The following is a 64,712-nucleotide window of genomic DNA, read 5'->3' on the forward strand; positions in this document are numbered from 1 at the left end:
TCGTTGCTTCTCCTTGGGATGTGGGTGGTTCTTCTTGTTTGCGCATTTACAGGTTTCAAAGGACTTTTATTGATCGGGAGGTCCTTTACACAGCTAGTACTTAATGACGCGTTATATATATATATGTGTGAAGTACTTTCTAGGAAAGACTTCCCAACTAACAGATTATTTACACTTTAACAAAAACAGAGGGTCCACTTATATCAACTGAAAATTAGTAAACAATCATTTAATCAATTCATTTTTTCTACTAATCTAGAGCAAGTATCAAGTTTGACCTCTCACGATATCGGGATATATACACTGGGATTACATGTGTTAAAGGAAATTATAAGGATGTGCAAATCAAGAGGCACACTGTGTAATCATATGATGAAACCGGTACCATATACCATCACAATGGTATACAGGAGAAACCATAACGTGTGCGAAAGTTGTCAAGTTTGACAATTATTGGTACGGGATATGTTGCTGAAAAACGCCACCATAATCTGCAGTTCTGCATGTGATATCTTATCTTGTACATATTTATTTGGAAACTAAGGTGCAATGAGGCAATTTAGATAATTTAAAATTTGGAAGATTTGGAGAATGTTCACTGCTATTGAAAACAAACCCTTAGAGTAAGCCTTCAAGCAATTACGACACATTCTATAAGACAGATTATATATACTACACTGTAAAAAATGTCTGTGATATAACAGCTTTACACCGTTCATCTACTAAAATTAATCATGTTGTTAAAAAAAATTGTTGTCCATTTACAAAATGTATTGTAACAACATTTTCTGTATATGGGAACAAAATCTTCATAACAATACATCAACTGCTGTGTCGGAACAAAAGCATCAGGCTCGATCCAAGTTTTCATTATGCGGTCGAAGTGATCGCGAAAACGTTACACCAAATCTTGCATCATAAAACGAGAACCGTATTTTACATGCTGTTGGAATGATAGAAAGTAGCATATACGTTTAGTCTTACGCAATCAACGAGTTTTTTCGAAGTAGTAAAGTTAACAACTGTGTCGCAAAGTTGTAGATGACCTTTGTACACTACTTACAGTTGAATGACGCTGAGCGCGCACACCGAAGGGCCGAAACCGCTGTAATTACGGTAAGTTATGATTTCAAAGCTTTCAGTCCTTTTTAATCTAACATGAGTGCAACTATAGTGAATTGAGTCATATGAAACTGTTACTTTTTACGTAAGCATTTATTAAACGTTCGTTCGTTTGTTGGTTTGTTTGTTTTGAAATAAGCGGCAAAGCAAGTAGGCTAGGCCGACAGCACAGCTCTCTGTCGGTCCATTGTGTTCATTCTAGCACAAGATGCTATGGCAGTTCTTTGTTAGGCGAGCATATACGATGGCTTACTTCTAGCATATCGTCGTAGCTGTTTTGACAGTCATACCAAACCTAAGCTTACATTCATTCTTTCGCGGTATCGTTTCTATTGGCTATGATATAACGCAGCCTAGACACAGGTCTCCAATCAGTGTCTATGCTTTACTATACATAGATTCTCTAAGGAAACTTCTTGATATCACTTTTACTGTTTAGTTTGAAGCCCCCCGATCGGCTTACACTAAATCTTGGGGGAGTCGTGCAGTCCCCTGTCCTGAATCTTGGGGGAGTCGTGCAGTCCCCTATGGCACGCCAAATGGTAAAATTCAGAAATGAACAATCTAGGCTAGGTTTATGGTTAACAAACTCTGGTCTATCACTAAAATAGATCCTCGATCAATAAAATAGGTTTTTTTGTCTGATAAATCACGTTTTTCCAGTGATAAATCAGAATTTTACTATTACAACTTGTTTTGTTTTTCTCGCTGAATTTTGAAAACTAATTATTGGTCGGTAAAACCACTTGTTATTCCTTGTTCAATTCTGAAGGATGCTACTGCATGCAATGGGGAAACCCTGTGTGTACTATGTGCCTGTCATTTGATGCCTTGGCGTATAAACACGATATCACAAGAACCAAAGATGTTTGAACTCGAAATTTAGTATTTATAGGTATGTTTGAGTGGGAGAGGGCTTATGTGGAAGTTAACTATACAAAAAATTCCTGAAGGAAATTTCTTTGTAAAGGGAAAATGTGAGTATTGCGAGCTAGAAAAAAATTACAGGCAAAGTCTACCTCCTAGCCCTCCTCCCCCCCCCCCACCCATCCAGAACTGCCTGAGCTGCTATTTGCCCCTAGCCTACTTTAAATATCATGAACAGTTGATGTATGCACTGTTGTATGCTATACTAACCTGATCTTAGCATGAATGTGTTGATTGTGGGTGTTATGAATTATGCTAAACTGTAACCTACTTACAGTATTAACTGATAAGATTTGTCATCTGTCAATATATATGTAACCAATAGTGTTTGTTTTCCTTTCATAGGATAGGCTTCGGCTAAACCTGAGATGGAATAGTCAGGGGCACCGGATTTGTAATGTATTGTTGGAGAGCCTGACCCATTTCTGAAAGGTTTTAATTTCCATATGTTTTACTCTCTTGCAGATGGTTACTTGTTCATGTGGTGTTCACTCTGATACTGCAGCTAGGAAGGTGTGTCACTACCCGCTTCATCAAAATCAACCAAATTTTCAATTTACGTGTCATGAAGAAAGTGCAACAGAATTTTTGTAAGTTATTCAGACTATAATAAGACTATGATTGGTCTCACATATCTATGCACTAGATCATCGGGTTTCACTTTTTTCGTGGTAAAGTGCGTCACGGTGACCACTGGATTCATCCAGAGTGCAAGAGTTTCACTTGCAGGCTACTCTTGCATAATTTCTGAAAGAAATTGCTTTTAAAATTATAATCCATGGATCTTTATACTTTAAGATATTCAAGGGCATAGGAACCGGGGGACTGGGGGGCGCCAGCCCCCCCAGTGAAAAATATGGAGGGGTGGAAGTATCATTCCGCCCCCGCTTCGCAAGTCAGAAAACCCCTTTTTCATTTCCAAATGAGAAAAAAATCTCATTTGGAGCACCAAATTGCATCTAAGGTCAGGTGAAAATGCAAAATTATATACAAAATCGAGTGGGTGGGTTGAAGTGTGCTATATTGCACCAAATTGCATCTGAGGCCACCTTGAAATGCAAAAAAATTCCAAAGGAATTAGACCCCTCCCCCAGGCCGGCCATCAGTCTTCAGCCCCCCACTCAAAAGTACCTTCCTACGCCACTGAAGATATTAATAAAAAATGCTTTTGTTTTTATGTAACAGGTTGCAATCCATTTCTTAGAAACAGAATGGCAATAACAGTTGATCGGGAACCTCTGCTGTATCCTACATCCATTATTGCTGCGTTGAAGATGTTGTTCATGAGCGATTATGTGTTCAACATATGCTATCCCACAGAGGTTCAAGCAACCATGGAATACATACAGAGGTACAGTTTAAACCTAGTTTCTTGACAGATTAACAAAGGAGGTGCATTCAAACTACAGTTCCTCCATTTTGTTGAGATCCTGCAAGAAGAGCTGCAAAGTCATGTTCAGTTTGTTCAGTGCTTTATGTCAGTGTCAATGCCAACAAATGTTGTGCATGGTTGCAACATTAAATGTTTTCATTAAACTACTAGTGCACCTGTCACGGCATGCAAATTACAACAGTTTATACATAATAAAACGGATAAAAACTTTTACTTATATACATATAAATATATATATATATATATATATATATATATATATATATATATATATATATATATATATATATATATATTAATATATAAATTTTATGTGAAGTTTTACTAATTTTGGGGATACTTTTACCAAAATTAAATAAATTTAGTTTTCAAGCACTAGGATGTTTTTGGTAAACAAGGATAGATTTGACTCATGAAACTTTTTTCAAATTATTCCCTACAGAATACTGTTCGAGATTGATCCAGGGAGAGGGTCTAGGGCAAAGAAATCTTACAGATGGTGTATAAATCCGAAAGTAACTTCTCTTTATGAGCGGATGAAGGAAAGTAGAGAGTGAGATATGCAGTGAATGTGGCCAAAAGTATTAAACTACTTGGTTTAACTGCATTTAATTTTGTTTTGTTTAATGCCGTATATTTTTTGTTTAATGATACCTCCATTTCAAAAGCACTGACTCTGTGAACTATTCTGCTATAAATCACTAAATTTTACAGATTCATGTTACAATGTAACTTAAAGTTGATTTTTAAAATACTTAATAAACAGTAAGGTAATCTGCTTGCTTCAGAAGTATTTTAACCAAACATTGTATTTTCTTAAATACAAAATATGATTCTGTACAGAACAACCACATAGCTTTTTCAGTACAAGTTGGATGTAACTATATAAAAATATCCAAATTTGAGCACTGTCAAGTAGATTTTCTGATTGTTCTATAAATTGGAAAGGGTTCATTTTACCAAAAAAATATCCCAGTGTGCCTGAGCATTTCAATAGAAGTTTCATCACTTTGACATTGACCAACAATCTAACTGTTTTCTTTTTTTCTTTCTATTGATTTGGGAGTTGGTCTGATAGCAGTAAAGCTTATATTATTTCCAAGAGTAGCAACTGTACTCATTCGAAACAAAGTATTTTTACTAGAAGAAATCCTTTTAAGTACTCTAAGCATATAAATAGTATTTGAGTTTCACACTGTTAATAGCTTTTTGTTTCAGGTTCAGTTTCAATGCAACTTAAGTGGTTTCCAGGTTCATGTTATTGTTTTGTTTCTTATTTCTTTAGTATGTCATAGAGTAGTATTTTTTAGTCGTTGCTCTTTCATTCTAGACACTATCTCTTTGTAAGAGTGCTAATTACAATGGACAGCAGTATCCTTGGTAGGTTCATAAGGTAAATTAACCCCTTGCTATTCAGCATTTATCAATCTTGCTTAAATAGTATTTTACCTTTGGAAGTCTAATATCATCAGGAAAGTCCAGATTAATGTGCTGAGATAGCTTAGTAGTAGTATGATAATATCACTGTTTTTCAACGCACTGGTAGACAAATTCACACTTTATCCCTGTTTTGGAATGATATCTAAACTGTCCATGTTAGTGTAATATATTGTTACATTGTTGTTTGCAGTGCTAATTCCACATTTGCTGTATATGATGTTATCCTAAAAGTCTAAAACACCTGTCAAGATTGCATGTTGGTAAATAAAGATATATGTGTTTGGTAAATTTGACTCTCTCAATGTGTTCCTCTTGGTATAACGTTTATTTTTCATCTAAATCTCTTTCATGTACAACAAATTCCTCTCCACATAGGATTCGCCCAGGATCACAAATTACTTTACCCATATATAGCAGCTTCATTTGAATACATAATTTTTACTTTCAACCACAACTTTTTAGCGTGTATACAAACTGTTATTTGGTAAATTAACGGAAACATTCTGTCTAGAAACGAAAAAAGTTCGACCAATATACAAAAAGTATTTTGAATGTTACATCACTTTTTCCATGTTGCCACATAAAATTCTACCTGAATAAATAGAAATGAATCTGTTCCTACACAAACCGTAGTTGTGCATTTACAGTTGCTGTTGTACACTGATGAAAAAACAGATGGAAACTAATTGACAGCTTTTCTTTTGTAAATATACAGAGAAATTTTTTACAGTGTAGACATAATGTGTATACACATGTTGGACGGCCGTAGGTAATATTATCTAAGTGATGTACCGCTAACAAACTGTTTAAAACACACTATTTCCTTCAGTATGACTATACTAACGCAGTATTAGTTTAGCCCATTTGCGGTCATAATAAACGTCAAATGGCTATTTTATCTTTGTCAGCTAAGCAAACAATGAATTCTTTTTTAAACTGTCAGTAATTTTGACCTAAAATTAACACTTCACGTACAATGAATCGAACCGTATCAACACCACCTTTCGGGTACTGGTCCCACACCATAGGGGTAAAGATGTAACACCCTGCACAAAAATCTTAGACTTGAAGGAAGGAAAAAAACAAAGCTAATTAAAAAGCGACTGCAAATGCTAGATTTTTTTATTATTATCTCACCCGCAATTGGTATGCTTTGATTTTGAGAATTGAGACGCAAGCGACGCACCGAACAAAAACAGTTTCTCTTCGGCTGATCGGCTATTAGAGGCGTTAGAGCGAAGGATGCAGGTTCGATCTGGTCGCACACACTTCCAGACACTCTCAAGCATTTGCTTCGGCTCCAAATGTCTGAGTACGTGAACGAGAAACTCATTGTTGAAACCGGGCTCGTTACAACAAATCAATACGCCCAGGCGTGCTAGTATAAGGCTAACAAGTCACTATATACGATATATTTATATATATTATGTGAACTGAAGAGCACATATTATCATATAAGGGACTGGTTTTGTACTCCCGTCGCTCATAACGGGATGTTGAGCAACCAAGGCTGGTGGTACATTGTTCAAGTTGTCGGCCGGGAGTGGTGAAGGGCTGGCTCACTGGTGAAGAAAATGACAGTATCAGATGAACTTATCCCCCTGTTAAGATAATCACTGTGTGCAGGATATTGAATTGATTTATGCGCTGATTTACTTCACACACCAAAGAAAAAAGTAACAATAACGGCTTTCAATGCCGAAAGTGCGAGTTTTATCACAAAGTACTCTTTAAGATAAATGTCATAGTGTTAAAATTAAATTAGTGGGTTGTCGCTGTCCGCTGTAGTGTAATAATTAGTCAATGGGGAGAGTATGGAGGAAGCATTTGTAATGAAAAAAATGAGATGAAAGCTCAGCTCAACTGATAAATAATTCAGATTCAAGTTTTTAAGTTATGAAGGAAGATTGAAAATAGGATTCGTTGGGAACAACATATTGAGAACAGAAACAGTTAATATAATTAACTTCTAGGCCCTTTCTCTGGCCACCTGGCTAGGCGAGGACTCCCTGCCGAGCTTGATCAGGGTATGTAACGCTGTCTTGCGTCTTCATATAAGGCGTGCGAGTGGTTTATATTTCAGGTACCTTCGCAGTTATTGAGAAACACACGTCAAGATATGCCCTCATTCATTAATTTTACGAGATTCTCTTCGAATAAGGATTTTGTTTAAAGATGTTTCTTGTGACGCTGGTTCATCATCGCCACCGTCATGGAACCCAGAACTGGAAAGTTAATAATTATAAAAAAAATAATAAGATTTCATCTATAGTCTTGTGTTATTGGAACTGCTCTGTTTGGCAACCCTCATACTGATCAACACTTCGATGATACGTGTAAAATATTAGTCGTAGTAACACAAGGGAGATCAGACACGTGTGGGATTACATGAAGGAATGGCGAGGGGGGGGGGTGGGTGCGATGGCTGCTCACCCATACCAGGTTTGTGATTTATATAGGCTACACTTTACTGATAGGCAAAGAAAAACAATCGTTTTTCTCATGAAGAGATGCCATTTTGCATTTCAATATTTAAATGCATCACTTTCACACAATATTTAGATTGATAGGGCACACGGTGACGTTATTTGAACACAAAGACATGGAGCTTACATTGAAGTATTTCAAGTTCACAAGTTTGGTGTTTTTCAACCCCAGAATAAGTGAAATTGCGTCATCATACAATTATAATGAATTTCATAAATAAAACGTTTAGTTGTAACATATTTTTACATATACGAAAATGACTATATACTGTTCTACGCTGCTGATATACAGACGTCATGGGTTAACTTTATGGCAAGCAATGAATGAAAAGTGACAACGTTAGCTATTTAGTACTAAGGAACTACATGAAACACACTAGAGTTGTTACAACGTTGCTCAGTTTCCATGACACAGAAACCTAAAATAGAATGACAATTTGAATTAGTCAAATATTTGAGACATATAAAAAGAGGGAAAAATGAAGGAAGAACGATACTTATGACATTTTTACTTTAAGGGTTTATACTTAGTAGAAATGCTGGTTTATATTTTCTTGTCACTATTTAGCAGATTTTCTTTTATAGGAAAAGTATAAACACACTGAGGGCCAGAAGAAAATAAAATAGCTAACCATGACTTACGTGGTTTAATGGCTGTTTAATGCAGATTAGCGCTCGTTGAACAGCGAAGCAGATTGACAGTTCATGAAGATCGATAAATCGAATTATGTGGTTTTCTTTTCTGAGATTTTAAGATCGATTTCTTTCGATGGGTTCAAAAGTGCCACCAGTATCCGTATAGTGTTCGTTTACTAACTACTGTGTATGAACGATTTGTCTTAAAGTATAATAAAAGGCTTTCTCGGTCATGGTTATAGTCAACAGCATTTTTGTGGTTGGAATGGAAATAACTGAACAGACTTCCTTTTCGGCTCAAGTCGAATCTGTTCTATGGACTACAGGGGTGTCCGCGGGTGCATGTTCATTTCTGTATGACATGGGCGGATTTAAAGGGTTTACATTTGAAGTCAAATCTAGGTCATATCTTTAGCTCATGTCATGTTGACCTCAAAAGTTTAGCGACTGTTGAAAACAATTCCACATGCCATGTTCCCTCAGATGTAATCCTGAATTGTGGGTGAAGGTTAAATTCAACCATTGTGAATGTATCAATTAACATGACAGTGCATATACATATTGTGTTAGTCGAGGCATGGTGTCAAAGTTTGACATGGGCCGATTACTTTGATCATGGAGGTTTTTTACCTCCATGCTTTGATATATACATAACGTTCTTTTTTATTTTTTGATGGGCGGGGGGGGGGGGGGCAGGGAGCAGGGGCGGGCAGTATTTTGGGACTAAATGATATAATGATCACAATAATTGTTAGCTTGGCTAAATGGTGACGACATTAAAATTAAATCCATTAAGGTACATGATTTGCATATCTTTTGGGAGGAGGCTTTAATTGTGCAAACATTTTTTAAAGGAAAAAAACCGTAGTTGTTGCGATGTCACTTTATAGTTTGTTAATAGTCAGAAGACGACTTGGTCGCTTTGTTCCATAACTCCGAAATAATGAAAAACAAATTCTCTATAGGTTTCTTATTTTTTATTTTTACGTATCTTTCTGAGCTTTCTGCAGTTTCTGAAGAATATACTTCTCTCTTTAATGGACTCTATTCGTCTTTGCTTTGATTTTGAGAGAGTAATCAGCACAGAGTACCTGAAGCGATCACGTGAGACATCTAGTTTGCATTACACCGCAACAGAGGCCGGTAAGCACTGAACGACAAGATTATATTTGTCCCAAAAGTTTCAAACAAACCAAAACCTGAGATGAAACAATGTGACTTACTTAAATCAAATTTTTGTAAATATCATGATAATTATGAAGCCGCTAATTTTAATACAAATTATATCAAAGAGATAGCCATTTGAAGTTCAAATTGTTGTTAAAAGCTGATGCTTAATTAAGCTACTTAGACCGAGGTGAGTTGAACAATCAGGACATGTATTAAATGAGTGTCTCGTTTTTTTAATCTGTTAGAACAAATAACTTTTTCTATAGAACGGGATTCGAGTCCCGTGCGCTACCAACGGCCGTCCCGTCCATCAGGCTAGCACGTCAGGTTGAACTTATCGACTTTAAATATTAAGTGTTTCATGCTCAGGCTAGCACGTCAGGTTGAACTTATCGACTTTAAATATTAAGTATTTCATGTTTTCCTTGTCATATTTGATGACGTCAAAATGAACTTGGCTGTGATTGGCTATTCAATATACACAATAGTACGAACCTACCTGCATAAAAAAAACTCGCGTCCCGTCCATATAGATGACAGGATCATTGTATATTACCAACTTAGTTTGCTGCAGTCTGTCAGTCAAAAGCCAGAGTACTTTGCATTGGTCCCTACTATAGGTAACTATGCAGGGATTGGCGCAGGGAGCTGCTTGATCATCTACCATGTGACAGTGCAGGGAGCTGCTTGAGCATCTACCATGTGACAGTGCAGGGAGCTGCGGCTTGATCATCAATCATGTGACAGTGCAGGGAGCTGCTTGATCATCTACCATGTGACAGTGCAGGGAGCTGCTTGAGCATCTACCATGTAACAGTGCAGGGAGCTGCTTGATCATCAACCGTGTGACAGTACAGGGAGCTGCTTGATCATCTACCATGTGACAGTGCAGGGAGCTGCTTGATCATCTACCATGTGACAGTGCAGGGAGCTGCTTGATCATCTACCATGTGACAGTGCAGGGAGCTGCTTGATCATCTACTGTGTGACAGTGCAGTAAGCTGCTTGATCATCTCACATGTGAAAGTGCAGGGAGCTGCTTGATCATCTACCATGTGACAGTGCAGGGAGCTGCTTGATCATCTACCATGTGACAGTACAGGGAGCTGCTTGATCATCTACCATGTGACAGTACAGGGAGCTGCTTGATCATCTACCGTGTGACAGTGCAGGGAGCTGCTTGATCATCTACCGTGTGACAGTGCATGGAGCTGCTTGATCATCTACTGTGTGACAGTCGGCAGAGAGCTGCTTGATCATCTACCATATGACAGTGCAGGGAGCTGCTTGATCATCTACCTGCATGTGACAGTGCAGGGAGCTGATTGGTCATCTACCTGCATGTGACAGTGCAGGGAGCTGCTTGATCATCTACCGTGTGACAGTGCAGGGAGCTGCTTAATCATCTACCATGTGACAGTGCATGGAGCTGCTTGATCATCTACTGTGTGACAGTGCAGGGAGCTGCTTGATCATCTACCATGTGACAGTGCATGGAGCTGCTTGATCATCTACTGTGTGACAGTCGGCAGGAAGCTTCTTGATCACATACCATGTGAAAGTCGACAGAGAGCTGCTTGATCATCTACCATGTGACAGTACAGGGAGCTGTTTGATGATCTATCATGTGACAGTGCAGAGAGCTGTTTGATGATCTACCATGTGACAGTGCAGGGAGCTGCTTGATCATCTACCATGTGACAGTGCAGGGAGCTGCTTGATCATCTACCGTGTGACAGTGCAGGGAGCTGCTTGATCATCTACCGTGTGACAGTGCAGGGAGCTGCTTGATCATATACCATGTGACAGTTTCATTTTGAATGAGAGTAAAAAGGACTTGTGATCCTTTCCCCGTTTTAGCCAATGGTTTCTTTACTCTTTCAAACTCCATTCATATTTTTATCATTTTTTGGGTCAGTTTATGTTCATGATTGACTTAGAAATATGGATGGTGTTAGATATAAACAGTCGAAACTGATCCCGTATTGCCAATCACGCAGATTAAATAATTTTTATAAGTAGTATATGTGTTTTACACACAACCGTATAACAAGGTCTATATAATAAATATAGCACAAGTTCATTACGACGCACTCGACCATATGTTGAAGATTATGTTTATTGCATTGGCCTTACATCTGTTAGGGGCTGTTTAACGTGTGGTGGTTATAATTGTTTTGTATACTATTGGGTATATTTTTTATTCATTTTCATTGAAACAGAAATAATTTTTACACTGTCTAACTCCCCTGGGGATATGTTAAGGACTAAAGTTTTGGGTGATTAGCATTTCAAGGGACAACAAATAAATTGAACGCTTTTATAGCTATTTTACAGCATGTCAAACAAATTCGAAAGCTGCAGAGGTATTAAATCCATTTAGTTGACAACGTGCCCTTGTATAATGCAGTTCCATACATAAACATCCAGTATAGCTCAGTTGCTTTAATTTGAAAGACACGGTTAGAAAAAATAGTATATTTACCACTTATATCTAAACTTTAAGATACTGCTGAAACGCGTGAATCCAGGGGTATGGAAGTGTACAACACCCCCTTTTACACTCCCCACACGACCATCACCACCGCCACCGCCACAAAAATTAAAGGGGTTATTAGCAAACCCTTCCGTGTAGCCATTTAGTTTAGACAAACTATATAGCCTAAATATATCTCAAACTGCCTGACACCGCCTCCTTTTATAAAATGCTAAATCCGTACCTGTCCCTGGCTGAAAATAGTTACACTGGACACTAATTCCAATCCCGTCCCAGACAGCGCCGATTCAATCTATTGAGTGGAAGTTTCCATCTCTCGTCTTGAGTCTATTTACAACGGACTCATAGTTAAAGGGTTGTTCCGGTGGCAAATAATGTGAAACTTGTTTGGAAGAGAAAGAAACATTCTTCACTATTATAGCTGAAAACTCAGCCTCCATTTCAATATCTTCTTCTTAACTTTAGATTCTATAACTGTAAGGGTAAACTCGGTTTACCAGATAAAGCTGTTCTTAATCCCAGGATCATGTAGACTGTAATGTGATTATTTTTGCAATAGCTTTTCTTTTCTTTCAAAATGTTGTTGATTTATCCTAGAGTTGTGACGTTTTATAATGTTAACATATCGTTGACACCATTCTCTTCATTAAGCTATTTAGAAGTCCCATGAAAATACTATATGTAAATTACATTAATTTCCTTGGTGGATGAGAGAAATTGAGTATTTTAGAGAAAAACAAAGACTTTTTAGCTGAATTACCCTGATGTAACTAATTCATAAAATTTAACCAAGTTTTTTCCAAATTTTTATCTCCACTTTTACATACAAAATGCTACCAGGATACGATTTCACAGCGGCACGCATTCGCAAGTTTTTAACTTGTAAACTACTCAACGTATTGCGTTAAGTCTATATCCCCCCCCCCCACCCCACTCAATACTTGCCAAGCTAAAAAGGGCCCAACAGATAATCAAATAATATTAAAGATACAATTAACTTTTTAATTTGATAATATTAAAATTGAATATTACTCAATGGCTTTCACACAGACTTTATTTAATATAAATATATTAACAGGTATACCTGTTTTAATAGTCTTCACGCATATCCCCAAGACTTCAAGGCGCTAACCCATCACACCCACGTGACACTTTACGTTTGAAGCATCCATTGCAACCTTCATAATCATATCTCGGCAGAGGCCGTCCACCCATCCCTTAAGCTACCACCCCTCCCCCCCCCCCAATTAAAAAAAAATATCCCACTGTAGGACCCTTTGTCTCCCTTCAAGGTGTCTGACTTGTTTTAAGCCAATAAAAGCAATTTCACCTGGTTTTGTCTATAGTCCTCCCCCCCCCCCCCTTCATATATATAGTAATAATAGTTCATATTTTAAATAACAACATAAACTGGGCACGGGATACTTTATGGCGGTTAACGTGAAAAAGTTAACAAGTTGAGGCTTTAATAAGTCGATATAAGCTGGAATTTAAGATAAACAAACTTTTGTAAAAAAATGCGTTTTAAAATTCATCGTGAGCTATTCTGTTTTTTTTTTCTCCTATTTTTTTTATATACCTTTAAACTCTTTTCTTTTTCTACGCTTTGTTTTCTTTGGAGAGGTTCATTTTTATCGTGACAATTCCAAAGGTGATAGATATAATAGTATTTAACTTGAGTACTAGTCAGTTATTTTGATTGCAGAATAAAGGAAAACGAATTATGTTAAACAAGTAAAGAGGGAGAATAGCACGAAAGCAATGGAGAAAATATAGAAAAAAATATATACACTTTTATTGAACAGAAATATTTAAACAAGGTTTTCAATGGGCTCGGTATTTCCGAAAGCTTGTACAGATTAAATATCTGTCTGGAAAAGGCATACACGCGAATAGCGGCGACAATAAAAGAACCGTTCTCTATAGCTAACACCTTCTTTTAATCTGCGCTTAAGCGTGAAATTTTTCCCAATCAATCTACTGGTGTGTTCTTGAACCCGTCCTGATCCTATTTTACTTGTTTAATCACCTTTGGCAGAGTTACGAATTTTGGGCAAATGCAGAACAAAGGATCACTTACGGGTGATTAGCGTTAGGCGCCGTAGGGGCGGGAGAACGCCATAGGTTTCCATTCACCAAAATTTAAACAAGTTTGTCAAATTCTATTTGTTTTCCAGTTTGGAATAGTGCGAAGACTCGGGACCCCACCAAGAAACTATCAGTAGGATTATGATATTACTACCACCAACTGTTCAAACATTTAGAGTGTGTATATTAATTGGGGGTAATAATGTAAATAGATTACCCTTCCCACTTTAACCAGACCCTTATAGCGAGCCTTAGGCGGGTGTCATGCAATAAGGTTAATCCTCTGACTTTCATGTCAACTGGGGGGGGGGTTCCTTTTCTCATAGATTGCAATATTTGCATAAAAGAGAGGATGTTTGACGCATGCGCAATGTGCCTGATTATGGCACTCAATTTAACAAAGTGCACACATACGAAATGTTCTCCAAAAGTTTAGCTCCAAAGAATGTACCCAAACGTGACACATTGATAAAAAAGTGAGTAATTGTGACACGTGGTACTACAGGGAATTAAAGCAAAAGGGTATATGCGATGTTAAAGAGGGGATGAATACAACCCTAAATAGCCGCTTATCACTCATTCCCCCAAATTCCATATTTTGTATTATAGTGTATTTATAGTGTATTTTGTATTATATAGTGTATGCAGATACTTTCGTTCTATAACTGTTGCATATTTCATATTCACATTCCGATATCATTAAACAGCTTGTCGAGTCAGTAAATGGTGTTGTATTTGCGGATTACATAGTAAATTATATGGAAATAATTTAATACTTTACATGTTATTCTCTATTTGTAGTGGCATGTATTACGGTAATACTGATATTAAGAGTTGTCTGGGCGACGCAACATATATAATCCAGCCAGTCAGTGGGACAATATTAGCTTGAATAATTTAGTTTGTAATATATCTATTTCGCTTAAAATTACAGTGAGAAATTCTCCACTAGTAGAGAAGAGCTATTATTATTATTTATTTTTATTACTATTATTATTATTATTTTGTATTAGTTTGTATTATTTTGTATTATCATATACAACCACGATAAAGAGGAAATGCACATTTTTTCTTATTACTTTTTCCATAAGATAATCTTTCAAATTTGATTTTGTCGAAAAGAAATACGCTGGAGTTGTTCTCCTTTCTATATCACAGGGGTGATTGATTCTATATTTGTCATAATATTTCATTTTTTTTTCTTTCCTAAGCACGTTTTGACACATAAAAGTGACAACTCCGCACCGCTGCAACAACTCAAACCCAAAACAGATCTTTTGTCGAAACACTGTTTCGGCTCAAAGAATCGATACATGTTTGCAACTTTCAAAGCCAATATCTTAAGTCTTAAAAGGCATGTATGAAAAATCGATAAAAAGTCCTCTTCCAATCTCTTTCATGGCTGACTTCTGTCTAAAAAGCTAAAAAGTTCATGTGCCCTTGGAAGATAATAATAGTCCCGTGCTCCTTGCTTGTACGTCACACACGTCCCAAAGTCGGTATTTGAAAGCCTGATTCCAGGACCCGGTTGTTCTCAATGTAATATATTTTACACCTCTCCTGCAGACGGTCAAATTCTTCTAAAGTACAGAAACCTTTGTTGGCAAAACAAGCTGACGAGTAGAAGTTGACGCATTATAGCACTCACAGCTGGTGTGCTAACTTCGACATGACTTCATCACCGTGACCAGAATAAACTATTAAGCATATGCTAGATTTAGCTACATTAAAAAATATATTTGATTCCTGCACGGTAACTGTGAAATCAACGCGTTGTTCACTCGTATTATCGTCTCAGACGAAGTAAAAAAAAAAATTGCAACTTGGAAACAAAATGAATGGCATATAAACGACTCCATTGACATTTAAATTTTTATTTTGAAAAGTTTTAAAAAGCCAATATGCCAAATGGGCGCAACCACGTAGACGGTAGCTTCTTTGATTTTTCGATTCCCCCCGAAATGTATAAAATTTCACACTTTGAGGCTTATACTTGGCTGTTAATAGTGACACTCTCTTATCGAATGGCGAAGGCTCTCTGTATATATGCGGTCTGTTGACGGTTCGATGTGTGTTTAGAAATGTGCCGATACGTAGGGTGAATTCAAAAGCACCACGCTTCGACCAGCTACCGATATCGATTAATACGCGGGGCTCAGTGTAAGTTCAGGATACAGCATTGACATTAATCAGAAAATCATGCAGTTAGGCTGATTATATTAAAATTCTGTTTGTTTTATGTTTGGATCAGAGAGAATAACAAGAACATTTTTTTTATCTACAGCTTTAAATGATCCTCAAATCCCAAACTTAATCATTAACGTGTGTAACAGAGATTGATATTAGCGCCAATAAACAGCGGGAAAAGAACTTGATAGTGATTGACTCTTGCAAGTGAAAAATATTAGTTTGATGTTTATTCTTGTCAGTACAATAACTCTTTCAAAATGGATCAAAAATGGCACAAAGTCAGTGAAGACTCTACATGGTTAAAGATATTCCTTTCTTAATTTATTTCCTGGGTTCATTTATTACTGGTCACATGGTATGCGCAAGTTGTTGTTGTTAATACAGTATGGAGTGTTATATTGTTGACATTTACATTATTTCATTAACGGCAATACAGTTCCATATAATGAAAAATGAAATGTTTGTAGCACTGTATAGCGTAACACGTAACAAAAAACATGCAGTCTCCTTACATGCAACTAATGGAGTTCTTTATACCATTTGTCGTGGGAAGGGGGCATTGAGAGGGCGAGGGGTGAGGGCAGGGGAATTGTTTCGTAAGAGATCATAAGCCAAGATATTGGGGTGATTATAGGTCTCCTCTCAGTTCCTGTACATCTGGTTTAGGTCGACAATATCTTCACATTCTTAGTTTTTTTACCAATTGTATCGATGAAGTATTCAATCAACCATCAAGTTCAATTAAATTCTTCATCGTATTTCGCTTCGTCTAATTTATACCGACTCATCACTTATGATTTAATATGACGTATGGTTTTATTGGTAGATAATATGTATAATGTTGGCGTGCTTATTTTTGTAAGATATTATCATTGCCTCATATATTACCATACATGCGATAAAATATATATATTTAATAATAATAATTTTTGGCAGAGATATATGAAAACAAACCATAGGCAATCATTTCGGGGAAAAAATCATTTCAGAAGACTTCGAACAAGTATGTTATTGGCTGTATGTTATTGCTATGAGAGCACCATAATGACATACACGGAATGCATTATTGGGACATTCTTGCATGATACCTTCATACATTGACCTTAGTATAGCACGGTATGGCAGGGTTGCTATACCCGAAGAGACTTTCCGATGTAATCAAGGCACCAACTTTACGGTATTTTGGGAAATATTTGGACCTTGTTGCATAAAGAAACAGTTGCCTATTAGTGGAACTATAGTTTACAATCCTTGTTCAACATATGCATATAATAATACGTTGTATAGGAAGGCCAGGCCAATGGTTTAAATTATGCAAAGATCTACGCCAATTATGTTGTATCCCACAGCATTAACCTACAGTAATAAAACAAAGTGAATAAAGCACGTGCGTTGAAGTGTTGTGGAGAAACACAATGTACAATAGACCCATATACAACATCATCAAAAGCACAAAGTAGGTTAATGTCCTATATAACACCGCCGACATTGTATTCATACTTTCATGCAATGCTTGCATATTTCCAGCTAAATCCTGTGTTTATTCGATAGTTTCAGTTCCCAACATGCACACTATATAACGCTAGAGTACTTCGCTATACATTGTCTCAGTACACTCTAAGTAATATATACTGTTTCATATTAACGGCAGGAAGTGTGAATTCCCTACCGTTTAACACCCTCTATCCTTTTAGTGTACCACCTTTCTATCACAATCGCCATTCTTGCCTACCGTTGTAAGTCAATGCATCTCATCAAACCTTGACAGGTTTCATAGCGGTTCTTTTCCTGCCCGCGGGGGGAAATTGAAATCGACCCATGCGGAGCGCGCCGGTAGGCCATCCAGGAGCGTCCCCTTTATGAAATGAGACCCCAGGCATGTTTATTATCATTACACACAAACCTTTAGCAACGTATGTTTACAGTGTATGCTGTCACATCTTGGGAAATTATACCCAGTGAGAGAACGCTTGAGTATTATTACCTGTTCTTCTATATGGATTGCTCAAGGCGATTAACGTTTAACTTATACGGGAACATGCATGGAAAAAATTGAGGGCAAAAAAGGAACATCCAGAATATAGAAAGTGGATGAAGAAGTATTATGGACTCACAGTTTATTTATGTCGATAAGTAGCAAGCAAGCCGGGCTCCGAAAGATTTAATACAGGCCATACGTTCTACGGTAAGCCTAATAAAGTTTTATCATTTTAGTGGGTCATGTCATGGAATGCGGTGTGATATTTAAGGCGATCATCGATTAACGTTTATATTTTTATGAGTTGAGTTGAGTCGACAACAGAGTGACAGAGAGATAGTGTGTGTATATATGTTGACAATTGAATTCAGAAATACCTTGGCCATCCAGTTTGTAATATACAAACTCGTTATAACATTGCATATTTATTTTATTTTTTCTTCTTCGCAGTACCAACCGCAGTATCAACATCTTGGGCAACAATATGGAAGCTGTTAGTGAACATTATCATGGTTATATACCAGTTTAGTCAAGTAAAAAAGGGTGTGCTATTTGTGCCTTCTTTAAACCAGTCACATCTATATGTAAAACTGTAAGGGAAGACCTCGTCATGTTATCTTCAAATAGATAACTTTTATAAGTGTTACAATTGGTGAATAATAAGGCATTAACCCACTTCTACCTACCCGGATGTTATCGGTGTCATTTCACCGAAAGTGAAACATTAAATGAACATCATGAGCAATGTATAGCAACTCCATAAAGGTTTAAATAAACCGCGTGTACATACACATGGATAAATGTATTAGAACATATATATAAACATAGCCTATCTATCACAACATCATCACAGCGGGGCACTATTGGCGTTCCATAAGTATGAACCATCGTTACACAAATACGCCGTGACTATACAACGTATTATTGATATTTAAGTAGGCCTACTTGTTGAATCAGTATGGAATTGCTAAATTGCTCATCCAGTTTACCAAACCGCCCGAACACGGTTCCTTTTTTTTTTATCGTCATCCGGGTAACCAACACCACACTACGTAAAAGAGTGACATTAATACGGATGTTTCTACTTCTATTCGAAGGAGCGGATTGGAAGGGCAACTGATGCCCCGGGTACTGGCTTCATCAACTTTGTGAAAACAATTCTTTGGTGCTTTTGGCTCAAAATTATCGCATCGTTCCTCACCCTCGATTTGTAGGAAAGCATAAAGAATTAGCTGATAGATTGCTGTAAGGCAAAGTATAACCTGGCAAGGTAAATGTAACTCAAGACTAGCAATCTAACTTCCAAGGACCTCATGTGTAATTGATTAAGAAATGTAACATTACAGCTGATGGTGTAAAGAACACAACCAAGCTGTCATTAAAACTGACATTTAGGTATTGTCCGAGAATACCGCTGAAAGGAGTGATATAGTTTCACTTCCTCGAAGATAACAACAGAAAGTCATATAGCCTGGATAAAATTAACGAATAGCAGTTTAGCGTCGTAGTTGGTGTCATCAAAGAAAGATAAGTCCCCTTGCCCTTCCCCATCTCCGTTTCCCCTTGCTACCTTTGGTGATAGATGGATTCACTTCTAATAAACAGAAAACAATACAAGATTGGGGGATCCCCAAATTAAATTAATTGCGATCACATTGTTAAATGCAAGCACCGGGTTTTGCATTAATATTTCAAAGTAAATTATATATATATATATATATATATATATATATATATATATATATATATATATATTCAGTTAATGGCGGGAAGATTTTTATTATGAATAATTTAACCGCAAATGCAAATCTGTTAAAATTTCTTAAATTGAGCCTTTAAACAGCATTCTTGAGATTTAACATAATTTAATGGTGAACATCCTGCAAACCTTAATAGCCATAGAAAAATGACTAGCGCACAATTTTCTCTCTCTTTTTTGTTGTTGTCTTGGATTATGACGTATCGGGATTACCGTTTTGCTTAAACGTATCCTTTGGGCTGCGATGCAGTTACTTAGTGAATGTGATAACAAGGTGCGAAACAGGTGTGAAGATGTGAACTCGTGGGACGTATAGTATAGTATATAGTTTAGTATGGAACAACACTTGAATTGTACAAACTAAAGTAAAAGACATCGGCGGAATGAAATACACCGGACTGTTTAGCTTCAACCTCAGCTGGTTTAGAAATAATTAATAATTTGTTTGACCTCAACTTAAAATTAAATTATCTTTTGGAAACAAACGTAAGATTTCAAGTCGACGTTATGACGAGTGTTATTTTTCTGTTAAGTCATCTAGTCTAAGGGCACCCTCCATAATGCTAGCAGACACTTTCGTGGTAACAGAGAAACAGGAGTTACAATTTGGCCATCGTGTGACCATTATTGGTATGTCTGGCATATTTTGAAGCAATGCAATGAACATTTACATTCCCCAAGAAAATATGAAAACAAAATACAAAAGGGTAACTGACAGATATCACAAATTAATAACCTCTGTCCGGCATGACTTCGGCACCAAAATTTCTCCTAAATCAACCCAAATATTTCTTAGCTGTTCAATTTCGGGAGGTGTGGACGGGTGAGTTGAAGTGGGGCGGGGAGGGGAGTGGAGGGGTAAGAGGGTGTGTTTTACAGGCACCTCTGCTGCCATGTATGACAGAGATGGTGTCTGGGTCTGCTTAGTGGCTGCACAAAACTTGACCTTTCAAACTTGGCTGCCATACTTGAACTCTGCTTGACCACATCATCAGCCCCGATTATCATTTAAAGATGTTATGTCGTCTCAGCGGAATCCAACAATAATGTATGCCGGATTTTGCGTGACGTCACAGCTTTCTCTTTTCTGAAAGTTTGATTGAGAGTCGATAGTAGTTAAAATATAGATAGGAAAAACCAAAACCAGAAATACAGTAACTATGGAAACAACGTATTGTGCAAAATATGGTGTCTGGCTTCATCATTTTTAGCAATATAAAATTGCTGATTCAGCAATATATAACTGCCGATTCCTCATATTCAAGGACCAACGTATACGTGCAAAAAAACAAACTTTCATGGTGATAGTGATACTTGAATGTTTTTTTCAGCTCGTCAAGGGGTCCTACATCCGTTCTTAACTTAGGCACGGTTAATTGGAGGGTTTATTTAAGTATAACTATGATTATAGTCAATGTGTTATCTATATGCGGATTCCCTATGATAAACAAGACATCTATAAGTTAGTACGGATTACTACTGTAATAGGCATACATGATAATCTATCACATAGTAACATACAAGCTCAGCTCGCACATGATCGTATGACGGTTGCAGTGTTAATATCTTAGGACATTCAGAAGCTGCTTACTACCGGATAAGATAGAACTACCTGGCAGGGTGCCGCATTGTAAATAACAAACCACTTCAAGTATCGTATATGTTTATTCCTGCCAATACGTGAAACGTTTGGGTTGGATTACAACGGTTGTGGTAATTATACACGGAAGGAGAACTTCCTAAGTCAATGTTCTTTGTTCTCTGCACTCTTGTAACAAAAGTAAGACTTTTCGACCCATAAAACTGTTATAGTTTGATATTACGACCTAAATTCACTGATATTTAACATGCCATGTATACTGTACTATTCATAGCCCGGCATATAAGGGCATCCGTATAAACAACCGCCGGCCGTGTGGAAGGGGGGTGGGGCGGGTGGAGGCTGGGGTATATATATATATATATATATATATACATGTGGACTAATATCGTTCAAAATTTACAACTGTCCTTCTGATGCATTGCGTGACCTTCTTTTAAATTGTCCGATATAGTAACCTCAATATGCCAATTACTTACTAGCTAGGCTATTACTAAGTAATGGCGTGTACTTTCACATATAGCATCTTGACCGTCGTAATTATGGTCCCTAATTGTGTTAGATATTAATTGGTGAACTATTTCCAAATCTTGTTTGTAGAGGACGGAGTGTGTTACCGGTAACGTCAGGTTTGTGCTCTCGTTATGTAACTGCGATCGGAATCAAGTACCTCTCGTGTCCAACTTAACAGCTCTGAGCGACTTAAAAGTAACAATGTAGAAACCCATCTCATTTAATCATTCAGTTATTCCGCTCATACTTTTATCGAGGAGGACCGATCATAAATTCATAAAACATAAAAAATGAGTCATAATATTGCATTTTTTGTGTGATGTTGAAAAGAGGAATGTACTGCCGGAGGGACTGAGTGATATAATTCTTCCCCAATTGGAATTAAAAGGGAATCCCCCGACTGACGATGGAGGTGGGGTGATCCCCTACCCACCCCACCCACCCGTCGCCCGCCAATAGGCTGGGAGGGGGTGGTGTCAACAAACAGCACAATCTGGGTATACCTTTAGCATTTCCTGGAGCCAACAAATATACCTTTCTCAAATGTCGTAGAATATACAGTACCTACTGAAACAAGGATATAAATAGTTCATAACTTTCATTGCTTTTCTAATGTGTCGTATATAATGAGGCTGAGGATAGTTCACACCTTTCATTGCATGCTTTTCTATTGTGTTGCATATAATGAGGCTGAGGATAGTTCATACCTTGCATGGCTTTTCTAATATGTTGCGTATAATGAGGCTGAGGATAGTTCACACCTTTCATTGCATGCTTTTCTAATGTGTTACATATAATGAGGCTGAGGATAGTTCATACCGTTCATTGCTTTTCTATTGTGTTGCCTCATATAATGAGGCTGAGGATAGTTCACACCTTACATTGCATGCTTTTCTATTGTGTTGCATATAATGAGGCTGAGGATAGTTCATACCTTTCATTGCTTTTCTATTGTGTTGCATTTATTGAGGCTGAGGATAGTTCATACCTTTCATTGCTTTTCTATTGTGTTGCCTCATATAATGAGGCTGAGGATAGTTCATACCTTGCATGGCTTTTCTAATATGTTGCATATAATGAGGCTGAGGATAGTTCATACCTTTCATTGCATGCTTTTCTATTGTGTTATATATAATGAGGCTGAGGATAGTTCATACCTTGCATGGCTTTTCTATTGTGTTGCATATAATGAGGCTGAGGATAGTTCACACCTTTCATTGCATGCTTTTCTATTGTGTTATATATAATGAGGTTGAGGATAGTTCATACCTTTCATTGCTTTTCTATTGTGTTGCATTTATTGAGGCTGAGGATAGTTCATACCTTTCATTGCTTTTCTATTGTGTTGCCTCATAAAATGAGGCTGAGGATAGTTCATACCTTGCATGGCTTTTCTAATATGTTGCATATAATGAGGCTGAGGATAGTTCATACCTTTCATTGCATGCTTTTCTATTGTGTTATATATAATGAGGTTGAGGATAGTTCATACCTTTCATTGCTTTTCTATTGTGTTGCATTTATTGAGGCTGAGGATAGTTCATACCTTTCACAAAGTACAATTGCAGTTCGTGACAGCACTCTTTACCTGTGTTATATAGTTCACGGGTCTTCTCTAGTTTTTTTCTTTTCCTTCTTTCTTTCTTTTCCGGAAGCTGCCAAGGTAAAGGTACATACTACACGAGGTTCGGAAATAATAAATTGTATGACCCGAATAATCCGATTAAATAACACTCCAAACGAAGTCAGAGCGTAGAACGTATACTAACTTATTTCATAAAGCATAGTCGATTTTGACCTCATTACGATTTACGTGTAACCTACAAATCTAGTTAAACAAGTTTGCTAGTAATAAGTTCCTAATTATGAACTATCAACTTAGACCGCTGTTGTCGATTGTTGACACAAAACGAATCACTACAACATCTTTTGCGTTACTTTCCGGGGAATTTTGAATGATATATTTGACACCAAAAATTTATTTAAAACAATTTAGTTCATTAGCTTTACTGGTCAAGTTGAAATCCAGAGGAATGAAGTGTAGATCATTTCATTTTTCCCGAGATTATTGCTAACATAAAAAATGTGTACAAGTTGAATGTCGTCGTGATGAATTACTCGTTATCGAACGAGTATTTGATGGATACATTAAAAATATGTCTTTCGTTTGATCATGAAATAATCTTATTGTCAGGAAGACTCGAGAGGTGGGTAGTGAAATCGTGGGAAATCGTTCACCAAACGCAAACAAAATCTATTATTAGATTCGTCCTAAATTTGAAGTCACTTTCTGAATGTTTTACTAATAGGCCTATATAGACGAATTGATGAAATCATGCGGGGAACAAACTGCACACTGCATGTTCGTTAAAGATAATATAATTCAGATGTGGTGGTAAATAGTTATATTATATATATATATATATATATATATATATATATATATATATATATATACATATACATATATATATATACTTTCAATTTGTACTTTTGCTAATATATATATATATATATATATATATATCTATATCTATATATATATATATATATATACTTTCAATTTGTACTTTTGCTAATATATATATATATATATATATACATATATATATCTATATCTATCTATCTATCTATCTATCTATCTATCTATCTATCTATCTATCTATCTATCTATCTATCTATCTATCTATCTATCTATCTATCTATCTATCTATCTATCTATCTATCTATCTATCTATCTATCTATCTATCTATCTATCTATCTATCTATCTATCTATCTATCTATCTATCTATCTATCTATCTATCTATCTATCTATCTATCTATCTATCTATCTATCTATCTATCTATCTATCTATCTATCTATCTATCTATCTATCTATCTATCTATCTATCTATATATATATATATATATATATACATATTTAAGCCAAAAATACAAATAGATTTATAGTACAAAGATCTTGTCTCTCCTGATGGTACATGACTCTGACAACCTCGAAATTTGATCCAAACAAATTATTTCGTTTGTAGTATCTTACAGGGACTCGTTTGAAGCCTAACCACTAATGTCAAAGGTCATCATTTAGTCATCCTTTGATTTCACTGTTGTTGAAGTACATACAATGTTGGATGGCCTCGCTGTTTGCTTCAATATCGATCTAGCCTCGACAAGCAGTGACAGGTGAACCATCGCTGCTGAACTTTTTTGCCTCTGCGCTTCTTATTCTTTTTACTTCTTTCGTGCAACTGATCTTTATACGATATGACACAAGATCGGTTGATAACAACCTCTAGTTTTGATTAAAATATGCCTACCTCTGACAGGTGAGGGAAGCCCACTTCTTCTCAAAGTCGCTATAGCCCTTTGTTCTGTTACAAGCTTTCTGATGTCATTCTTTTCCGAAACAATTGTTTAGTCATCCATACAACTAGGTCAGTGTAACTTTATCACAATGTCACTTGGATTCCATGTTGAAAGAAAAGGGCGTAAATAGTAACAACATTTGTACTCCCCGCCCGCACCCTCCACCCCCATACAGGAAAAACATCCATTATTTTCATCATATCAAAAAAATTATATAGAAAAATAACAAACAAACAGAATCGTGAAGGCGCCATGGGGTAAAACGATCAACCTTTAGTTGATGGATTTTAAACTTTTCTAGCTGCCTAGGATTATCAATCGAGCCGGTTTAATTATTTTAACTAAAACATGCGCTTTCCCGTAAATGTTATCATTAAGACTCCATTCCAATAATTTCTTGGACATGATATCTCAATGTGTAATCTAACTATACAGCTTGGCGACTTTAAAGTTCTCAAATTATGGATGATGTTGAAAACATAATTGCCTGTTTCCCGCTCACAGATCAGTCGACAAAGAAATGTAAATTACAAAAGTCTTCATTTTTCAATCTAAATTCGGTTTATTAACAACTCGCTGCCACGTGGTTTATTTTGGGACAAACGTCGTTTGTAGCAGGACCGCTGTATGTATACTCAATGACTATATAATTCATAAGACCCGTCGCCGAGTGGAGCCTTGAGTTAATTTCATCTTGCAAGCTGTTGACCTTAATATTATATGAACTACACTCTTTTTACAAGTCACTGTTTATGTGTTAAGTATTTATTAAGGGAAATTGGTGTGATTTTGATATCTGTGTAGAGCATTTAGTCACGTGATTTCCTGTTTGATTTGTTGACTTAATTGCAATTCGAACAGCCAAAGTCCCGGTTATGAAATACCAAAACAAAGCGATTCATTAACTCAACCCGATGACCAGTTTGAGAAAAAACGAATTTTTTGTCCGTATAAGTAACCACTATCATAAGTACAAGTTTATTAGACATTACTCGCCAACTAACATTCGCGCAGGTAGGAATATTCTAATTATATTCTGATTCAGACATTAACTCGTTAGGATTGGGGAAGTTTTCAGAAAGCGGTAACTATAAACCCCAAAAGTTAATATAGGTAACCTAAATTAGTTGAATCTACGATTAATCTATTTGATTCTGGATCATAAATAGATTATTATATCTCTGTCTTATGTTTATCATGGTTCGTTTATAATATTCAAAGGGTAAGACCTACTGTGGTATAGATAGAGATGACGCCTCCATATACTGATAGAGATGACGCCTCCATATACTGATAGATAGAGAAGACGCCTCCATATACTTAGAGAAGACGCCTCCATATACTAATAGAGACGACGCCTCCATATATACTGCTAGATAGAGAAGACGCCTCCATAAATTGAGAGCTAGAGAAGACGCATCCATATACTGATAGAGAAAACGCCTCCATATGCTTATAGAGACGACGCCTCCATATACTTGTAGAGACGAAGCCTCCATTTACTGATAGAGAGAGAAGACGCATCCATACACTTATAGCTAGAGAAGACGCCCCATGTACTTATAGAGAAGACGCCTCCATATACTAATAGAGAAAACGCCTCCATATACTTATAGAGACGACGCCTCCGTATACTTAAAGAGAAGACGCCTCCATGATAGCAAAAAGACAGTTTCTGCGTTATAGAGAGGGTTACTACCAACAAACGTTCAAACTTTGATGTCTTTGATAAACAAGAGCAAGTCAAAAAAATTGAACAAGAAGAAAATGACAGTTTGTACTTTTTATGATTATTTTTTTCTTCAGGCAGTCATCAATGTCACAAATTAGAATATAAACATAAACCAAGGAGATAACCGGGACGAAGCAAGACTCAAAATTTGCTGATGGCGTGAAATCAATCATTTTGAAAATCGTATCCACAAATTTATTTTCAAAATGTGAATCGTTGGGATAAAAATTCAGAATAATAATAAGAAAACAATGCGGTGAGAGGGTTAAAAAGAAAACTAATAAAAGTCATGATAATTGATAAAATAATAGGCTACATAATATAACAATTTCTCTATAAAGAAAAGAATTTACATTGGTTATATACAATTTCATATATATTTTTTTTTGGAGGGGGTGGAGGTTGACTTTTTCTTGTCCTCGACGTCAACGTATCTCTTAATTTAAGCATTGACGTTTTTTGTCCTGGCAAATATTTCCACTTTAGCCTAAAAATAATTCATATACATTTCTGACGTCACAACAGGAGAAATCTTGGAAATCTCAGATAAGATCAGTAGATGAAGCATGGAGAAAACAATCAGCGTATAATTATCGAATGTCTTCCATTGAATAGGGAATTAACAAAATAATCAGTAATTGCAAGACCAAAGAACATTTGATATTGGAAAGAAGATTTAATAAAATTATAGATTTAATCTTTTCGATTTAAATTTCTTGCTGTCTTAATGATCCACTCTTACTTTTGTAAATTTTTAGGTAACATCCCGAAAATTGGTACTTAAGTAACGTTAATTAATTAAAGCGACAATCTTTAAAACAGTTTAAATGAAAAAAACAATAAGGTTATACTCAAATCAAACTGGGAATGGGCCGGGATTGTAACTTGTAGTATTTTATCTCTCGATATGGCATTGTGTTCAATTTTTCTTCCAGAAAAAGATCAATGTTTTGGCTAATATTAAACAAACTTCTGTGGAACACGGGGAGAAAATCAAGAACTGTTTCATTCAAAATAATGTCCAATTACATTTAACAGGTGCAAGTACATTAAAACGATGTTTTTCTTTTACTTGGTAGAATTATTTCAAAGGAAGAACATATTTTATTAAAATATAATTATTTCCGTTCGTGTGGCTTGTTTAAATTTGCTAAATTCAAGAAATTTTAAAGTATAATAAAGTTTGGCACATTTTGCACATAATAATAATTAAAACGTTAATAGTAACAATTTCATTATAATATGATAAAATCAAACGATTAATCGTAGAAGGAACACTCGAAGAATTAATTACACAAAACAGTACAGATACAAATCGGCTTCACATTAAAATCAGTTTTAAGACGTTCCTCGACAATGATGGATAACTTACAAGCAAATCGCCGCTATTTCCTCTTCTTAATTAAGACTTGTACGGTACCCCCCCCCCACCCGGACGAACCAAGCCCCACCCCCACACTGGCCAAAATCGCATTTAATTAGACGCATGGCTTATCTGCATTTAGAATACATAAAAATAACATTAATTGGATGACATTATAGATGTATTTATCACGATCATACAACAAACAATGAAAGTAACCAATGTAATGCATTCCAATGTTATGCCGATAAACGGATACCCATTGAGTCCAACAGAGCGTAAACAGAGTGTAAATTATTGAAATCAATATTAAAATTGCATTGTAAAAACCCTTTTCGAACAATTTTGTGTACATTTTTAATATGTTAAGCAATATAGAAGCGTTAGCTCAACGTATTCTTAACATCTATGTGTTGCATAATGTTCTCTTGAACCATCATTTGTGCCTTAGAATGATCAATTCAAAGACTAAAAACAATAGTTGCATAAATGTCTTCGAATGGTTTGATTACGTACCGGTAATGACAGGTGTAGTAATCATGTGAAATATCGCATATCTCTATGTGTGTGTGTCAATTATACTTGGACGTAACAAATTAGGGTTAACGCTGCTAGTACTGCAAAGCTACCTATATTTCTAAGCATCTCCAATAGTTAAATTATGGCTAAACTTACCTTAATTTACCAATTGTTTGGTAAATTGTTCGTCTTAAATAAACAAATATTGGGAGATTTCAGTTGTTTTAGCAAGAGGCAATGTCCACTGTACACAAGTGGTGACTATCATACTCCGTACATTTTGATAAAATTTATAAAAAAATATTATGATGGGATAGAAGTCGGCCATTTAATGTATGTTGTTTTTAAAGAGTATCGATGGTGTATCTCTTTGACTTCAAAATCGGCAAATTTTAACATCATATTATTTAACAATTGTTTTCATACCGGCAGTAATTCAAACCAAGGTATTTGTCACAATTTGCAAATTTCTGTGAACACCTCGTCGTCAGTTTAAGATATAAAATCTTTCCTTTCAAAAATAGCCATCAAATTAAGGTTATACTCGCTGTTTAAATATTTCCATTTATGTTAGTGACACACCAAACTAGTCGGTACACAAACTGCTGGTTCACAGTACCCCAATGGGAATATTTAAAAAAACGTCTGTAATGCACCTCCTAAATATGGTATTATTATGTCTAAGAATAGCCTCAGCATAATCGGAAAAATCTTTAGTTATGATGGGCGCCTAGTTTTATAACCCCTGATCCAGACAGTGAAGAGACCCAAGATATCATCTTATGCGAAATAAGTGAAGGATGCGCAAACATATGTCATGTAACATCCACTTATATGATGTACTGTATACTGCTAAATTGGTCTGAATAAATTAAATCATGACAAAACTTTGAGTGGTCTAAGAAAACATCTCACGCGAACTTGCTTCTCATGTTAACCCACATAGCAACGTATTAGGAGAATGGTGTAGTATTTCCAAGGTGCTGTACTTTTAACGTGAGGTAAGAGCTTGAGCCTGCACAAAGGATTGATTGAAGTAAATATAGGCCTACCATAGAAGTCAACAAATAAGAAGAAATCCATTTACAACCAGTTAAAGGTAAACACTTAATACGGTTATGATAAGAAACTGGTTTACACATCTTAATTTTAACCAAGTAAGACTATAAATGACGCCTATAGCAGATCTAGATTATCCGTGATACAAGGATCAACCGTCAACCACACACTTTGGCATTTATACAAATACTAAGCAAGGAACACATGCGCATGATCATCTCTTACAACCTATCACGAGTTGACCTGTCACGTGATCTCATCTAGTAGAAAAATGCGGACTAGTTTCTATGAGTTTAATTTGACCGTTATACATTTTAACCGTTTGAAATATGTAGAACAATAATTGGTTGCTCTCATTGGTAGAATTAGGTTGTAATGACGGATTCCATAGCAACCGTGGGTAGACAAGCAACTGCATCAGTATATACATACCAGTTGCACTATGTTTATCATGTATGCTATATGTCCATGGTTACAATATACTTTCTTAGTCGATCCATAAACGAACTGAAGTGACTTTGATCGACTGAGGATCTTATTTTCAAGCTTCCTTTCATGGTGACGTATGATTTGTCGAGGTAAAATTGTTTTGTGACAACAGCACCTTTAGTAGCCACCAGCTGTATTTCCGGTCGGTATGCCTAGAGGTTGACCATGCTTGATCGCCGTGGCAACAGGTGAGGGCTCGTTGCTAGGGGGAGTTGGCATACCCCCTGCACTTTGACAAACGTACCATTCACTGAGGTTCGTACCAGCACTGTTCGCTAAACTAGCGGCGGCAAAACTTCCATTGGTTGTTCTAGAGACGTTGGTTGTTGCGGTTTGTGAGTTGGCTTCACTGGACGGAGGAGGAGGGGATGTTTCTCCAGAGCTGTCGCTCTCTTCATTAGAGTTCTCGGTGTGGATTCCTGGCGGGGGTGGGGATTTACTGTGAACTTTCATGTGTTTCCTAAGCGAGCTAGGGTGGGTGTAACTTTTGTCGCATCCTCGTATTTTACAGTTGTATGGTTTGTCGGAAGTATGAACATGTGAATGTTTCTTCCTATCGCTTGAGTTGGCAAATCGCCGGTCGCATCCTTCAAACTCACATTTAAAAGGCTTCTCACCTGCAAGAAAACAAAAAGACAATACGAAATAAGTTAAAAGCGTCTTGATCCAACACCCAACACATATACACTCTGAGGGAAATGATAGTAAGAGATTAGTATACTATTGCAATAAACAAACAAGATAATCATGATGTGGTTTCACTCTTGTCGTACGTATATAAAAGGTAATAGCCCGGAATCTACACAGAGAATATCCAACCGATATCTGATCAATTCTTTGGTAGCATCAAAATTGAGATAGATTCCAAATTAATTACTAACATTCACTAATATATTAAGAAGGGTGACAATTCTACAATGAAGTAAACACTACAATGTTTTGCTTGAACATAGTGATATCACATGTCAAGATCACCATGTTTGGCCTTTCTGAGATATTTGTATATTACTAAAGCACTCCGCAAGCAATATCAAGTATGATCTTTTATTAAATCTAGCGATAACTGAATGTAATAAACATAAATATTCCAACAATGCTTTATTTTGTAGCAGATATTTGCAATGAAGCCAATACACTTTAGAGTTTAGACTACCTCTATACGCGTACATGGTTGTATGAATATGGCTTCATCGCTTACACGATTGATGAGTTGATGTTTGCTATAAAGTGTGTACCTTTGGTGAGGTGGTATGGAATAAACATGATTTCATACTGTAAGGAATTTTATCTCGTAAACAAATAAATATGGGTATTTTTTTCTTCACACTGATGTTATGGCATTCTTATCTGCGTTAGAAAACGCCATGTGAACGTATATTCCACAAGGCGAGCTAACACTCGGGGCGAGGAACGCCGTTGAGGTAAAAATAACTCCGGTTTTCTTTTGATTTCGTAATGTTTTTTCTCAAGTGATTGGCATAGGACCTTGGGAAGTCATTATTGAAAATAAACAAAATTTGGCATTTTAGATACCGGTTGTGCAATGCTTGTAACCTTCACATAAGCCTGAGGTAATCGCATACCAGTATCATGATTGTCAGAGCAACAGGTCTCCATTGAAGGGATCGTGTATATTGAGATATTACCCAACAACTACTACACTAATGTATCTTTATGACCAATGATGGGGAAAATTTGTACATTAACATTTGTTTCAAAAAAATCTGGGATATGAATCAAATAGATTTAGGAAAATTGCCGTTTTACATCAATTTTGTGTTTGTTTAAAGAAACAAAGTGATTGGTTGTAAAAGTAAGACTGTTACAACATTTATTTTGTGTTAAATTCGGACTGATGTATGTAATTGCGTGTAAGCTTGGCTTCCAATGTAAGTTGAAGTGGAAACCTTTGCATACATGAGCCGTTCGAAAGTATATAGCTAAAACAAACAAGTAACTTTGATCTCTCTTCTTACAAGGTTACCTTACAGTTTTACGGACAAAATTACCTTCACTTGGACATATTTTAGCAAAGAAATGTTGGTGTAGGCAACGTGAAATAAACCACGACCAGTTCTAGACATATATACATAGGCTACCTATGTTGTATATATGTACAGACAACACATATTTGAATAAAGTTCCATGGTATACTATCCTGCTCAATTCCAAACATATACAATGATTTCTTCTTGTAAATTAAATTAAATGACTTAGCAATTTTCATTTGGGGGCACTATAAAGAAAGGGCAGATTTGTTATTCATTTGAGGGGGGGGGGGGGGCATTATAAAGAATGGCGCAGATTAGTTATTATTCTTTGACGCAATTAATTGTGATATATTTATGCAATTCTCAGCCTTGTTTATCTGTTAGTTTAATATCCTTTGTCAACAAAAGAAGGGGTATACGTTTTCGTTATTGCAATTGTACCCTGCTCAACTGAGAAATAATTACTATGGACTTGTTTATGCCGCTGCAGTATCATCGTCAGAAAAGACTTAATTTAATCATAGCAAAATCTCCTCGCACTAGGAAAATAAAAATAATCAACGGGGGTAAATTAATTGCGATAAAATAAAAATAAAAATAAAGTGTCGGCTAAGCAGATTTGCATAGTAAGAAAGAAAGCGAATGATCCATGAATAGCTGACGGTGTATAGATATACACGTCAAGTAAAAATAGTTCAGATTTTTTTTTCTCGAAAGTGCGACGACATCTTTGGCTAATTTGAGACCTATACCCCTTTTTGAAAGGACCAGCAATTTTCTTCGATTCTATGATAAGTGAATGAAGGGAACGAGTCAAAATACGAAACATTATCTGACTATGAATCAGTATATGCGCCATGGCTGGCTGAATGGAACTCTTTTCCCATTTATTTGAAGGGTATTTGAAAGAGATGCAATGCAGATATACACATGCATTGTCACAGTTCCGCTACGTAATTGAACTTGTGCTAGAAAGCTGTTAGAAGGGGAAGTTAATGGCGTATTAGACCCATGCTGAGTAGTGTCTGCGTAATAGCCTGGTGTCAGGATATTCATCAATGGACACGACAGACCCGATAATTGATATTAAAGAAGATAACGTGATTCATAACACTCAGAATTAATGTCATCTTCTTCTGTTTTGACACTAAGAAAAAAAAAATGGAAGCACATTTAAACGAATGATTCAACATTTGTGTACAATCACCCTTCAGAGATGAAGGTCTTTAGTAATTGGTGATTTTTTTTTAAAGAACTATATTTGAAATAGTTTATGGTTGTTCCTTGCAATGGCAGACATTTTGAAAAGAACTAGGCCACTCACTCATGATTTGAGATAAGTTTACTTGAAACATATTTGGAGTTGTATTAGTCGGATTTAGCGTTGTAATTGCTGCTTAACTTACTAATTGCTGCCAAAAGGGATAAATATATATATATATATATATATATATATATATATATATATATATATCAATAAAAATACTCTTCCAAAAAACCCTGAAAACAGCGGCTGTACCTTTTTTCGATTGATGTAACGGTTTTTGTATGTTGTGCATACTTTCTTGTACAGAAGTTGTATACACAAGTTTCGTTATACAATTGTCTATTGAGTATGCTTGCAAAAGCGACAATGTTACTTCGAAATGGAAAGCTTTTTATAAAGATATCCTGGTAACAAAGTACCGACGAGAGCATATCCATTTCTATTTTATGTCAAAACACAGTGAAGAGACGAATTCTAGAGTATAGAATTAAATCTCATTCATTGCTGTTAACGAAGGGACTACACACTGTCTGTTTCTTGTTAAATCGTAGTGTCTCCTTCACTTCATATTTCATCATTCTCGATAAATTGATCAACTTTACCAACAGAGAAAGACAACCACTTGCAAATCAGAGAAACAATTGAATCAGATTCAAGCAAAGACATATACATATAAGAAATACTTAATCAGGCTAGCTGCCGCAACAGAAATATAAACATGTCCTTGTCTAACTTAGCTCAACATTCTATGAAAGCAGTCGTAAGTTTGTATATATCTTTGAGATGTTAGCTGCTGAATACAGCCTACTTTACTTTAATACAAGTTAATCCTGCTATGACGCAATAACGAGGATCACTCCAATTCTAGTTTTTCTTATCTCGTTTTTTTTATGTTCTGTTTCACTGCTTGCTGTCCTGATGTCTGCACAGTTGGTCGCATATGATATGCCTTCTATTTTTATCAAATATATATATATATATATATATAATTTTTCTAACTTGAAAATTCCATATTCTTGCTAGCTAATATTTAATTCGGTTAAATAAGTATCTTCGTTATAACGTTATGGTATAAATCCCTATTTAACAGTCACGTGAAAGCATCTGGCAGTTAGATGCAATGTATCAGCCGATTATATAGCTGCAAATATCACACAATGACACACACTAAGCCAGCTAGGTATATCCAGGGTGGGGGATGACAAAACAAACAGATCTTTGTAATCTGTGGATAAAGGTCTGCTGAATTCACAAGTTGAAGTTGTTGCCCATTGGAAACTAACACTGCAGGTTTATAAGTATATATAATACAGATAATTTGGAACCAGCAAACTGAAGACAGCTTCCCTCAAAACGTACGCATATAGGTTCAAACTTATGGGAAGGCGACACTATGTACTGTCATGGGAATTTGTTTACCATTTATATATACATTCAAGCAGTTCGAAAATAGCTAATTATCTTGAACTATAGTGTTCAAAAATGTAGTCCTATGTATTTATTATGTTAATTAAAAACAACGCTCTCCAGCTTCCTTGCGGCTTTATTGAACTTTGTGAGAAACATTCGTTTCATTAATGTATGAGTGTATGTTCTGTACACGTTTGAATAGATGACCAATATGCAGTTGATTGGCGAAATATATAGGTCTCCATATCATATGTCTGAAGAGACTTTTTTTTATTAACGTTGCTATTATAACTCCATTTTGAGATTTGAATTTTTCGATTAAATACAACTATTAGATGTATAGCTGAAAATTGACCTATCAAACTATATTACTGGAATTATTATCATATTCGTTTGATGTTTATCCAAACTAAAACATCCTCGCATCAAAGTAAATCACTCGTAAAGTGTGCAGTAATAAGAAGCGTATAATAACCCGGCGCATTGTGGTACGAAATATGAATTCCATAATTAATAGCAATAAATAAAAATAAAAAAAGATCATTCACTTGATGAGTTGCGAAAATGAGAGGCTACATTACATCTGGGGAGCTCAGTGAAATAACTAAAATAGTGAAAATAATACCCAGGACTTAGTGAATATTGCTGGTATTAATTTCTCCGAGTGCAATGTAATTTATATTAACTAATCACGAAACGTACGAGAGATTCAATCACGTTTCCTTGCAGATATATGGGTAGATTTATTTAGGAGCCATTGTATGGATGCTCGGCAAACAAATAAAATAATACACAATAATATCATGGGAGGCTGTAACATCAGTTACAATTGTTCTAGTCGTCATGAATGAAATTTTAAGCCTATGGATATCATGTAGAAGGTATACGGACACCTATATGTCCTAATAACTCTAAAAGGCATCGGGAATCATGAAAATAGCTGCAAATCCCATCAAAGATTGACCATTTTACAAGTCTTTTCTTAATTATAGTTTTATTTATGAATAAACATGAGCTAATTATGCAGACTGATGAAGTAAAGGTAGTGACTGCCCAATTTTGCTGTTATGGTATCCCTTTGTTATTATCACGTTCATTTCAAGGATACTGACCCCAAATTATAACCTCATGAGATTTTTTGAAATAAATTATTGACTTCTTTGAAAAGAGGAACATCACATTATTCGGTTGATATATGTAGATTTGTAAATAGGGGTTAACTTATTAAGGGCTAAAAATAAGAAATTTTGATGAGCGCAACACTCCACGTCATAGTTTACACATATTTAATAAGTGACCCAGACTTATAAAAACTTCAAATGTGTATATCTTGGAAACAAAAAGAACTTTTCTTAAAATTCCAACATATTTTGGATGAGATTATCACAGACAATGAATGTACTGAATACGGGGCAACTTGGCTAAGTGTTTCATAGTACTTTAACGAAGAAACGACCCGTTAAGTGTGAATGGAGATATCATCGTATATCTTTGATACCCCCTTTGAAGAAAATGGGGAAAAGAAATACTTAATATCCGAATGCATGGGTGGAAATAAATCGATAAACATAGACGGATGTAGATGTCAAGAGCATGGGGTTAGACGGTTCTGTTCCTCTTCCCCTATCTCGCCATCTCCATCCTCGAACAAAGAAAACTGAGTTCAATCAATGCATGGTGAGATGCAGAACTCTATATACAATTAAAATTATCTAATCATTATCTTTACAGTCGTTCTAAGTTGTTTTCGTACTTGGTTCATTGGTTTATTTAATGCTATGCATAGCACGTGTAATACACTATAACTATACGTACTTGGAAGAGATCTTAAGAAAACACAATTCAGTTCTTAAAATATGCCTATATGAAGCAATCAGAAACACACTAAGATATCCCAAACCAAGTGGAGACTTTATGTTGAATACACACATACACAGGCAGATATAACATAACATACATTGGAGAAACGAAACACACATTTGTACGACGCTCATTGTTCTCGCTGAGTGAACACCCTCCATTTTGAACTGTGTGTTGCCCAGTACTATGATGTACTAAGATGTATACACAAAGATTTTACACCATGCATAACAGACCTCCGCGAATCCAGTCTCTGTCCCGTTTGTTTGTTCCTAAGGGGACACCATGGCCGTCTATATATGATGTAAGTTTGGAGGGCTGAGGTTAATTTGATGTTGGCTGCAGTGAGGGTGTGTATATACTCAAGATATACCATATTCACTATATACTACGGCAAAAGTCGGAAGTTTCGACCATATTGCGCCGAAGGGGACAAGACAATTTCTAGCAAATCTCACGATATTTTAAACCCGCACACCACATCTTGAGGGAAGGTTTCCATACCACCAAGGTTATATTATATATATGCCTGTCATACATACAACACTTATATGTATACATACAGCATAACTATGTCTAGTTGTTTTGATAGTTGCATGCATTATACATGAAACTATGCATATTACTGTATAGCATACAACTTAACTGTTTGTTATATGTTATATCCTTCTCAAGTTGTTTTCGAGAAGATCGCCTATCCTGTTGTACCAAATATTTTAGGGTCCTATCACCCCATCTCTTCACACCCTCCTCATTTCCACCAAAGTTTCCTGTTTTCCTTTTTTGTTTATGCTATAAAGTTAAGAATAAACTTTATCCCAGAATCGTTTGACTAGATTATTTATTTCCCTGATATTGTTGGAGATTGTAGTTATATAGGAAGATCAAGCAAATATCACATTGAGTATTTATTCTCAAAGTTCGCTTTGTAGTTCATTAGTTATACTTCACCAATAAATTGTTCTCACAGCATTATGTTATAGGTAGTCATTTTATCAAGATCCCAAATGAGAAGGAGCTTGACAATATCGCACCATAACTTATTAACTGTTCCCTCACCAATTATGTTATTTCTTCATCGAGAGTAACGTGACTATTAGAATTTGTCAAGTACGATTTGGCATCATTTCGTAAAACATGTTTTTTGTTTCTTAAAAGGATATTACGACATTACACGGCTTATTCATTTCACAATTCAAGTAAAAAAAAAAATACTTTGACAGGCAGAACACCATCAGACATAACAAAACATTTTTCGAACTTGGACGGACTGTTATTGGATCAAATAGTTAAAGTTAAAACGGATCATCTATTTAATAAATTATACGCACCGACCGTCAATAACCTTACAAACTCAAGAAAACAAACAGGATCATAAGATTATCAACGCATCGTTTTCTTATAACTCTATATACATGAAATAAACGAATTAATTCATATCTTTTTTTTTATTATTACATTTCCGTAACTGGGTAAGTTGCCTATGTTTCAAACATATACTTGTCATCAATATAAACGCCTTAAGTTATCTTTTTCAGTAAACAGGTAGAGATATCGAGAGCGTAATTTGTGGATGTCTTGTGGGCTGTTGGAACCTTTCGTGCCAACATCACGATTATTCTACTGGCAACACTCGCAGCGTGTACACAAAAACGCACGAGGAGGCCAGATTTTTTCCTCTTGTCAAAAATCCGGTGGGAAAACACGACATAGTCATGATAATGACCTAGAAACGTATATGCTTGCTATATATTTCACTTTCTACGGTCTCTGAACCATTTGAATGTATTTCATTGGAACTACGTCAGACCATGTACGTGTTGGTATGCCAGTTGAAATCACATACAAAGAGTTGTGTCTTAACAAAACTTCATATCAAGTCAACTTCAAGCTCTGTAAGGCTTGCTGGACACTTTCTTCTATACAGAGAGATAAAGTAAAAGTATCAATTTGTATAGGAGGCATGGCGTCACATCCATAATAACTTCCTCTGGTTTCACTTATTCTTTTAGTACAATCATAAAATGTATAAAAGTGAAATAGAAAATGGAATATTGTGAAGCACCTAATATATTACTGGTAAACTATTCGAGCGCTGTGCAAAGTCAACTATTACCAATGCATAAAGAGAGTTAAAGCGAGTCAAATATCATCACCACGTCATCATCATCATCATCATCATCATCATCGATCATCATCGATCACCATCATCATCATCATCATCGATCACCATCATCATCATCATCATCATCATCATCATCATCATCATCATCATCATCATCATCATCATCATCATCATCATCATCATCATCATCATCATCATCATCATCATCATCATCATCATCATCATCATCATCATCATCATTATTTTTATTTAATTTATTTATTATTATTATTCATTATAATGATTCATTATTATATTTCATTATCATTATATAACGACGACGACAATAATGATAATGATAATAATAATAATAATAATACACATACTGCCCATGATTCGAAAATCTAAAACGAATACAAAAAAAATGTTGAAACAAGATGAACAAGGCTCTCATATTTATGTCCTAGGTCAAGAAGGAAAGAATAACGCTGTTTCGTTTCACTTTTGTGCCACCCCGTGGCTGATATCGTATACTCTTAACCTGTACCTCGTAGAAAAGCGAAAGATGTCATTAGAGTTTTACGCATAATTTCTCATCTGGTCGCAGTAGGTGGTGGGATAGGTGAGTTGATAAATTCACATTGGCCAATCAGGTGGGCAAAAATGAGTTATATTCAAAGATTACTTCTTATAAAATTTAATCAGAAGGTATAAAAAGATCGTAAAAAGTGGATTAAAAGCATTGCAATACGGGCTTTCGAATAACAAATGATTTGCAATATTTCGTTAAAGGGTTATATATAGAACCATTGACCTCTTTTAGAGTTGTATATTTCAGGGAGTTTTGAAGTACAACGTGACGGAAATTACATCTACTTGGCATAGTTCTCTGAAGTTAATTTCCAATGACACTCGTTGTGGAGATAAAGCGAACTTGACTGCAAAACAACATTTCAATATATTGAACATTAAATAAATTCCAGTAACGTTTATCTATCATAAGCGTTGTACATAGTTCCCCCTTTAAGGTAAGTTTCAGTTATTTCGCCCACAGCTTCTTGAAATCCTCTTTTCATGGTATTGTACGTAAACCCAATGTAGAAACAGTACCAATGGGTTTTAACTATTCAAAATGGCGACGTTTGCTTCCCCGGTTCTGTAACGATAGCAACGATGCTGCTTTAAGCCTGTATATCATGAGATGTCGATCAGCAGCAATATTTATTCATCTCATTAATTATTCATTTTTATTTGGTGTAAGGTATTTTTCGACTGTGAACATTTCTGCTGTAAAATACTCCCTAAAGATGATGTTGATCTCCTTTCTTATGTATTTTACCAGAAGTGATGGAGGTCAACGACCATAGAACTGAGTATAGAGAAAATGATTTTCTGTAAGAAATGCAAAATTATGGTCCAATTCTCAGTACTGAATTTCCTTTTTTTTAATATTAGATTTTTTATATTTTTGATTACTAAACGTTGGTGTAAGATCGGATCAACACCGAAACATAAAAGATTGAAAGAGTTACATGTGAATGGTCTCTCAGATTTACTATTAATATTGATGTAAGGAATGATGAAGCAAAACCAAACAACAGTCTCATTGCTTTGACATTTTGGGAATATTCTCTCAATGTCTGTTACATGTTTGAATGAATCCACACAATAGACGAGTTTTAGTGCTGACTCCTGAGTATAATCTGTCATTATTAATGTTGATATAAATATTGATGCCATAACACAACCTAATGTAAAGTCTTATTGTTATTAATGTTGATGTTATTATTGATGCCGCGACATAACCTAATGGGTAAACTAAAGTGTTGGAAATACTCTCAAATTGTTATTAATGTTGATGTAGATATTGATGCCATAACACAACATAATGTAAAGTCTTGGAAATACTCTCATATTGTTAATAATCATGATATAAATATTAATGCTGCGACATAATCTAATGGGCAAAGTTACATCTTTGAAATACTGTCTTATTGTTATTAATGTTGATGAAATGATTCATGCCATCATACCACCTAATTGGTAGAGTAAAATTTTGGAATTACTCTCATAATGTTATTAATGTTGATATTATATGATTGATGCCATAACACAACCTAATGGGTAAAGTAAAGTCTTGGAAATACTCTCTAATTGCTATGAAAGGGTAGGTACCGACAAAATAATTCTTTACTGATCATTTAGATGCAAGGAAAGAAGCAACACCATCCGGGCCTAGTCAGTTTTTACTGTTATTATGGATGTAATAATTGAAGTAACACCACGACCTATAAGGTAAGTTTTCAAAATATGTTTTAAAGCTACGCAATAAACAAGAATTTAGTATTCGGAATATTCTCCCTTTTTCTGGGACTGCCGATGAGGATCGATGACACTTATATGAACACTGGTTGTACCAATGTAAAATCACTTTCCTTTCAATAACAGATATATATATATATATATATATATATATATATATATATATATATATATATATATATATACATATATACATATATATATATATATATATATATATATATATATATATATATCTATATATATATATATATATATATATATATATATATATATATATATATATATATATATATATATATGCAATAGGTCTATACATCGCCATCAAATTCATACTGTAATATGATTAGAATTGAAAGTATACATTCTCGTTATAGAAACCGAACGTAATGTAGTTTCGCTTCCTCTCATAAATGATTACTCATAATCGAAATATGGTTCAATTGCGACATAAAATATGAATGAAAATAGAAAAGAAACAGTCTCTATAGTGTAACAATAACTTTATTTAAGTACAACCATGTGCAGAGTTCAATCGATATGATCCTATAAGAACGACTTAAACCAATTTAAGTTAGCTCAAATAAGAAATAGGAGAGAAAGTTAGTTAAATAGGTAAGACAGGAATAAATTACGACTGCGTCACAACATTTATTCTGACCAATCGTAAGACTTTCTTCTTAATTTTACTTCCCATTATGTGTTGCTTAGAACTGCTCTGTTGTATGTTGTTTTTTTGTTTGATCTTTCAGATAAATTACCTAACTCGCATTATTTTTCCGGTTTTCATGCTTAGACCATCTTATTACAATGGACGTTCGCTTTTTGAGGAAACCTTATATCGTTTTTTTTTAAGACTGAGTCATCTGTTTTGTGCCACACATGCGTATTTTTTTTTTTTTTTGGTTACCTGGTCTCGTCATTTTGAAATATCTATGATGATATCTGAGTGTATCGGATGTCAGCAAGCTCGGTTCCTTCAAAGATCAGGTCAATTATAAGAATGAAACCAAAAAATTTTCTCACAGAGTTTTTCGTCATAGCACTTTTGTAATATTATCATCGATAACAACAGGCTCAGCCGGTAAAGTGTACTACGGCCAATATGCTACTAAGTATAGCTACATTAAGGATAACGAAACAAAGGCTTAAGGGTTTGTCAACGAAATAAAGGTTTAAGGGTTTGTCGAATGATGAAATATATTGGTTACATTGTAGCAATATCGTTTGATACTGATCAAAATGGCTATTTTGATCAATGAAACAAAACGTCATTGTTGAAGTTTCTGTAAGTTGTTGGACATTCTTGAGCAAGGTTATTCTAGATCCAACCCAATGTGCGTGCCATAACACTGTTGATGTATACCTGCTATCAAGCCCTACATAAATTGTTTACGGTAAAATCATGTAATTGAACAGCTCAGAATGGTTATAACCGTTATGCATTTGTGTGCAAGGTTTGCAGAAGTTGGGAACAGAAACACTTGTGCAAAGTTGCCAATGTTTCATTATTACCTCACATTTCTCGTTGGCATAAAAAGTTAAAAACTATACAAGTTACGGAATGGCAAGAAATTAAAGTAACCTGTCAATATACACAGGTCATGCATATTCATTTTACATTAAGTTATCAGCATGTAGCAAGAACAAACAACGTTATTATTCATGTCAAATTGTAAATGTTAACTGTATTATTGCAGACGAGAGGCGCTGTGATAGCTTGCATCGAAATTTACACCACATGAAATCAAAAAGCTAAATACAAAAAATACTTCCCCTGCAGTTAGCGCGATCACATTTGTCCTTAACTTGGTTGGCTTTTTAAGTGTCAGAAAACGGTCGAATTTTTCACGCACTCTAAGTTCCACCTGCTAACGATACATGTATGTATTTCTATATAAATGAATAAAAAATCAGAGCGTTTCATTAACAGTTGCAACTATGAAGTATCGACTTGCAAACATAAACCTAACACGCTTTGACTATCACACTTCTGAACCTATGTTCTTCTTTGTGTACATGTGTTAGCATATATTGATCGACTATTTCTGCTATCGAAAGTCAAGCGCCAATCCGTCTAGCGTAGGCTCAAATTATCGTCACTAGCATCAACATGGTCGTTACGCATCTTGGCACATACGGCTGCAAAGGCGTGATATGTTATCGGTTTAGCCGATATCTGCACTGATATTAGCGGGATATGTTCAAGTTTTGAAGTTAGCGACCGGTAGAAAACGTTGTACTGTCTGGGACACCTGCTGGCTAATTCTTTTACTAGCTTCAACACTTGGCATTGACTACCTGATGGAGATTTGGCGCGAGAATTTTGAAACATGTTACAAAATTGTTTCAGATCAAACTATTTTATAATATGATTATTGAAAGTAGTGTGAAAACCAATGTTTTGACATCTAAGAGAGCTAGCCTACTTTGCTAAACAACATTTTATGAGTCTGCGTTATAAATACAATAAGAATCAAAAGCCTAATTCTACTACATTGCTAACTAAAAAAAATGTGGAGGCTTTGAAAGAAAATGATACTTTCATCAAAAACACAATCGTTTGATATTTTTAAGCCAACGCTTACAACCTCTAGATGCATGATGCTATTTCTTCGCAATTACCCAATATGTTAGCATGTTCGTGGTTTATTGAACTGCTGTTGTTCTCATTTTATATTTGAAAGGGTGACGTATTTTCCATCGAAAGCCACATAAAGCAAATGAACGAATTTAAAAGAAGAAATGTTCATTTTTGACCAAATGTATCAAACATTCGTATATTCATGTTGAAAGGGAAACAAACACATAACTATTTATGATTCTTCTATATAGGATATACAAGTAACTGTAAATGAAGCTTAGTTCTTGACAAGAACTATAATGATGTCAATGGTTTCGGCGTCAACGATGTTAACATTTTATCTTGAAAATATATGAAAAAAAGCAAAAGAAAGTGAAAGCAAAGTGTTTCAGATCATTTATGATGACACTATGAAATGAAAGGTTTACATCTCTATAGCCTACATACGACTTTTATACGATTTGATATCTCCCTAGCGCAGTAAGATTGCTCTTAACTGTTTCAGGGAGTTGTGCTTCACACATAGTCTACTTTCTCTGTCATACAAAGCTAAATTTGATGGTTGAAGTTTGTGTCTTTTACAACTTTTACTTTGTTTTTAACTTTTACAATTTTGGAAATTGAAATATCTGTGTGATATGAGTGGATGCTTGAGTATATAGTATGGGTCTCCTCATCCCTAAAATAGTTGTTATAATGTCGCATTTTGACAAGACGTTAAAGCTTCATTTTGATTTGTGTCTGGATTAATTTATCAAACCATACCCCTCAAATTAACCTCAAACATTACAATCATTTGGCCTCTGATGGTAAGCTATATAGTTATTGTCTTCAAACCAGATATTGTTGTGCTCGTCAAATTGAATGCATTGTTCATTTTCGCAGACTTTGCAAACCTCTAAAATGTATGCAAAGTTTCATGTTCCTCTTGCATTTCTGTAGACTTACGGAACAATCGTGCAGTGGATATAGAGACAGACAGACTGTCCTATTAAAATCGTCAGCTATGAGACAAAATATATACGTTGTGTACTTTTTTTTTCTGGTTTCAAGAGTAAAAAGCGTTCATTATGACGTAAAACTGTTACCAATCTTAATGGAATTTAACTGTCTGACACTTACAAAACAAAACGAAGCATCTTGCGAGACTTTACCCATGACACTAGCTGTTTTAATGAATTAATTTCTTTACACCGCTCACGCAGTTTTATGACGCTGTTCTTGAAGAAAGGACAGTTAATATCTTTGAGCTGAGTAACATTGTCCAGAAGTTAACTCTTTGGATCTTGTAACCAGTTTCTGTGATTAAAGTGGTCTTGAGAAAGATACAAGTTCTCCAAACACATGTCACCCAAGAGCATAGTTACGTTGCTACTTACAGGAACTTTATGATACCATTATAGGTTTACTCATTTAACAAATTTAAAGAATTACTTTAACCAAAGGTATATGTCTGTTTGATTAAGTTCTCATTCTTAGACAAACAGATTAATTTGCTCAAATGCTGCAAACTTTAGATGATCTGCTCTTCTGTGGATCTCATACAAATAACAAATTTCTTTTGACATCAATGACTCATTTTAAACGGTCCCGGAAAGAGGTTTGGAGTATATGCTTTAGTTCGAATGGCATAACGGTGGAGGGTTAAGATTATTCATTTGTATTTTGGGTAAAAAGTAAAGATTCTGTCCCGATATTCTTCAATTTGTATTATATATTTGATTGAAGCATTTGTGGAACTTGACAGCCAACTTCCTTTGGCTTTCTTTGTGAAAAGATGATTGACGGTTAGGCTTCGGAGCCTAACATCAATAGGCAATTGTACGTGGCAAATTATTTACAATTTAAACAATGGCGAGTGCAGACTGTCGTCTGCTCCTCTTAATCATACGGTGTACAATATCGAGCCAATCATTAGCTAAGTGTTCATAATTATTTACGACAACTAACAATAAGATTTTTATCGCTACAAACTCAAAGACCACCGTACACAATAGCTTAACCGTGTATACAATAGACTTGCGGCTACAGAGAGGTACTGAATGGTCCATATAGGTATATATGCCTGTGGGTAAATGAAGAGAACCCTTTTCAACAACTGAATGAATTTAACGAGTCAGGCTTTAACGGATCACCAAGCCAGATGAAAATCATAGTGACAAATGTTATTGTAGAGATGACAAACTATATGAGAAGGATTTGGTTAAATGCTAAGCTTAACTAATAATGATAGTACTATAATATTATACGCTATACCTAAGCATATACACAAATAGAAAGTTAGAAACCTTGGGTTGTATAGTGATTAGTTGTACGAATATATTGTCATCTGTGTAACCACACGAGGCAACTCTCTGTATGTTTACCTGCAGTACTTACTAATATCACTACCACCAACCCCCCCCCCACCCCCTTCCATCCCTAATCCAATGAAAGGTACCTCAATGAGGGAGCCATAGGCCTATATGGAACCATATTGTTGGGATCAAATACTTTTTAATAGCGACCGTATATTTCATAAAGGCTTTTTATCTACGAACGGTACGTGATGCATACGGTAATCAAAATGTATATATCTACATTATACGTATGCAACCATTAAAATATACATATCAATTTGACATATTTTAACAAAGAAAACACAAAAGGCTAGGACAAGAATACGTTTTAGCTTTCCTTTTTGAGGGCGGCGGGAGTATTTGGCATGGCAGATCAGGGCATATGAAAGTAAACTAAACATGAAACATTAATAATAATAATATTTTAGCATCATCTCTACTCATCTCGTTACACCCCCATGGTCGCGTATTCCCCCATCTCTTACTGTATGTACGCCCTATCATTTACACCTCTGAGAGTTCAAGCACAGTGTGTATTCTGCATGCATTGCGTCATGCTGTTGTTGTCAGTAAATAATAAACATAAAAGATCATTTAACTATTCATTTATTCAGATACCAGTACCACTATCCTCTTTCTTTGAACCCCCACTAAGTCGGTTGTTAATTTAAAATACTAACTCGTAAAAATATATGCTTTCAGGAAAGTTTGGTTAGAGATATCTTTAAATGATGTCCTTAATGAGATAAACCAAGTGAAATCACCACGTGGTTGACTGAATCTACGAATTGACAATGTGAGGGCAAGTATTATGGCAATTTGCGAGCCATTGTTTTCATATTTCTCTTAATTAACACCTGTTCGACTTTCACTTTTGCGTTTCCACTGGATTAAATACTGCTTGTGATTTAGCGCCCTAGATCAAGAACCGCGCTCTTCGACTCTTAATTCCTACAAACGTTGGTGCAATATCAAAAGGAGAATGAACATATTAATATTTTATATCTAGACGCTTGTAGCGCTTTTGTTTTGTTTTGTCTATCATATATATATAGTCGTCTTAAACTATTTGAGAGGCTATAGGCTATATATATAGTGTTTCTTAACATACCCTTATATTTAAACTTTACCAACGCCCTCCTGTTTATTCCAACTTTCCTCCCGTTGGGAATTAAGGCGATATTAGGGATATAGGGCGATTACTATCAACCATAGCTTGGAAAACTATCAAGTAGAAATGTAGTTTAAAAAAAAAAAAGACAAATGACAAATTAATTGCATTGTTCAATGAGTAATATGTCAATAACACTCATTGAACTCTTCGATTAATGACCATTAATTTGACTGACTATATAGCTTAGCAAATAACAATGATCACGTGTTCGTTGTTCTGTTCTGTTCTGGGTTTTTTTTTTGGTATCTTCTTCCTCTGTTTTCATTTTCTCTCCCAGTACGGTGGTTCAGCAAGCAATACTAAAGTTACAGAAAATAATAACCGGCTTTGCCAGTTAAAAGATAAGCCTCCGTATTGTTGATGTGATTTCTTTGCAAACTTGCAAAAGTTACGATAGGGAGTATATTTGGATGGAAACCTTCAAAGTACAACTATCCTATAAAGAGATGAACTCTTCAGATGCCCCTTCCATGTATTATACTATACGTAACCCGGGCAATACTACACAATTACTGTAACACTCGTTGCGTCGGACAAAGGGACAAATTGGCGGTCGACATTCGTGTTGAAGAGATACGGACTAACTAAACGTTGTCCAGACAACATGACGTGTTAATAAGTCTTGTGCACGGGGAAGTGGATGGGAGGGGGAGGGTTCGGCGGGTGCACGGGAGGTCCTCTCATACGATAACAGAGTACACCATACACCATACATGCAATGGAACGTATTCAAAATAAAGAAAATCAACTGCAGAGATTCATAATAAAGTATCCATTATGCCTTGCTGTTCAGGCCATTTTTTTTCCTGTTAATTTGTGATAGGTTACAATGGCATAATATGTTAGAAATGCATCAGCTAAAACGTATTTAAGGTGGCCACCATTGCCCTAAATATGCTAGAGAGATCAAAAGATGGTCACCATTGACACGACTTACTTAACTCCCAATGTCAGAGTACATATTTACACACCGAGACATTGCAAGCCTTTACTTATAGTTACATATTCTTTAATAATTCTAATTAACGTTAAGTATGCATTAATTAATGATATTGATAGTCCTGCAATAACTTTCGATGGCTTTAGAACCTCCAATAGAGTATCCTTTCATTTTTTGCGCGACATAGTGATTAACCTGTAATTTTGAAAAGATTTGTTTTTTATCGAATATTTTAGGTTCTAGTTTTCTAATACAATGTGACAATTTATACCATATCGTTCTGGTTTGGTCAGTCGCAACCTTAAGAAGCTAAACTGATCATTCTCTACATTTAAAAATAACTTTATATTTATACGCTCCTTGATACCGGAAACCTATTAACATTGACAAAACCATTGCGATATGATTACTATATCTAACTTTACCCTTTGGGGACTAAGCCATGCGGTCAAGTCAAACTGGGAATCACTGCAACGACAAATGTAATCAAGATATTAATCACACATCCGACATAAGAAGGCTATCATATCCTCTATCTCTTCTGAAAGAAAATTATTGCGCTTTTTCATTTTGTATTATTTTTTATAATAATTAGAACCATTCCACCAACGATAGATATAGTTTTCAAAGCCAGATAGCTTCAGCGAAACCTTGTGATGTCAACAGTACCGCTAACCGCTTAGAGATTCTTTCTTCTTTAGCAAAATCAACACATGACGCTTATACTGTTGACTCAAGCCTTTGCCACCTTGTATTCACACCTAGAACTAGCCTAACAAAAGATGTGTAAACAAACTTGAAAAGAGTTTAATTTGATTCAAGGTCATGTTCGTACAAACAACAATCGGTAGCTAAGTTTACGGTAAATCTGTAACTAAGCCGTCACGACTAGACGTGCCCTTGGAATAAAAAAAAAAGGAGAGAGGTATGGAATCGATGATTTAAAGGAGCCATTTTTGTGGTTTGTAGGTAATACTTCATTTAGCGGTTAGAAAGACTAATTTTGATACAAAAAAAGACAGAGAAGGAAAAATTAGGACAAAAAACATGTATTTAAGTTGGTATTTAATTATTTATTATCTTTCCGATGCTATTTGGGGGTGTGGATGGGGGGGGGGGTTAAATGTTAAATCACGAAATAGTATTTTATACAACTATGAAAAGTATTGAGGTGACGAAATGTTTAGGACTTAATCATATAACGATAAATACTGTATATGTTGCTTTGACGTTTAGCGATGCTATTTGGAGTAATCTTTTGGTAATATGAACTTATCGACTAAACTCAAATAGCTGCTTCAAAGGCTAAGCTTTGTTTTGGTATCAAATTGAATCTGTACTAATATTCTGCTATCGTATAAACGGGATGACACTGTCATAAATCAACAAGTAGGGCGTTTGACCAGCTAATTTCCATCTTTTGAGGCAAAAGAAAACCAGGTAAACGTTTCTTTTTGCTGAGGAAAACAGTGCTGTTCACTTGCTTGAATCTGACGGTAAGTGGAATATCGTTCTTGCTCAAACTCTTCTAACTTTATTATATATAAGTAATCACTGACTAAATCGTTCCATTCATTCACTGCCCTGTACATATAATCCTGCTGCCCAGGATTCGAAAAGCAGACAAACTCTCTCAAACAACAAATGTTCAACTCCAAGAACAATGGTGAGAGTCAAATCCCCTGGTAGCTTTGACCACTTTAAGTGGACTGCAGTAGGACTATGTGATAGACAATATATCCTCTTTTTGAGAACATCTTTTCTTTGATGCCCTCGGAAACCTCGATTCTCGCTACATAAGATCTGGCGACCTGTTCATATACTTCAGCTGGGGGTGAGTAAAAGCGTAAGGAACGATACTTAATCGCTATCTGAATTAAGGTCCAATCCCCGGATCCCGTTTATTTGTTTGTTAACATGTCTCATGTACGATCAGGCGATAGCTACAATGTTTCATGTACGATCAGGCGATAGCTACAATGTTTCTTGTACGATGAGGCGATAGCTACAATGTTTCATGTACGATGAGGCGATAGCTACAATGTCTCATGTACGATGAGGCGATAGCTACAATGTCTCATGTACGATGAGGCGATAGCTACAATGTTTCTTGTACGATGAGGCGATAGCTACAATGTCTCATGTACGATGAGGCGATAGCTACAATGTTTCATGTACGATGAGGCGATAGCTACAATGTCTCATGTACGATGAGGCGATAGCTACAATGTTTCTTGTACGATGAGGCGATAGCTACAATGTCTCATGTACGATGAGGCGATAGCTACAATGTTTCATGTACGATGAGGCGATAGCTACAATGTTTCATGTACGATCAGGCGATAGCTACAATGTTTCATGTACGATGAGGCGATAGCTACAATGTTTCATGTACGATGAGGCGATAGCTACAATGTCTCATGTACGATGAGGCGATAGCTACAATGTTTCATGTACGATGAGGCGATAGCTACAATGTTTCATGTACGATGAGGCGATAGCTACAATGTCTCATGAACGATCAGGCGATAGCTACAATGTCTCATGTACGATCAGGCGATAGCTACAATGTTTCATGTACGATGAGGCGATAGCTACAATGTTTCTTGTACGATGAGGCGATAGCTACAATGTTTCATGTACGATGAGGCGATAGCTACAATGTTTCATGTACGATGAGGCGATAGCTACAATGTCTCATGTACGATGAGGCGATAGCTACAATGTTTCATGTACGATGAGGCGATAGCTACAATGTCTCATGTACGATGAGGCGATAGCTACAATGTTTCTTGTACGATGAGGCGATAGCTACAATGTCTCATGTACGATGAGGCGATAGCTACAATGTTTCATGTACGATGAGGCGATAGCTACAATGTTTCATGTACGATGAGGCGATAGCTACAATGTTTCATGTACGATGAGGCGATAGCTACAATGTTTCATGTACGATGAGGCGATAGCTACAATGTCTCATGTACGATGAGGCGATAGCTACAATGTTTCATGTACGATGAGGCGATAGCTACAATGTTTCATGTACGATGAGGCGATAGCTACAATGTCTCATGTACGATGAGGCGATAGCTACAATGTCTCATGAACGATCAGGCGATAGCTACAATGTCTCATGTACGATCAGGCGATAGCTACAATGTTTCATGTACGATGAGGCGATAGCTACAATGTTTCTTGTACGATGAGGCGATAGCTACAATGTTTCATGTACGATGAGGCGATAGCTACAATGTTTCATGTACGATGAGGCGATAGCTACAATGTCTCATGTACGATGAGGCGATAGCTACAATGTTTCATGTACGATGAGGCGATAGCTACAATGTTTTTTGTTGGTTTGTCTGTCTGTTTTTTCGTTTTCAAAAGGTCCTTCGAGGAAGGAAAGTTAACATGGACAAGACATCATTATTCCTTAGTTCCTTGTTGCAAGGTTATATATGCTTACATAGTACAATTAAGTTATCCTTAGACAAAGCATTTACATTTGATTGTCGCACACTATGGTGGCCGTTCCTTTATAAACATGATATTTTTTCTGGTTGAGGGGGGTCACTTTACTTTGGCATGAAACATATTTTATACCGTAACAATAAAAGGAAGGCTATTAATCTTGAGTAAGGTTGCATTTATAGGTTGCATTAAGTCAAACAAACTCTTCCTATACACGAACCAGTAAATTAAGAGAATTAGTTAAATAAAGCAAGGAAATGATTTATATCTTAGGAATAATATGAAATTAAATTTAAGGAGAAGATATCTAATGCATAGGGCTTTTTTATTTTATTTTATAATGTTGCCAATCATAGTTAAGATATATCAGGAACAAACATTTTCACGGATCCTCTTAAACGAAAGTAGAAGATAATATCATCTGATCAAAATATTGACCTATTCAGGAGAGTCCGCAACGCTTCTTGGTAGTTACATGAGTTGTAAAAACACTAACAGGGATAACAGCACTAAAAGTATTCCATCCGTACATATGCTCAACCAGTCACAAACGCGATATGTCGGTTAGTAAAGGATAGAGTATATAGTAGTATAGCATAACTAAGAAAGTTTTTTCGGCGCGAAATTAAACTTTTGAAATGCCAAAGCCATTCAAAGTAAATACCATCAATACATTACATACGGTACTCCAGGACGGTAGTCATTCACAGACCGTACGCCACTGCTTGATTGGACAAGAACACTGCCTTGTGCAGACCTTGAAAATGGTTATAATATGGTATCCTTTTAATTGTCCTATGCTGACGCACACATTTCAAAGAAGTCAAACTTTAAGTAATTTCCTTTTGACTGAAAACACTATTTCATTCTAACAAAGACTTTGACTATATGACCAAGTGAATATATTAGTACTAGCTACATAAGTACCGTACATAGAAGCTAGATACGTAACCGCGAAAATGTTAAAGAAAAATGTAAGGAAAGATGCTTTGCCTGAAGAAATGTTTGACAACTTTTTTTTTCTTTGAAATATTGACAAAAGAGGGAATTATCAGTTAAGTTATAGACTGGAACCCTACTGTGTATCGTTGACATAAACCTCACGATTACTCCATTCAACACTAATCGTAGCAACAATTACAATTTGTCATTGTAAATGTTATACAAACCGAAAGCGCTGCGGCAAGATTGATGCACTGGAAAAGATATCTTGAATCATTTTCTTATATACGTAGTTATAAATGTTGCTGTTAATCTTTTAATTAGTAGAAACAAGTTTCCGTCTTTAAACGATGTTTGCAACAAATCGTCTTTCACAACAGAAACAATTGAAAACATGTACAAAACATGAATTATTATGTCAAGGTTAATATTCCGAGCTGTAACTTTTGTTTTAACTCGTATTGTTTTAGTACGGTACTTACAATATAGGTTATGTGCCTTCACATACATCAGATTCACCTTTATATGATTCTTCATTAAGCCCTTGAGTTTCGTGTAAAGATTACCGTTGTCATTGAGACAGCGAATTAACGAATTATCGAAATGAATATCGTTGGTTTAATCCAACAGGAACATTTTGTCCCGTAAATATCGGATAGAATATTATATAGCCTATACATAACACTTTGGCATTTACTAAACTTGTACTTTTGATAGCCTTATGTCATTTTTTTCTTCTTTTTCAAGTAACTTACCTTTCGAGCACAGTATCATCAGATTGCGACAGATCAATGCAATGCTATCCCAGTAATACAAATTATGATAAAACTATATCATGTTTGTAGTCATCAATATTTCATGATAACACCACTTACAAGTAAGCTGCCACAACAATTAATCCAGCGTCTATTGTGACTCTGCTTAGTAGAATTTATGAAAGGCGTAAAAATGGCTTTATGTCTTAATTTGCTTTATACCGTATTTCTTTACATGGTAACATTAAACCTGGATTAAAACCAAACATGTTTGTTTGTAGAAAGCCTACAGTGGTTTACCCAGGAATATAAACTGTACTCCCTTCCTTTGTAATTAGCTTCCTCGTCACTGTTAACAACTGTTGCATTTGTATATCGTGCTTCTGCATATATCATTTAAGTTTCTATTCCTAAAATTCGCATATTCATTTCTAGATTATCTTTAACATATATAAGACATAAACCGTATTTTGACGTTATGGCCGTATTTCTTACATCGGGACTTAAAAGTGCAACTTTAGTACTCATTTGAGATCATGTAGTCTGGGTGTGGTAGTATAAGCGTTGAGGGGAATCAATCGGTAAACTCACAACATAATCTGTTATTTTTGTCCACTAAAACAGCTGTAAGAACCTCAAAGCCTGTTCGCAAATGAAAACCAAAACTTGCAAGGCATTATAGTTGTTGGACGCACAGTCTTCGTTATAGGATTAAAATAGTGAATAACTCGTGAACTAACGAGCAGTGAAAAAGAATTTGAATTCATTCATTTTGTTTCTCAGAGTATCAATTGAAGCTTGAATTTCAGATAACCCGATCCGTGTAGGCCTTTATAACTTCCTCCTTTTCCTACAAGGAAATATGGAATTGATTGTGTGCCAGTATTTATGATATCATGCGAGGCGTGCTTACAATCGATAAAAAAAAACGAAAGGAAACATTAAAGAGATAAAATCTCAAAAGAAAATTCACATTGCTAAGCAAACTTGTTGTACAAAGGTCTCCTCGAATATTTTCTTTTATGAAATTATTCCATCATAATACTAAAAATTTAAAATTTCTTCACAGTCTCCGTCGGCTCTAAATATTTGATGACATGGATTTAATTATCAAGTTAACAGTTATAGTATGTAACTAATCATGCCATATTTTCGTCAGAAATAACTATGTATTAGTGTATGTCATTAATTCTTAATTTCTTTGTTAGGTTCCCCAACTTGCCAAACCAAACTGAAAAATTAAAATTAAGGAGAATAAACTCCTATACAGACTTGCAAAGTACAGAAAGTTGTTTACTTTTCGAACTCGCCGTGTCTCTTTATATTCCTTCATACAAAATGACTTGGGTAAGCCTATGCATGAACTCACAGGCCCCAAATCAAATATCAATGTATTTTTGTATTGCTTTATATTTTTTTAATGACCGATGTTGCATTCTTAAATTTTCTTTGCTAAATCTTAACAAAACAATGTTTTAATCGCGGAAGGTCTTGGAAAGGTTAGAAGCAAGACGAAGGGTTGTTTGTAAATTTAACCTCTTGATGGTAACAATTGCACGATGGATAAACTCGCAGTCGCATAACATAATTCATAAACGATCCCATCTTTCGAAAATATTTTATGGAGCTGTGGAATCATTTGAGCGAAATACTAAACCTAGGATATGGAAACTTGTAACTGCAAAAAGTTGCTGCTACTGCTATGTTATATTTACTTGAAGGAAAATAACTTTTAACAGTGCTTCTCTCTGTAAAGGCTTATGAAAGTATCAAATATTATTTTATTTGCCTCTTTTGTGTAATCCCGTATTTAGACACAGGTTCCATTTAGTAATTAACTGTTCGTATAAATGCAAATAATAAAATACTGAATTTTTATTGTTGTACTGTTTGATATTAAACTTTGCAATAGACACGACAAAACAGAACCTCGTTATATATAGGTAGAGTATGATGCATATTCATTTGTTTTGCCATATAAAACAGATTCCTTATAATGCTGTTTTCATATTACAGTCCCGTATCAGTCTAGATTATAATCATATCTTTTTATGTTTCACTTTTCAAATAATGAAGAGAAAGAGGAATATATTTTAAATCTTGTGACGTGCTTTGTATTTTATTAACACTCACATGAAAAGTTGCATGTGCGAAAACGAGTGACAGGATTCAATGTTATCAGTTATCATATTTGTTAATAAATCATCAATTCATTTCAGGAATACATCTATTTTCGGATACCTTGATCTCTTCAATGTAAGTGTGAGCAATACTCAACTGAGGAAAAACGCAATAGGTTTTAAGTAGCATATTCATTTTCCTCATCTCAAAAAAAAACAAAAAAAAACAGATAGATAGAGAGATTAAAAAATGGCGTTTTAAGTCGATTTGAAGTGATTTTCAGTGCCGGTCGATAATTATATTCCCATCACAATACAGTCCATAAGTGTGACTAGTCAATATATATGTATATAATTTATATATATATATATTTTTGATTGAGTTGAAAGCGGAAATTTTGCACTTTTCATTTTACATGGGTTTAATACTGATATCAAATTGTTTTTGTTGACAAAATGCTGAGAATCAAATACAATTAATAGCGAACTAGCATCACTTTGATCAAGATTTTCCAGAAATATGTCTTAGTTTCATGAATTATGATCTTATTTTGAGTATTTACCGTTAAGTTTGATGAATAAAAACATATTATAAGTGTAAACAAAGGGGGTAATTTACATACAATGGCATATGCCCACTTACAAATTGTCGGAAAGTCTGAAAACTTAGGTATACATCGTTGGTTAAGTTAACGTACCTTTTCATTAATTTTTTAATATATATTTTTTTTATGAAAATTTCTTACGACTGTAGCTATGATCCGGCTCAGATTATGGATCTTTCAATGTTTTTTTTTCATTCTGTATTTGATACTTTACTATAGATGGATCTCAAGCGTTAAGTCGGTTTACTATAGAGGTGAAGGGTTTACTATAGAGGGAGAAGGGAAGTCAAAATATTTCATCACGTACAATAACAAAATTTAAAAATAATCAACCATTTGGTTTCCTTGATCACAGATTTTTTTGTGTAAACAGTTTAAACAGCAGGGAAGTAAACAATAAACGAGCAATCGAAAGCTGACCGGGAAATAAGAAACAAATTTCAAAAGAGCAGAGAAAATGGACAAAAAAAGATGATTTTAAAAAGAGAAAAGTGCTTATGCTATAATTTATGAAATCAGGGATTATCCTCGTTATAGAGTCTCATGAGAAAGGTTTCATGCATAAATATATATAAATATATTTATATTTCACTCATCAATGATGTAAGCTCCATTTACTCATATAGTTATTTCTGTGCTGTTAGAAAGAAAGTGTGCGGGATATTTCTCAAGATAAGGCAAGATTAAAATATATATTAGTTGAGATCCCGCTTTCCGCTGGGGAATTTAAATACAATTAATGTCAGTGAAATAGATTACTTGAGCAATTTTGAAAAAGGACTAGTTACACAATGTAAGCATATTATTTCATAATCAAATTGATGAGAGCTTTCATAGGATATATATATATATATATTTATATTTATATTATTTGTTGTCTGATGATCGCTCAACGCGTGAAACTCTGAGTTACAACTACTAGTGTTCCACTATTCTCAACTAGTCTCAACATATATATTTATATTTATATATTATATATATATATATATATATATATATATATATATATATATATATATATATATATATATATATATATATATATATATATACTCAGCTCAAGCACATAGTATAACTAATATTGAGATGACCTTAATTTCGTTTGTTTTAATATTCATTTTTAAAGTTTATTTCTTAATGTACTGTATGTGATAAACAATATGAATGCAGCAGTCTAAAAAAGAAAACCGCGTATGTTGACCACCACTGACGATCACCTAGTAGGTTATGAATTTGATATGATTACTATACATTGATAATACACCTTCCTACAGAACAAACTATAATTGTCACCAAATAAGACAAAAAACATCTGAAGATCAACACTAATTCTAACACTCGCCCGTCAATTAATTCCCCCAAAAAATAGAAAATTAGAGGATATTTCAACACGTGTTGCGAGACCTGTGGCAGGTCTCGGCATGAAAAGCCATAAGCCGGCCCCGGTAGCAACTATAACACAAACGGACTCTTGTTTACTTCAAGTTGGCATTATCAGGATTTGCAGAGAAGACGAAGTGATATATGCTTTACCTGTTAACGTGTATAATGAAGTATTTATCTGTAAAACTGCCAACAATGCATTATTAATTAAGGTTAATTTCAATGTGGATGTACCGTTTAATAATCTGCTTATTGTTGCTGCGAAGGAAATGTGTTTGATTTATAGCTTGAGAGATGACGATTAAAGTTTACAAATTGAAGGAAACAGCGTGATTGTGAGGCGTGGATTGATGTATTTACCAGCTTGAAGGTTATTAAGTAAGACAATACGAGCGAACGAGAAATGGGCGATAATTTGTTCTAGTAGTTTAATTAAGATCATTATCATTAATAACCCAATCATCTGAAATAACCAGAAATAACTACACAAATCAATAAAAAAACAGTGGTTGTTGTCAATGAAATTTTGTTCTTTGCTTACGCTTTCGTACTAGCAGTATTTTGTTGTTGTTTTTGTTTTAATATCGTTCTTACAAACTTCCAAAAACATATTAAACCACCATATTGTAGTTTTAACGGTATTTTTGAATTAATTTTCTTATAAACAATTTACTCTTCATCCGGTAACAACTTTTCGGCAAGCTTTACTTAAGTGCCTCGTTATATGAGATATACATAGTTACAGGCTATAGACACGGAGCGGGGATTCGCGAGGTCTGCTATGCGGTGATTAACGGGGTACTCAGACGCGAAATCTACGTTCGGATAAATTTTCTCTAATTACAGCTTAATTGTACCTGAAGGCGTTGAGATACGCTTTTAAATATCTTTAGTAAAGCAAACTACTATTTCTTGGGCATAAGCGTAATGAACAGGCACTTTAAGTTAGATGAAAAGACGTCCACTTTAAATTATATTTAAAACTTTTTAAAGTGCTTTAAAAAGTTTTAACTTTGAAGTTTAACGTCTTTCAGGTTTTTGATTAGGGACATGCGCTTCTGCTTCAGTAAACTGCAAAATGTAAGCAAACTGATCAAAGATGAAAGTATTGTTTTGGTTCATATAATTATATACACATATAATTTTTTCAGAAAGAAAAAATACTCTTGGAATGCCACCCCCCCCCCCCCTCCCCTCCTCCTCAGAAAAAAAGGAATAAAGAATATAACGTCGAAGTTAAAATTTTACAAAAATCTCTAACTTAGTTAGAAGGAAGAGAAAATCCTCAATTTTTAGCATACTAAAGTCGATAACAACAATTTGGCTTCTTATCAGATCTACAAGTATTTTTAATCAGTGAACATTAATAAAAAAAGAGTAATTTGTTTGATTTTTACCTGTATGCGTTCTCTTGTGGATTTTCAGATTCTCTGAGCGAGCGAAGACTTTGCCACATCCAGGGAAAGGGCAGGGGAAAGGTTTTTCTCCTGTATGTACTCTAACATGGTTCACTAGTTTGTATTTGGCTTTAAATGGCTTTTGTTCTCTCGCACAGTTTTGCCAGTAACATGTATGGTTAGTTTGTTCTGGGCCTCCTACATGTTCCACTGTAATATGAGTTACAATTTCATGCATCGTCGTAAACGTTTTGTTGCATGGTTTCCTGGGTTCCGGTTGTTCTTGTTCAATCCATAGGCAAGTCAGTTCCTGCTTGATCGGTTGCCTCATGTACCGGAAGAAGGCGGCGTGGTGTGCACCATGATGGGCCGCCGCTGGGTGAGGGTGATGTGGTGGACCCATGTTCATGTTCATATTCATGTTCATCCCCATGTTCATGTGGTTGTGATATTGTGGCGACGTGAGAAAATCGTTCCTTGGCCCGGCCATTGGATTAAATTGATCGGATCTCATGTCCCCTGTCAGCCCAAATCGCATCTGGCTGTTCACTGGTCCACTCGAAGGTTGATCGTGAAGCCCAGGAAATATAACGTGAGCCGGACTTGAATCCACGTGAGGTGCATGGTGTAAGGAGGTTGAGGAGGAAAACATCGCATGATGAGATGAAGGGTTCGGTCCCGGCATGCTCTCGTGTGACGAAAGTCCACTGAGAGGTGGCATTGTGGACCCTGACAGCGGGTCCCTTCGAAGCAGGAAGTCCCTAGACGAGGCAAACGGCTGTGGTCCCGGATAACTGCTCATCCCATGGTGGCCGGTGTGGTGAGTCGTATGCGTGTGGGGTACGTAGCCATTCGGAGGTTGCGGGCTGAAGTTAGTCTGCGCCGTGACAGATGGATCGGATGTCATGTGATGGGGCGGACTGAGCTTCAGCGGGTGAGAGGGCATGTGGGCGCTCTCCATGCCATAGGGGTTCATATTCAGCGTCATGTGGAGGCTGTTCAGACGGGGGGCGCAACGGTTAGAAAGTTTATTCCAAGATGGACTAAGGGAGCGATGGTAGCTTTCGGTGCCAATAGAGTCCAACTGGCTTAACCATGGGCTTTCCACGAAAACCTCGGACATTTAGCCTAACGGAGGCCCAGCGCGAGAGACGCGCTGATCCGTCACAAAATTCACCAAAGAAATCCAACTCGAAAACGATACTACGGCCCAGCACTGATCCCAGCAGTCGCGGAACAGGTTATGCGTTTCAGCAACAGCATGAGCCCACACGTTCCCGGTACAATTGATCCGGGTTCTCGCCTCCTGCTCCCAGCTAGATCAAACAAAAGTGTAGAAGAAAGTTCGTTTCAGCACTGTTCCCCTCCGACTGTCCTTCTCCACGGGAGAGAACCAACACTTAGTACAGCGTCTACTTAAAGTTATTTAACCTAGCAGGCTATCTTTTGAGTGACTGATCAGGGCTTCTGTATATTTACTGGTAAAGTCACTTCCTATCCATGCACTTTTGTATATAGATACACGCACACCAACAACAGATAAAGTTGCGGGGAACTCAGTCTCCAAGTTGAATTGCCCCGTAATTGTCCGCACGCATGATTGGTCCTTTTCATCGATGACTGACAGTTTGACAGATTTCTTTAGCCAATGAGACGAAGCAATTTACCAATAACGCATGCGTATTAATCTTGAGCTTTTCCGCGTAGTCGAACCCTCCCTGTTCGACAAGGTTTTACAAAAGACCAACGTATAGCAAATGTACGCTTTGAATACTAATGTTGATATTAATTATTAAGTATACGATTTAAGAAATTCATTCTGTTTGGGTTTTTTTATATATTTTTTTTATTTCAGTCCATGAGAAATTAAAGAGAAGAGAAGTTGTAGGTTGTTTCATTATGAGAGAAGTATTAACGAGGATGAAATGGACTAGAAGAGATATTCTTTCCAAAAAACTGTCGTGGCTGTAAAAGTTTTTGTCGTGGAAGTCGTAGAAAGGAGTTAAATACTATATACGAAGTACGGATGGACGTTAAAGTTAAGACAAGTATACGGTAGCTTGATATCCTCATTAGGGTCTCATTAGGGCGTACTAAACCTTTTGTCGATATTAGCGAAGTCACTCTATTGACTATTCTCTTTCAAAGGGAACATTTTTACGAATAAACAGAACTCTGTGAGATAATAGATAAGATTTACGGCTATTGTTATCGCCACTAAGCGTTTGATTCATACCAGTTTGACTGACGTGTGGGGGCTACTATGCGGATGGAATGAAGCTTAAGCCACATGTTGAAGAGACGCAAGTACTTAGACACGCTCTGTAGGGTAACTGAAATTAAGACAGGACACTTAGTAATATTTCCGAGAAACAGCTTGACGAGGAACTTGGAGAATATGTGATTAATGAAACATCCGATTGGGGTTTCTCTACTAGGAGAACAAAATGTAATAATTGTTTAATTATATTTAAGGGCGGTTATCTATACATAGATTAGAAATATAGTTTCTTACATTTTAAATGGAACGAATTAGTATACTTTATTTGTGGAGGAGGTGGGGGGTATGATTGTATTAAGTCGTTCATTTGGCTGCTAAAGCAATAAGTACATGATTCTTAAATATGAACTTGAACAAACAAAAAAATATATATTACAAAAAAAAACATTGCAGTATATGTACAAGACGCAATGGCTATTTAGTCAGCAAGGAAACATTTCATATGAAAAAAAATGTTACAATTTCTAACACTTAAATTTCGGAGCAAAAGAAAGAGGTTTATTTCAATTCTTTATATACTGGGACAAGTAGGCAAAATTATAAATTAAGAAAGCTTATTTATGAAGAAAAAACAATCTGAAGTCTTGAACGTTGTATTTTATAATTCAATACCATGTTTATAATGAGTTTGGTGTTTTTATTAGGATGAAGCCAGCTTTAATAACTTGGGCTTTGTTTTAAGTCATGATCTGCTATAGGTAAATGCTTGCAAGAAATATTTAGGTCGATAATTGTCGGTATCTTTAGCTGGCACAATTCGCATTTCAATCCTATAAATCAAACCGAAACATAAGGGAAACATCCTCTTACATTTATTCCAACGGTACTCTGATCCAAGCTGAACAGGGTTTACAAACAGACAATAAATTAGGAAGAATCTCATCAAGTTACCAAGAGAAGGTTCAATGTTTAAATTGAGGGAGATATTTGGCCATTCATGATTATTACACTATAAAGTACATTATTGCGTAAACCTATAAATAGAGGGCATCACGGACTGACTCTGACGTGTTTGTCCAAACAGCCGCACATGATATAATGATATGGAATAATTGATAGACTTACACCCGTTTCCATATATCAATTTTCTTCCCACTAGATATTATAAATATATCAATGTTAATTCAACTGGTTCTGAATTAATATGGAAATGATATGTTTTGCACTATTTGGAAACACGAAAGGATCATGTGTTAATGCTTCAACATTTGTGGGATCCTATTTTCATATTATTGGGGGACGCTATATATAATGACTTCAGATTTTCGAAACAGCAATTTCGACCCATTAATGGAATTAAATCTAATAAATCTCGGTCAGCTCAATAGATCTTAATTCTGCAACCCCCCCCCCCCCTTTTTTAGCGATCTTGGAAGTGGTATTCATGCATGTGTTCATGTACATTTCGTTGTATTTATCGGTCGAAGTTGGTAACATTAATTGAAATAGATTATGAAGGCTTTAAATAACTTAATAATCAGAGGATGAAATACTTCGCCGGACCGGCTCTTCTTTGTCATAGGAATACAGACTTTTCTTAATAAATATTGTGTCTAGAAAACAGACATTTTGATCAAGCACTTGATATGGAGTTGATGCTAAAATTGCATCAATACAATTGCAATTATTTGGAGTTGATTAATTGAGAACGTGTTCATGTATTTATGGTTATAATTGGTTTCTTCCTGGAAAACTTCCTGAATGTTGAAAATGTGAGAGAATGGACAAAATGTGAGTTTCAGTCAAGAAAAGAAAAGTTGAATTATATGCTGGATTTCCACCCTTTTTTTTTGTCTTTTTGATAAGCCATAAAATAATTCTATACTAGTTATATAGCTAATGCTCCTTTGGTAGTTTCTAAGTGTATATTAACCACTTCATTATATGCATGAAACAAATTTCGTGCCCCTCAAATTTGGTTGTCAATAAGGCTTATTAAGTTTTCATTTGCATATCTATAATATTTGTTTCCATTTTCACTATTTCCATTTAGTGGACGAAGGTAATAAATTACGTTTGTCCGGTTTCCCTATCTTTCTCTTCTTACGTTACCAACATATTTTGACAAGTCCAAACGACATTCGGCTTTAGTACAGTCGTAGCCAAAATACTGTAAATTATCGTAAATTGACGATTGATTTGACAAAAGAGAATTAAGTGATTGGAAGTTGTGAACAGCCTAACCTGATGGAACTAGGCCCTTAAGTGTATATCGATCACTTCCTAGAGAACATTAGACTTCAATATATGCCAATCAAATAAATGCAATAATGACCCCTTCAGTATCCTTGTCATAAGTGAGGGCGTCCCGCTGTCCCTAACAGAAAAATAAACTTCCCTTGGTCATTGTTTCCTAAGCTAGCAATTTTAAACGAGTGGTTTGACTTTGTTGCCATTTTAAAGAATCATTCGAAGACAAGATTGTTAGAGATTGGTCTTTTAACGTCAATTTCTTTTTCCACCTGGCATCCAACTGAGAATTAAGAAGGAGAACAGCTAAAGATTGGGGATTATATTCAGAGGTTTGATGGAAAGTAAAGCGCACTTTTATAGAGACATTTAACGCAAACAAATTAAAGCTCATCCAAAGTGGGGCACTAACTGAACCAACTTTATGAAGAAGTAAGGACCAATGATTATCGATTTAAGGTTCGCAGGAATCAAAAAGTGCATTCCCCTGCTGTGTAAATGCTTAACCGTTTCGTTAGATCTGTAAAACCCAGCCAGCCACCCAGCAGTTCCTTTCCTTTACATGAGTGGGGATTCCAATATACGTCACCGTTTTCACTATATGAGAGCGTTGCGGCCAAGTGGACTTGTGATCTAAGGCTTGCAGGTTCGAGTCCTGGCCAGATCATTACGTTGTGTCCTTGGGGCAAGGCACTTTATCTCCATTGCCTCTCTTCACCCAGGTGTATACATGGGGACCTGTGAGATAAGCTATCACTTGGGCGCTGTTTAGCTGCTTCCATGTGGGGGTGGGGCGGGGGATTTGTCCCTATGTTTGACAGGTTATCGCGGTTGACGAGGGTAATATTGTTATGCGCATTGAGCACTGTTATCGGTGGAAATGTCTGCGCTTTATAAATCCTCAATATTAATATTATTCGATCGTAAAATCCATAATTTAGGTATATCATGAGCTGAAAGTGACTATAAATATGAAAGAGCAAATCAATTTTTCAGAGAATATAGGAAAATAATGAGAAATTGAAAGAACATATTTCAGAGAGTGAAATTGGAACCGTGATCTCATACCTCAAAGTCCCATTCATAATTCATTCCATGGAATAATAATAATAATTTTTGGTATCATATAGAAAGGTAGAAAAAATAAATTGTCAACCACTTTCAATTGTCTTCCTTTCTGTCTTAAATTGATTCAATATCCTTTGTATAATTTCAGTCTTCATGTCAGAGGCGGCACTAGCCAAGGCAA

At 35.6% G+C, this 64,712-nt stretch overlaps 1 protein-coding gene and 1 long non-coding RNA gene across 6 annotated transcripts; one reads left to right on the forward strand and one right to left on the reverse strand.

The window, feature by feature from the left end:
- The first annotated feature begins 454 nt into the window (after positions 1 to 454).
- LOC139974912 (uncharacterized) lies at positions 455 to 5,166 on the forward strand. 5 transcript variants are annotated; one of them, XR_011795592.1, is made up of 5 exons: positions 473 to 1,116; positions 1,562 to 1,664; positions 2,515 to 2,639; positions 3,235 to 3,400; positions 3,885 to 5,163. It is a non-coding gene; the product is annotated as an uncharacterized lncRNA (long non-coding RNA). The 5 variants fall into 5 exon arrangements; XR_011795591.1 differs by having other exon boundaries at positions 455 to 1,116; positions 1,562 to 2,639; positions 3,885 to 5,166; XR_011795590.1 differs by having other exon boundaries at positions 483 to 1,664; positions 3,885 to 5,162.
- A 21,768-nt stretch (positions 5,167 to 26,934) lies between these two features.
- Positions 26,935 to 60,527, reverse strand: LOC139974942 (uncharacterized). The gene is made up of 2 exons (XM_071982499.1): positions 58,993 to 60,527; positions 26,935 to 30,945 (listed from the first exon to the last, which is right to left on the reverse strand). The coding sequence occupies exons 1-2, from the start codon at positions 60,113 to 60,115 to the stop codon at positions 30,446 to 30,448; spliced, it is 1,623 nt and encodes a 540-aa protein (XP_071838600.1). The 5' UTR covers positions 60,116 to 60,527; the 3' UTR covers positions 26,935 to 30,445.
- Between the last annotated feature and the right edge of the window lie 4,185 nt (positions 60,528 to 64,712).

Source organism: Apostichopus japonicus, chromosome 10, assembly GCF_037975245.1.
Source record: "Apostichopus japonicus isolate 1M-3 chromosome 10, ASM3797524v1, whole genome shotgun sequence".
In the NCBI taxonomy this organism is placed as follows: Eukaryota; Metazoa; Echinodermata; class Holothuroidea; order Aspidochirotida; family Stichopodidae; genus Apostichopus; species Apostichopus japonicus.

Excerpts from the sequence above, each read along its gene's own strand:
- LOC139974942 (XM_071982499.1), bottom strand. The coding sequence starts at position 60,115 with ATGTCCGAGGTTTTCGTGGAAAGCCCATGGTTAAGCCAGTTGGACTCT. Across the intron at positions 30,946-58,992 it reads CCACAAGAGAACGCATACAG|GTGAGAAGCCTTTTAAATGT; the intron begins GTAAAAATCAAA and ends GTTTTCTTGCAG.